Raw genomic sequence first — 70841 nt, forward strand, 5'->3', positions numbered from 1 at the left:
TTGGTCACTAGTGTAATTAAATTAGAATATAAACTCTGACAAACCCCCTTATTTTCATGAATATTATGTTTATATATACTTTGTTGTCATTTAATTCTTTTATTTAATTAACGTCTTTTGCCAGGAGTTAAACCATTAATTCCGGGCCAAGAATGATCCCTACTAATTCTTACTACATCGATAGGGTTTAACGTCTACTTTGGCGTGGTTACGGAATTAACTCTATAGAATCATCATTACATAACACCGAGTATTATACCATAGAAATATAATCCATAATTAACCAATCCATTATCGATAAACTCCAATCATTCCTTAAGATTTTCCGAAAAACCCAAATTCACCCAAAACTCATGCATGTTCGGGTACACTAAGAGTCTGCAAAAGCAATGCTATATGTGTATTTGCATCAACATCAGTACTTTTGTACATAATTTCATAGCATAATATATAGAATATACAATAAAGCCATGATTTCACTTGGACCTTTCATATCAAGGCCCAAGTGATTGCTGCGGTCAAGGCTACAGTTGTGGATGTGTTGAGTGAAGAGGTGAAGGTTTTCAGGGACAGTGAGTGTTGTGTTGAGTCAAAAGGTGAAGCAACAGATCAATGCCTTGAAAGAAGAGTTCAAGGTCGTTGCGCTCAAGGCTGACGAAGTGGAGGAAGAACCGCCTCAAGATGAAGATGAGGAGAGCCCAACTATCATCGCCCGCGTCTTCCGATCTTTGATCGGTTGGAAAAAATCTCAACCAGAGGAGGAGGAAGAGGAAGAAGAGGATAGTCAACCTCCTTCTTAATGGATAGTTTCCTTAAGTAACAACATAATTTCAATATGTAATCAACCTTTGAAACAAACATCACCTAACATTAAAGTTCATATTAATATTTGCGTTGATATTGCTGTTGTCACCGCAAGATAAAATCTCAAAGGCATTTGCTTTGATTCATCCTGAAAAAAAAAAAAAATTATGGAAGATAAAGTTTCATTTTTTTTCCCTTTCTTTCCCCAACTATAACCACCTCAGTAATAACATAGTTTTGAGCTATAATATCAGATTTGGCACATAAATCACGGATATCTTCTTTTTCCAACTTAGAGGCCATGTAATGGATCTTAATCTTACCATTAAAACCTATTGGTTGTATTTTGTCCATAATGATTTGCATTAGTCTTAATGTTGCCACATTAATAAATGGAAAACCTGCTTAACCATGGTGATACATCTACATTAGTTCAGTGACTTCGTTACAAAGAGCCACAAGGTTTTCTAATGTACCATCCAACTCGGCCAACTCTGCATTAATATACTGAATACGGGTATCACGATAGTTCATGTGACCCAAGTGATGAATATGTTATTGTTGCCGAGGTCTGAGATGGTTTTGGAGATCAGTAATTCCATCGTAGTCGAGTTTGTTCGTAGTTTACCGCGGCCATGCCAATTCATGTGTAGGCATCTTTTCCCTAGCGTTTATCAAGAGCATTAAAAAAATTATTGTTTTTGGGGCATGATGAACTTAATTACATTCAAGAAAGACGCCGGAGAAGTTGAGAGTGGTGATTGCATTTCCATCGCCAGTGATAGTCTGATACTATTGTCAGTATTGTGTAGAAATGAGAAAAAGAAATACAGACCAAAACGAGAAAATTGTCATTGATTTTTATTTTTTACGACTTTTTACTCTTTGAATAAAACCATCATGTTCATTTTTCCTCAAAAAGGTGTACAAAGTTTTTGCACAAATAAAGAAGAGGTACCGGTAAAGTGAAAGAGGATCACCTTGCCTTAGTCATTTAGAATGCCAGATTAATTTTCCAAAAGAACCCCACTTCACCCACTAAACTCATCTTTGGGTGCATTAAGAGTTTGCAAAAGCAATGTTATATGTGCATCTGCTTCAATCTCAGTACTTTTGTTCACAATTTCATAGCATAGTATATACGAGATATACAATAAAGCCATGATTTAACTAGCACGAAGGCTCGAGAATCTTTCAAAAGGAAAGACGCCCACCACTCTTGTGAACTATCCCTCCCAATTACGTAACAACGCTACAATCATGAATTTTATTCTCCATATCGATTGTTGCATCACAACCTACCCCAAAGACTTTCAATGATGAGCAATGTTACTTAGCTCATTAAATTTGCAAGCAGCTTGTAAATTAGTAATTGCAACTTTGCTTCAGATAACTTTCAGTGAATAAGAGAAACAAATATGGTGAAAGTAAATCTCCGATCACTCTAGCTAGTTAGCTTGTGTTATGGAATGAACACATTGCACGATCAACCTTGCCAAATTCTTTGGAATACCCAATTAAGCATCACTCACTCTAACAACTCTCATTTGACCTTCTTAGTCATATAGGTTTTTTTATTTATTTTTCTTAGTCATATAGGTTGTTTATACCTAACTTTAAGACCATATTATTACAACTGAAATTGAGAGAATTATAGGACTGTCCGATGAAAAAGAATATGGAGATTTGTTCAATCACTGGCTCTATTTGAGTGTTTGTGACAACAAAATGACTTGCATGTAGAAGAGGTTCAAAGAGACCAAGAAAGCCAACATTCTACGTCCCCACTTTCTTCCCACCTCCATTTTTGTCTGAATAACAGTTACCCAATTTGATTGGGGCACAACTGTAACCCTAAATTGATTTCTTTCTTGACCAATAAACATAGAGATTTTGGACCGCCTGTTTCTCCTGCTAACACCCTCGGAACTTCCGTCCTTGCTAGGGATTATGCGATATGTAAGACTTAAAAAAATCATTAACTTTTGTCTTAATTTTTATCGGCTCTCATATAGTTATCATTTTTTTTTTCAGTTTATTTCTTAGATTGTCAACCATAATTTTTAGGGTGATTCTAGTTGGACCTCCAAATTTGCTATTTGGACCTCTCATACTTAGTACACCTCTAATTTACTTTTTAGAATACTTGAAAAGCTAAGTATACCTCCTTATTTTTACCAAAACACCCTTGAACATGAGATACAACAATCTGTTATTCTACTTTTTATCTCTATCTTCAACCACGAGAAGAAAAATGAATCAAAATCACATGACATTGCTTTCTTATGAGTAAGTCTCTCCTCCACCAAAATTAATCAAATGGTTGGTTCTCGATCTTGATATGTTGTTGGAACCCCTTTGAATTTGCTAAAAAAATTGATTTCAAAGGTATTGGGTTGGAAGATCGAGTAATAACTATATCATAATATTCAATTAATTTAGTTTAAGAAAATTCCAAATCAAATTGTTTTGAATTTACCTTTGTAATAAATGATGGGTCATGTATAGAAATTATTATTCTTACTTAATTGTTTTGAGTAAATTATAAAACTATATAGGCAATATAAGGAAATATCGGGAAAAAAAAATTTAATTAAATGTTATATATATTTGGTTGGAGGAGGTAAGAAGAGTATTTATTTATTTACTTACTTAATTTTTCATTTTTCTCTCTTTGTCCTTATTTGTCTTTTCATATAAGTTGACAAAGTCAATTAATAACTGAAAAAAATTAGAGGTCCAAATATCAAATTTGGAGGTCTAACTAGAATCACCCTAATTTTTATCTTTTTCATACAAACGAAAAAATTTTCGTTTTCCAATAAGTTTACATAATCTTCTAGGTCAAGCGTTTTACTCCCACGGTAAAGAAAGGTCATATCATATGAACAGCCCGATATTCATGAAACTTATACCGAATTTCGCATTTATTTAGTTCAGTCTAATCAATATTGGTTTTCTAAACCGGAAGACCCGACCCGACCCGCCCAAACTATAAACCCTAGCCCCTCTCTCTCTCACTCCCCACACAGAACAAAACCCCTCAAAGCCTCCTCTCTCTCTTTCCTCTCAGGAGAGTCGTCGCCGTTGTTATGGAAAAAGCCGTTGACGAAGCAACGAAGGCCGTCTCGGATTTGGCAATGGAGGGGGAAGGCAGCAAGAGCAAAAAGTAGGTTCCTTTTCTCCTTTGTTTCCCTTTTTTGTAATTCGATCAATTTTGGGTTTTTTAGAACTGAGAGACGGAGCTGGTTTTGATTTGCTTTGGAATTTGTGCCGTGGATGCTTTTGCAGTGCGCTGAAGAAGGAGCTGAAGAACAAGCAGAAGGAAGAGGAGAGGCGCCGCAAAGAGGAGGAGAAAGCTAAACAGGTACCCGATTTACGGAATTCCGGTTTCGGTGTAGAATGAGGCAAAGTGTTACTAGATTGATCGAGTTTGTTCTGAATGTAGAGTTGTCTATGCTCACATGGACTGTTTTTCGGAATGTGGATAGGATAAATGTTGTGAATAGTTTAGTTTTTGGTGTGCTGAATACAATGCCAGGCAGCACAACTTGCTTGTTTGTTGCATTTAGTCATCGGAAAAAGTTGGGATGAGAGGCGTTTTCGTTTAGGTGTGCTTTGTGATTTGCATTGGTTTATTGAAGAAGCGTTTGAACCATGAAACTGAATCGGTGCTGAATAATCATGATATGTTCTTCATCGTGTGTTTTGCAAGTGAATGATGATGTGTAATGTGGTTGTGTGAACTATTTGAATTTCCAGGCTGCTGCCACCGCATCGCAGCCAAAGAAAAATGCAGCTACTGAAGATGAAGAAATGGACCCGACGGTATGCACAGTTTTTCATCTAATGGTTACTGTTGGTATTTTGATCTTACTCTGCTATAATCCAGACCTTATATTTTGGCTTTGTTCTTTCATTGTTCTTCTTGCAGCAATATTTTGAAAACAGGCTCAAGTATCTTGCTTCAATAGAAAACGCATATCCTCACAAATTCAATGTTACAATGTCTGATCGAATATTTCTGGAGAAGTTTGAAGGCCTAGAAAATGGGGAGCATAAGGAGGATATCACTGTTTCATTGGCAGGTATTAAAAGATAGTAACTTTTATTTTTTATGGGTGTCATTTGTCACTTTCATTTTGTTTGTTAATCTGAATTTTTTTCTTATACAAGGCCGAATCATGAGCAAAAGATCGTCCAGCTCAAAGCTTTTCTTCTATGATTTGCATGCCACTCCTGGTGGTTGGAAGGTCCAAGTTATGGCGGATGCCAGGTATTTATGTGTTCTATATGAAAATCACCCTTGGGCTGGGAATAGGATTATGACTTTGTAATGGCTGTATGTATATCGGCAATTAGTATATAACATTTAGTATGTTGGTCACTGAATTAGTTTCTACTTTATTTTGTAACACTATTAAAATTGGTTATATTTGATTTTTCACCCAAGTTGTTTATCATAAATACAATTCTCTCTGTACATAATAGGAATGAGTCTTATCAAATTTTCTCATTTCACAATTAATTTTCCAAGTATGCTGTGAAAAGAAATATCTTGATCTATACAAGTGAAGTTTACGTCTTGTCTATCAGAAGTATAGACCTCATTGTTTTAATTTGTTGTTGGCTGATATTTCACCCAAGTTGTTTATCATAAATACAATTCTCTCTGTACATAACAGGAACCAGTTCTTATCAAATTTTCTCATTTCACAATTAATTTTCCAACTATGCTGTGAAAAGAAATATCTTGATCTAATCAAGTGAAGTCTAGGTCTATCAGAAGTATAGATCTCATTGTTTTGAAGTGTTGTTGGCTGCCACTCCCATGGATTCACCTGTGATTGGATGTGTCTATTTTGTTCTTGGGCATAATATTTTCTGTACATCAGTACTCCCTGTGTCCTGTGTTCAGTTTTTTTTCCCCTTTCAATATCATAGTTACTAAACATGTATTAATTTTATTTATTTATTTTTTATGCAGGAAATCAGAGTTGGATGAATCTGAATTTTCTAGGTTCCACTCCAGTGTTAAGCGTGGTGATCTTGTTGGTGTTAGTGGGTTTCCAGGTTTGTGATAACTGTTAATTTGCTGTAGAATGTATCATTTTATCTAAGTTTTGAGTTTAGAATTGCTATGCAGATTTCTTTGGGACCTGGACAGAAAGGATTAGTCACATCTTCATTTTTTTTTTTTCACTTTTATAGGGAAAACTAAGAGGGGGGAGCTTAGTATTTTCCCAAGATCATTTACAGTGCTATCACATTGCTTGCATATGATGCCAAGGCAGAAAGCTGGGCCTGTCTCTGATAATGCCAATTTGAAGGTGAGGACTGTTTATTTTGTGATGATTTAGGAAGCTGTGAAAAGTTAGTTTTGAATATAGTGAAAATATAGGGTAGATTACACTTTTCAAAAATAAAATAAAAATAAAGGTGAAATGAGAGTAATGCGGTGATGAGGTTAGATACTTTTGTTGGTACTCTGAAAGATGACACTGTACAATTTTGCAGAAAACTGATGGATGGGTCCCAGGAAGTCCCAGAAATCCTGAAACATACATTCTGAAAGATCAGGTATTGATTGACAAAAATCTTGAACCTTTTGTTGTTCTGCAGTAGTGTTAACAGTAAGATTACAGTTCTGCAAGTTCAAATTTTATTTTTATTATGTTACTTGTTAACTTGTCTTTTTTTCTTTCTTTTCTTTTCTTCTCTTCTAGGAAACTCGTTATCGTCAGCGTTACCTGGATTTAATATTGGCTAGTGAGGTTCGACAAATATTCAAGACCAGATCCAAGATCGTCAAGTACATCAGGAGGTATCTTGACGAACTCGATTTCTTGGAGGTAAGTTTCATCAGCTTGCTTCTTGAGTTCCCTGTGTTTGCATGGCGATTTCTTGATAGCGCCTCACCTTGGGGTCGTCTTATTTGAATGTCATGTTCTTCTTACTCCCACCCTCAGGTTGAGACTCCAATGATGAACATGATTGCTGGTGGTGCAGCTGCCCGTCCGTTTGTCACTTATCATAATGATCTTAACATGAAGCTTTTCATGCGGATTGCACCCGAACTCTATCTCAAGCAGCTAGTTGTTGGTGGACTGGACCGTGTATATGAGATTGGAAAGCAATTCAGAAATGAGGGTATTGATTTGACACATAATCCTGAGTTCACCACATGTGAATTTTACATGGCCTATGCTGATTACAATGACTTGATGACGATGACCGAGGAAATGTTGAGTGGTAAGTTTTGATTGATCCATGTCTGAACCTGTGCTTACCTGCATTTTCCCATGTCCTTGAAGCCGCTTGGTTTTTTCTTTTTCTGATATATTGAATTGAAAACAGGGATGGTCAAGGAAATTACTGGAGGGTACAAAGTTAAGTACCATTCAAATGGGCTTGATAAGGATCCTATTGAGATTGACTTCACTCCCCCTTTTCGAAGGATCGACATGGTTGAAGAACTAAACAAGATTGCAGGTCTCAACATTAATCCCAAGGATCTTTCCAGTGAGGAAGTTAACAGTTATCTTAAAGAGGCATGCAAGAAGTTTGATATCAAATGTTCTCCTCCTGAAACAACAGCTCGTTTGTTGGACAAGGTAAATGATTTTTTTTTTATCCTCCTTCCAAATTTTCATTTGTACATTTGTTATGTAGTTTTGTGATATATATAGATGGCTTTTTCCCATCCAAAAAGAACAAGAGAATTTATAATGGTTAGAAAAAAGAAGCTAGTTCTGGTTTAGTGGTTATGGTTTTGAAAATTGACTTGTGCATCAAAATTTATGTTTATTATTGCAGCTTGTGGGCCACTTTTTAGAGGAGACGTGTGTAAATCCAGCTTTCATAATCAACCATCCTGAGATAATGAGTCCGTTAGCCAAGTGGCATAGATCAAAGCCTGGCCTGACTGAACGGTTCGAGTTGTTTATCAATAAACATGAAGTATGCTTTACTAACTTGAAGACTTCAGTTAACTATTTATTCATTTGGCATTTTTTTCCCTTTCATTGCACGTCTTACAAATTAATGTTACTGCTCAGGTTTGCAATGCATACACTGAATTGAATGATCCTGTGGTACAACGCCAACGGTTTGCTGGTCAACTCAAGGTAGACTTAAACTGTTAAAATGTGGTATCTTATAAGAAATTGTTTGATGATCTTTTTCCTGAAGTTATGTGGTGTGAGTTTCAGGATCGACAGTCGGGTGATGATGAAGCAATGGCTTTGGATGAAACATTTTGTACTGCTCTCGAGTATGGGTTACCTCCTACTGGTGGCTGGGGTTTGGGTGTTGACCGCCTATGTATGTTGTTAACTGACTCACAGAATATTAAAGAAGTGCTTCTATTCCCAGCCATGAAACCACAAGATGATCAACCTCCTGCAAAACCAACAACTGCAGGTGCTTAGGTGTTGGGAGTATTGGTTTTGCTACAATCAGTCTTCTTTTTGTGCTTTGATTAGACTAGAAGTTGTGGGCATGTTGATGCCTGGGCTTACTTTTCTTACTACCATTTTCAAGTCATTGCTAAAATGCCCGATATTTAACTTATTTTTTGATGAACACCTAAAAATGTATTAATGCAGTCTATACTACAATCTCGATCATTTGTGAATGACAAAGTAATTTATCTAAAGTTTGGAATCTTGGAATTGCTCTCAATTCTATTCTGTTAAATGCTGATTGCATTGAACTGTTTTTTGTTTTTGTTTTCTGGACTCCGAGATAATTTCACAAAAACACAGACCACGAATAAATAACTAGGAACCAACTCAGGTTAAACTAGAAAATAAGAGGAGAGTGAGAGCGACAGGTTGAATTTGGGACCATAATCGAATATGTGTGTTCTCCAAGATATTGGTCAATGGGAATTTGGAGTCACCTCTCGCAGCAGCCTTTTTAGACTAGGAATGATAATGTCAAACTTGTTCTACTTTTATTCCAAAAAATATTAGGAAACAAAACTCGGCTTTCCCAGCAAACTGGGTGATCTTGTGTGCTGTGGATTTTTAACATTCTTCCCTCTTGATTTTCAACTTGATTTGAAGGCGAGTTCGTCCAGGAAGACGATGCTGATCGAATCATAAAAAGATCCGAAATGCCCAGCAGTCTCATAGAAAAGGTTTGTCTCTTGTCTTCATGTAAAGGTTTCTTATTTTTATACATATAGGTTCAATCAGAATTCAATTGGTTGTGGGAATTCCACCCTTTACATAAAAACTGAAATCCTGTTTCTGCAAGGAATAGCTTCAGATACTTACATATATACTTGTTCCTTATTAATTTTCATTAGTTGTAAGAATTACGCTTTCTTTTTTGCTTTAAGAATGGCCGTGTCTGAGCAAGACAGTGTTTTCGACAAGCTTGCATACCTTTCTCTGGTCTCCAGGATTTGCATAGAGCTTGAAAATCATGATGGGGGTCTTGGAGACAAAGTCTTGGCAAAGTTGATAGCCGACATGGGACGAAACTGTGAGGCAGCGGACGAGTTCCATAAAGAGTTGAAGCAAAACGGTATTGACATGCCTGAAAATGTCATGTCTATGTTGTTAACAATTATTCACTCTGTTCTTCCTCCTACAAAGGTTTCTGAGAAGAACAAAATCCCAGACATGGCAATTAACAATAGCATGCAAAGGCATCGAGATGACAAAAGAGGTCAAAGTGAGCTTAGGCGTAGAAGGAGGCATAGAAATTCACAGCAGAATAGGAACTTGCCAATATACAAGTTGAAGAATGAGCTTATTCAAGCTGTGCATGAAAATCAGGTTCTTGTTGTCATCGGTGAGACTGGTTCGGGCAAGACAACTCAGGTAACACAGTATCTTGCTGAAGCAGGTTACACCACAAAGGGCAAGATTGGATGTACTCAACCCCGTAGAGTTGCGGTGACGTCTGTGGCCAAGAGGGTTGCTGAAGAATTTGGTTGTGGATTAGGGGAGGAAGTGGGGTATGCTATTCGTTTTGAAGATTGTACTGGACCAGAAACTGTGATCAAGTACATGACTGATGGGATGCTCTTTAGGGAGATTTTGGTTGATAATGATCTTTCTCAGTACTCTGTGATCATGCTTGATGAAGCTCATGAAAGAACAATCTACACTGATGTCCTCTTTGGATTGCTGAAGCAACTTGTGAAACAACGTCCTGATCTTCGCTTGATTGTCACCTCTGCCACATTGGATGCTGAGAAGTTTTCGGCTTATTTCTTCGACTGTAAGATATTTACTGTTCCTGGTAGAACTTATCCTGTAGAATTGTTCTACTTGAATCAGCCTGAAAGGGATTACTTGGATTCAGCTCTATTAACTGTTGTGCAGATTCACTTGACAGAACCTGAGGGTGACATACTTCTCTTCTTGACTGGTGAGGAAGAGATTGAATCTGCTTGTCAGTCTCTGAATGAGAAGATGAAAGAATATGGCAAAGGCGTTCCAGAATTGATCATTCTACCGGCTTATGGTGCTCAACCTAGTGAAGAACAGGCAAAGATATTTAAGCCTACTCCTCCAGGGAAGAGAAAAGTGGTGGTGGCTACCAACATTGCTGAAGCTTCTTTAACCATTGATGGGATATTTTATGTCATTGATTCAGGGTATGCAAAGCAAAATGTGTATAATCCGAAGAAAGGGATTGATATGTTGACTGTAACTCCAATTTCACAAGCATCAGCCAAGCAACGAGCTGGACGTGCTGGGCGGACAGGACCAGGCAACTGTTACCGCCTTTACACTGAGGCTGCATTTAAGAATGAGATGTCGCCTACTACAGTTCCAGAAATCCAGAGAACAAATCTTGTATATACCACGCTTATGATGAAAGCAATGGGGATAAACGAGGTCCTATCTTTTGACTTCATGGATCCACCGCCTTCCCAAGCGCTTATTTCTGCTTCTAAACAGCTGCAAAATCTAGGAGCATTGGATGCAGAGGGGTCGGTGACAAAATTGGGTAGTAGAATGGCAGTGTTGCCTCTAGATCCACCTTTGTCGAAAATGCTGCTTGCCAGTGTGAACCTCGGATGCAGTGAGGAGATTTTGACCATCATTGCAATGGTTGAGGCTGGCAATATCTTCTACAGGCCTAGAGGAAAACAAGCTGAAGCTGATCAGAAAAGGGCCAGGTTCTTACAATCTGAGGGAGACCATCTGACTTTACTTGCTGTTTATGAGGCATGGAAAGCTAAGGATTTCTCTGTACCCTGGTGTTCTGAGAACTTTGTCCAGTTTCGGTCACTGAGCAAGGCTCGGGATATCAGGATACAGCTTCTTACTGTCATGGACAAGCATGAATTAGAGGTTGTAAGTGCAGGAAAAGATCGCACAATGATCAGAAAGGCGATTGTAGCTGGATTCTTCTTCCAAGTAGCTAAAAGGGATCCACACGAGGGTTATAGAACCTTTGTTGATAATCAGCTAGTTTTTATCCACCCGAGCAGTGCTCTTTTCCGGAGACAACCAGATTGGGTCATCTACAATGAGCTGGTGATGACCACAAAGGAGTACATGCGCGAGATCAGTGTTATAGAATCTAAATGGCTCATGGAACTGGTGCCGGGATTTTTTAAGGTAACAATTCCTCCAAGGATGAACAAGCGGAAACGACAAGAAATTGAACCACTTAGTAGACAGTGTGCTTCATATGTGGATCTGAAGTTGTAAATAGTACTCTTGTTGGCAAAGCATGTAGATATTGTTGTCAAAACTTTGTATTCAGGTATGGATGCCGTAGCTATGATTTAACTATTTCCGCCAAGTACAGACACTATTTGGTCCATGTTTAATTTTCGAATGCGAATCATTTGTCAGTTTAATCATGTTTACTGTCTTATACTGGCGATGCTGTTCTTTCTTTTGTTTTATTTATCCAATTGTCAAATGACTATGAATTTAGGTGGCTTAGGAGTTCAATGTTATGCATGAAAATGTTTGCAATGACCATTTTGATGCATGGGGAGAGAGAGCCATAGTTACTTTCTGTCAGCAATACGTAATGAAGTCTTCATGCATCATTGTTGAGATAATGGCCTTATATATTAAGAGTTTAGACCAACTGCTTGTTCAGCTGGCTAGCATTGTTTAGTAAAGCTTCCGGATAGTTTGAGGCAGCTGGTTAGTCAGCAATAATTTCCGTGCGGATTCTCCAGTGAATATTATACAGATAAAATCTGAAACAATCATTTCCATGTGGATTCTCCAGTGAACATTATACAGATATTTTACAGATAAGATCTGAAACAACTTGTTTTAGGTCTATGAGTATTGTATATTTGTTAGTTTAGTTTTGATCTCGACTTTCTTGTCAAAAAAATAAATAGAATGTATCCCCAGGCACATGCATTCTGATCCTTCAAGAGGCATGTATATGAGAGTTTTATATGTTTGCAGTTTTGCACTCGGTGACGTGCATGACATTCATCATCCTTTTCATTTTTTTTATTTTTTATTTTTTATAGTTTCAGATGATCGAATTTGTAATAATCAAGTTACATAATTATGTAATAACAATGTCTAAAAGAGAGTGAGATAAACGTTATCTGAAGTTGAGGAATATAAAAAATCTATAACAGCAAACACAACTTATAAAAGTAGTTCATTGTTAGCTCTTTCTTTGTAAGTGTCTTAATTTGCTGCAGAGTACGTTTACTTTACCCGCTGAAAGGTAGGGAAGACAAGGCTATTAGCATCAAGGAGATCAAGGAGTGTGCACGAAACTGTAAGTCATACTTATTAATCTTTTCATGTTTCTACAAAATTCTAGCAACTTAACATAATCCATGTTTGACACGAGAATGTTATATAATTAGTACCCTTTATTTTTTTGTGCTTTCATCTTTGCATTGCCTTTAAAAAGACAACCAGTAAACTCCATTAATTTTTTTCTTGAGTCAGAGAGAAAGAGAGAGATGGCAGCAGAGAAAATCAGAGAAGCATATCCAATGAAAGGTGGAGATGGCCCCAATGGCTATGCCAAGAACTCTACTTACCAGGTTCTGCTTAGTTTACCCAATATGAATTCTACTTAGTTTGACTCTAATATTTAGTTCATTGTAATTTTTAGAAGCATTTGATGGATATAAGCAGTTAGTAGTAGCTAACCCCTTATTTACTATATATAAAACGTCAGTTAACTGTTCATAAGCCGTTTCACTATTCATAAGCCGTTTACTGTTCATAGCCGAGCCAAATTCTCGGGAAGCCTCCATCCAAATCAAGCCGATCTGTACTCTTCGGGAAGCCTCCATCCATATAAACAGCAAAGCCGATCTGTACTCTTCGGGAAGCCTCCATCCAAATCAAGGTTCCACTGTTAACTGACAACTTCAGAGTCGGTGATCAAGAACAAGAACAGTGACAACTTGGTCAAACTTTAGTTCTTTCAAATTGATGTCAACATCATCGTTATTATTCATCTATTAGTCATATACCCAAACTGATTTCGTTGAAATTCTTCTTCTTGCAGTCAACATCAAAGTCCAAGCAATCAATTAGAAAAAAGGAGGATGGGTCACTTTCAGTTTTTTTTTTTTTTTTTTTTTCTGCAGAAAGGTAGATAGCATCATAAGGGCTTGGAAACACCACAATAGCAATCTGCACAAATGGTGTCTCTGATTTTCTAAACTGTTTGTTTTGTTTTGACAGACGATCACATTCGACGAGCCTCAAGACGAGCTCGAGTCCACTTTATCCAAGGCTATCTACAATCTAGAGACGTCGATGATTAAGAAGAAGAACGACTGAGAGCTAGAGAGAGAGTGAGAGAGAGAGAGAGAGAGAGAAATAGCGTGTGTTTGTTTGGTTTGTACGAATATCAAATGGAAATTCTCTGCTCATCATCTGAATTCGGGGTCAATTGGGTTTTGATTTCATCTTATTTTTGAGATTTCGTTCCCACCTTTACTTCTTTTCTGATTCATTTTTTTCTTATATTGCTTTTGCAGGGAAGTTTGAGTATCTTAGAGGCAAAGGTTGCGAATTTGTAGGTATGGTTTTCCCAATTGTGCTGATTTTTTTGCCCTTGCTACTCTTTTGGTGATATTGATATGAGTTTGAGTACGGGGTCAATTGGGTTTTGAATATTGTTATGCGTGTTTCAGGAAGATTACATCTTTTTTTTTAAAAAAAATTCTATTTGTGTTCCAATGGTTAGCAACAGTAGAGGTGACAAGTTTTTGGGGTTTTGTTTCTGGGATTCATCTCTGAGATTTATGACATGGTTTCAGGTAATTGGGTTTTGATAATGTTATGGGCTCAAGCAGGGTTGATGAGGATGCTGAACCTGTTTTAAAATATGGACACAGGTAGAAGCCTGCTGCTTTTAATATCTACAATTTAAGGTCTTCAATAATGATGGACCCATTTTTGACTCAGCATGTATTCAACTCCCCAACAGAAAGTAACAGTTGCATCTTTTACTGTATTGAACATGACTTCAGTTTAACGTATAACATATACAGAAAAGTCAAGATGATAGGGGTATTTAGGAATACAGCTTAGTTGATAGACTTCGCAGCATGGAACTTTAAAATATACTGTGTCCTTATTTTTTTTATGCAAAGTTTACCGAGTACCTATTTTCATACAAGTGTTTACCAAACACCTATTTGTATGCCCAATTGATCAATGTATATTTTGGGATGGCAAGTATAACTGATAGGGTGTTCCTAACAAGAAAGTGATATCAACTTCATGGTCAAGGATGTTTTTGTTAATACATTCCTGTTCTGCTTGATCTATTTAGAACAGTGAAGTTTCCTCATAATAAAGCTTTGCTGTCATTTGTTTTGCAAGCAATCACATTTGTTAAGGTTGTTGGTAGTGGAAAAGCCAGCAAGGAAGTGTTCAACTGTCTGTTGATTGTTTAATATATACATGTTATCAGATTGACCGAATGGGGAGAAATGATACAGCTGTGGAAGAGGAAGTTAGATATCGGTTTAGTATTGTCATTTGCACTACAGGAAATCATTCATACAAGACAATGCTCAGAGGTAATTCATGAAATTCGCCTCTTTAGGTAGTTGCTAATAGTAGTGTATTATATAGTTGATACTTATGAATCCTGGAATACTAAACTTCATTATTCATTTCTGTGCAGAGATTCACCCTTAATATTTGAACTCGAGGCTACTTTGAATTGGCAAGGTTCCTTTGCAGGTAAACTTTCTTGATGAACATAATATGATTTGATAGTGACCTGATAAACTTATTTTTTGTGATTACTGCTAAATGAAATGACAAGTATTCACACGGTTATCTTAAAGCAAAAGAGACGCGCACTGCATGTATCACTCATTTCTAGCTGGATACTGTCCTGGCTGTAAGTTATTATTTCATTTCTTTTCTCAGGTGGAATTAGCAAGAATTTTTTTTTAAAGGATGAAAGACCTGTAGATTTGGAAGGTACTTGGGTGAGCCAGTCAGAATTGTCAGGAAGCTGTTGCAGCCTGGGGTCTATCTGAAATTGATTGTTTTGGGTCTTGAGGGTAAGCAATCACTTTACCCTATTCTAAAATTGTGTACACTGAAAGTTCTTTGCTTTAATTTCATTACTTCTTCATAGTTTCTGCTAAAACCGAATGATTAGTACAATATCAGCCTATTGTTTTCTTATTATTGTCTCCTTTGTACATCCTCTTTTTGGATTTCAACTACTTTTCCATTCCTATTATTGTTAGTATTTGGATTGAACAGGGACAGAATTCACTCTTCGAACGATATGATCTGTTTGCTTTCCTCATTATAGATGTGTATACCAATTTAGACTTGGAAGAATAAACATCTGATAGCTTTGTTTTCTGTAATGATTAAATGAAGAACATCCTCTTTGAATTGCATCATTGATTGATTGATGGGTTGAATACTATTTGGTATAATTCAAATATCTTAACTACTATTTAGAAGTGCCTCAGCATTTTTTTTCTTTAATGGCATTTTTAGATAGTAGGGTCTAGCTTTTTGTTTATTCATGTTGACATATTGGGTTTGGAATGAAGTAGTTTTCTTCCTTTCTTTCTTTCTGGTGGGTTTTGGGTCTTGGCTAGATGGTTATATATGTAATAGAACTTGGTAGCTGAAAATATCTTCGGGTACTATTAGAAATATACTGATTTGATACTGGTTATTTGTTTATGTGTTCATGGGTTGTTTGTTCGAGTTTGTGATGGGCATTGAAGGAAACTAACAATGTGCGGTGGTATGTGACAACTAACTGCCGGGCAGGTCTTTGTGGTTCCAAGGGGACTCCCATGCCTCTGCAACTTTGAACAGTCACTTGCCTGTATCTTTTGTCCTCCCTTTTTCTGTTTTCTTGGACTTGGCTTTTGTTGTGTGAAGTTTGTGTGATAATCTTCAAACATAGTGCTGGCAATCTGGGGTTGTCAGTCTTGCCATTCTTTTGTGTTATTATACGAGTCTGCTTCTGGGTCTGTTCATCAACTTTACATATTTTTTCTCTCTCTGTGGCAACAGGGGGGGACTGGAACCAATCAACTTGGCGGTTGAAAATGAAATCCATCGTGCAGTTTGTGGTCGAGCTGGAAGTGTTAATGCCATAGGAAATTATGCTCCGGTAAATTCACATTTACATATCATTTGGTTTCTTACTTAAATTTTACCACATTGGTTTTGCCTATTGCTGCACTATAGTCAATTTGCATTCTGTGACTGTTTTTTAATTTATTGCCTTAACTGCGTTCATAGCATTATATAAAGTTAGTTTGAGTGTTTCCTTTTTCGAGATAGAGAGAATTTGTGTTTGCATAATAAGCAAAGTAGCAAGCAGAAGAAATAATTTCAACTGTACAATATGTGAATGACAACGTTCTGTGATCTCTCTTAATGTATTCTTAATTCACATAGCTGCTTTGCTTCTAATGCCTGTCTGTATGATATGATGCTATTAGTATTTGGTATGTATAAAAGAAAAGAACTACGCTTCTTTCAATCTCTTAAATTGATTAACTATCCACCCGCTGCACAACTTTTACTGAGTCTCTGACCTCATTATTGGTTCTAGATAAACCATGAATAATGTATTGTGTTATGATTGGATATGAAGATTATTTCATGAGTCACCTGATTTCACTTTTGCAGACTTACATTCCAGGAGTCCTAGCTGACCGTGAATGAGCTTAAAGGTTTAGACCAATTGATGTGAAATTGGCAAGATTTTTAGTACTTTTGCAGGGATTTTCTTCTTGAATTGTTCCCCACAATGTCGTAACCACCAACCTAAGTGCTCACTTATTGGTAATATACCCGCAGCATCGCGCGGGCTCTTTCATAAAATCAAAGGTTTTCTTTTTCTTTTTGTCTGGGACATTTCCATAAATTCTCACTGAATGGTTTTTGACTACAACTCACAAAATTAGACCATTTAAGTTCATCTTTTATTCCTATGCGTTCATGATTTGGAATGAATGCGTTTTGAAATCAATGATTCTATATTATCATATCAATTACTTAACCTCAATGCAATTTTTTACCAGACTGACTTCAACTGTCATATCATTCACGAGGCATCAGGCAAGCTATGGTGCTGCATTTCCTGACTCCCCACATTTCTTTGAAGTATTAACACTTGCTCTATCATTTTTGGTAAGAAGAAGAAAAAAGCTGATGCATGTAGGACATGGATTCCACTTATGGTAATGTACTCCTTCATCTCATACCCTCGCATTATAATTCTGTAGTAGCAATCAAAGAAGACAATGCTCTAGCTCTTGCTATAATTCTATATTAGATTGAGAAAAATTTGTCAAATATGCATTGTGGAATTTAATCACCAACCATTTTACCTTGCAGGGACTAAGATTGGTACAACTTCAAAAATGGCAATGATGCACTGAACCTCAGGAGTGATCCAAGATTTTGGTCAATTTTTAGAAGAAGTGGCTGCTAAATTTCAATTATCTAAAATTCTTATCTAAAATTCTGCTCTTGACTGAGTTTTTTCTTTCTACATTTTGTGTATTAGTATATTAACATGTGAATGAAAATAATTTGGCTTTAAGTTTCAATTTTAATGGAGATCAAACGAATGACATCCCCTGTTACTGAGGTCTACTTTAGCTTAATCAAGGCTTCTAATTCATTGAAAACACTAAATCCCGCAGCAAAGCGCGGGTAAAATTTCTAGTATAGTAATATGTCTTGGTGAAGAGGACTCGTCTGTGGAATCGCATATAAAAAAGAAATCTAAAGAGGTCAACGAACTTTGATCTATTTGAATACAAAATCACCTTGCCAAAATAAAGAAAGTTCAGTTGTGATCTTGGGCCTGTATGCGTTTAGAAGTTCTTCTATAAGGTTTTCATCCTCTGCACTAAGACTTAGTGTTGATGTTAAATATATATTAAATTAAGAGGTATTTGTTGACCTGGAAGTTTTATTTGTAAAAGGACTTTGCTATTTATATTAATTGAATGGCTAATGGAATGTAGTATCTGTTTGCAAGTAGTACATATGTGAGTTCAAAAAGGGAATTGGTTACCATCCAAAATACAATAAGAACACAAATTGCTGAATCCTCATACAAAGAGAAGACATGCAGACAGAGGGTACAAATGAAAAATACATGATTCTACAGCTAGAACAGTGGATTCTGAAGTGTCTGCAAGTGTAGTCCTCCTCGGTTTCTATCTCTCCCTGCGCTAAATGAAGTCACTCAAGTAACTCTTTGGTTTCTGCAATTTTTTTTTTTTGGCGTGGTTGCTTCATAGAACATAAGCTTTTTGTTGTTTACGCTTAATAGAACGTAAGCTTTTTGTTGATTAAGTAAGCTTTTATTCAATGAGTGTATCTCTATTCTGCAAACAAATATTATTGACCGGTTGTTTTTGCTTTATCCTTTTTGTCTGTGATTCATGATTTACTGGGTCTGGGTAATTCAGAAACTTGGCAGTGCTTCATTATTGTGTGTTTATGAATTTTCATGTTAGATTGGATCTAATTTTTAGTTTTTATTTTTATTTTATTCTTTCCCTCCATATACATGAGTGATTGGGAAGAAAAACAAACTAGAGGTGAAATCTTGAATTTGGTTTTAGTCTTTCGCATCGAATTGGTTGAAATGTTGAAAAATTTTAAGCTTGCAGTGGCTGCTCTCTGGGTTATCTATGGTTTCTGTTGAGCCTCTTTGCTTGCATTTGATTTGGTTGGGTTAGGAAATTGGGGAGAAAAGACAGAGCTAAATTGGATGCTGTGTTGTTCTGGGTTCATATCGAAAAGTCAAAACTATCAAGTGTTATTAGGTCTGTTCAATTGAATTGTTTCTGGGTTCAAAAGTGCATGCTTTTCCTCTGCCTATGTGGCTATGTTGTTCTCAGCATAGAGTTAACTTTTATGTAATCTGCCAGTGTATATTGATACAACTCACTTGGTCTTGGAAGTTCGGCAATTGCTTCCTGATCCTCTTTTTTTATGTCAGAAAACTATCTCACAAGATCTGGAGTTGGAATCACTTTTTCCAGGCATGTCTCCATGATCTGGAGTTGGAGAATGGTATTGCTGTTCTGAATAAAGGTACGTGCCAATTTTGTTAAACAAGAAAGTATTTACGTTTTCGCGAGGTTGTGATAAATAACATCACATTTTTCCATGTTCTAATATCAAGTCATTTTATCAGAGAAGACAACAGTTTGACTGCATCTTTGATTATCTGAGATACCCATCTTTGCAAAATGGTTTCTTTTGTTGTTTTTAGTTATAGGGTTTTAGTATTTTAAGCTTTTACTGATTGAAGTTTGTGACTTTAGATTCTGCCATTGGTATTGGATTTGGAACTTCGGGATCGAACCTACTTTAGCTACACTTATATAGGATCTAGAAAGGTACAATAGTATGCTTAGATTGATTTTGTTATGCAGTTTTTCAATACTTCCACATTATTGTACAAAATGTCGATGTTTGCTGATTCGGACAAATTTTTACATGTAAATGTAAGAAGATTGAGTTTATGCTTTCGGTCAGCGGAGGCAGCATTCTATCATGGATTGGACATGATTATTTTGTTGTGGATGATAAGACTGCTGCACATCATGAGGTAATCAACTATTGATGTCATTATTATTAATATGGAGATAAGCTGATGGGAGAAAAATTATTAAAAGAGAGTATCTGCTGTGCAGCTTAGTAATCTATATCTGATGCTAGAGACTAAGAAGCAGATTCGTATTGAAAGAAGTTATATCATACTTCATACTTCATAATAGTGAACTTCAAAATGCTACTGATTCTTTTGCTTTCAACTGCTCTTTGGGTTGCTGAATTAATTTGATTCCATGTTGCTCAATTCGTTGTATAAATTGCTCTTTGCATTCCTGAATTAATTTGATTCTGTGTTGCTATGCGTTTATTTTAGACAACCTATAAATTGCTCTTTGGGTTCCTGAATTAATTTCATGAAATCATGGACAATATGCAGGCAATAGGAAACCTATTACTTCAGATGGCTGTCAATTCATATATGTCATGATATATGTGTTCCTGCTGTGAGAAATTGGGTGAGGACCTTCTCTTCCTTACTCTCACTTCTAGCTTTGTAATCAAGACTAAATAGTGAGATCTTTTCTATTCCCTTTCAGTAGAATATTTGCTTAAACTATGTTATATGCCTCACTGATGTATAAAAATAAATTACCTAAGTGTTTGTTTATCATTCTGCTATTGGTTGATTTGGCTTTTGGATAGTGTGTTTGAGGTATATTAGATTTGGTATTGTTTCATTTGGTTTTGACATAGTCTAATCTGTTGTAGGAGAATGGAATTTTTGTGTATTATTGATAATAGGAGTCCTTTAAATAGGGAGTTACAAGGTACCCAAAAAGGTAATAGAATCCGATTACAATTGAATACCTAGAACACATTCCTATTAGAACTCTAACACTAGTTTGTAGAGGCACACATTATGTCGATATCCTTCAACACTCCCCCTTGTGCTGCTCAAACTTGGTGATGACGCTTTAATTGTTGTCTCGTTAAAAACCTTGCAAAGTAACAAAAACCCAGTGGGACAAAAATAACCCTGGTCGAAGGACAAAAAGAGCACAACACGTCCTTCACTCTTCGAGATCGAACATGTAGACATCATGCCTCCCCCTGATGTCAATATCTCCCCCTGATTGCTACAATCATGGGAGTTCGGATAACTTTCTTAATCCGATGCTTTTCACATGTTTCTCGAAGGTGGATTTTGGTAACGACTTAGTAAATAAGTCCGCTACATTATCCTCAGATCGGATTTGGTTCACTTCAATATTTAGAAGTGCCTGTTGTCATTTTGATGGAGGGGAGGAGGAGCACGGAAGGTGGCATTTTGCCTTGTGGGGTCCGATCCCACACTTCCGTTATCTCTTTTCTCTGTAGGGATAGAACAAGCCCATATCAATCGTACCTCTCAAGTATCGAAAGATTGTCTTTATACCAATCTAATGGCGTTGCGTTGGCGCGGGGCTATGTCTAGCCAACAAGTTCATAATAATTGAGGTGTCCGGTCTTGTATTGTGCTAAGTACAATAATGCACCTATTGTACATAAGTAAGCACTTCTGCTATTAACACGTCTTCGTCATCATCCCTGGGACGAAACGGATCCCTTTTAGGGTCAAGACTACGGACGACCATGGGAGTGCATCTTTGACTTTATCAAAATGCCTAAGCATCTATTGACACGGTATACAAAACCGTGTTCTCCCAAGATCCTTCCTCTCAAACTCAGATTTCAGGTGTTCAGCGGTTTTCCTTAACTCACAAGGGTTCCAATTATGTTTATCAACATAAACCGCGACAATTGCAAATCCGGAACTTGTCATGGGAACGCGTGGGCATAGTTCATCATATCCCTTCCCAATCAAGTAGTCACTTTAGTGAGCGTTTCAACCTCGTTGCAAACGTGCTCCGTGGTCTAGAGCCACTTGACTTGGGTAAATAAAGTTCACAAGAACCTTCATTATATTCCGTATCTAGATCCCCATAAAGATATGTAGTGACCACATTTGTAAGCTGCATGTTCAGTTATTTGGAAACTACCAAACTGACAAAGTAGTGGAGTGCAATGACATCCATTACGAGAGAATATGTCTTCTCGTAGTCGATTCCAGGGCGTTGTGAGAAACCTTGCGCCATAAGGTGAGATTACCATCTCTTTTTCTCGTCACGCTATCTAATGAAGACCTATTAATGTCAACAGGTTTTATGTTAGGAGGTGTTGGCATCTCAGGCCCGAAATCCTTCCTCTTCGTTAGTGAATCCAATTCAACCTGGATCGCATCTTTCCATTTAGGCCAATTTTCTCTACGTTGGCATTCTTCAACGGAGTAAGGTTCGATGTCATTGGTCTCAATAATTCCACGTCTTCATGTACACTAGTGTAGTTCGTAGAGATCTCTATATTCTCAGGAATTGGTTCTAACATTGAGGCGTCCCCCAACGATGTCTCTTGGACATAACCACAATCCAAAATATTCTCATGAGACGGATTTTGAGTATCAATGATCAATGGATCAAGTTGTGCCAAACTCGCTCTCTTCTTAGGGCGAGAATCCATCGAACCTATGGGTCTCCTACTCTCTCTAGCGGAACCCATGGCCTATGACGCCATTATGCCACCTTTGTGGCGTCACCATACCACCATCCATGGTAGTGGTGCAGTACCCATCTTCTCTGGGTGGCACCATGTCCTCTTGTGGGGACATCAATCCTTGCAGGCATGTTTGCAGCAGGTATATGTGATCTCGTCACTTTTAGGGGATCAAGATGAGACATAGTGGGGACAGACCACGACAATTCTTGTCGTTCTTGTTGAACATTGACGTTCTAATCTCCCCCTAACGACGGGAAGACTGTCTCATCAAAGTGACAATTCGCAAATCCAGCGAAATAGAGATCGCCTGTCAAGGGTTCTACATAGCGGACTTATAGTTGGAGACTCATGTCCAACAAATATATATATGCATTCGTTGCAATGACTCATGTTGATGCGCTGTGGCGGCGCAATTGGCACATGAACCGCACACTCAAATATGCATAAATACGAGATATTAGACTCGAACCCAGTCACTAGCTGTAACGCAAATAAAAGTTGAGTGGCTGCTATGAGTCGTAGACGAATTAGCATAGCTGCATGCGATATTGCATAACCCAAACGGAAATATTGGTGCGCATTACCAATGTCCGGGCTACCATCGTAGTCGTTTAATGGTGGCTTTTCCGCGAGACCAATTGGGTGTGTACATGGGAATACGATACTTGATATCAATACCCAATGATATGCAATAGTCATCGAAAACTGTCGATGTAAACTCTCTAGCATTATCAAGTCAAATTGACTGAATGGGATGATCTGGGTAGTGAGCCCGTAGCCATATGTTATGTGCTAGGAGTGTAGTATAAGCAGCATTACGAGTGGATAATGGCACAACACGTGACCAGCGTGTTTGCGTATCAACCAACACCATAAAACATATATACGGTCCGCAAGTTGGTTGATCAAATCCATAGAATTCCCTTAGATTCTTTGTAAGAATGAAATTATTTCCTCAATCTCCTTTGCATAGGATGGTCTCAATCCTAAATAACAGGCTTTATAGAACGAAACATGGGCTTTATAATCAACCAATGAGGCTTTTGGTTAAGCCATAATGTCACAATAGACTTGAGAAGTAGAGAGAGGAGTTTATGGCGTCAATGCCATGTATTTGCCGCAGGGGGTAGGCGGCGCCGGCCATGTATGGTCGGTCTTTGCGCAATCATGGCGCCATGAGGCGCATGTGCAGCTCCTCGAACCAATTCTTGGTTCTTACTTTTCTTCGTTCTGAAAATGGATGTCCGTGTAAAGTCTTTAATACACGGATCATCATGTCAAAGCCTATATGTGTCAGAATCCCATAAGTCGTCTCTCATGACATGGTTGGATTCAATAACTTGAATAGTGGTTACATACAACCCACTAGAGCGACACATAAGTTTCTCTAAGACTCGTTTATGTCCGTAGTCATTAGAGGTGATGCAAAGGAACTCTGTCCATTCTCATAATGTGTTTCCACATGAAAACCATTGGCTCTTATATAATAAAGTTCGAATTAAGGTATGTCCAAGACATTAAGTAAAAGAATTGACACTTTATTAATAGCCAATGATTACATCAAAGTTTCCAAAATCTAATCCAAAATAAAATCAAACTAAGACACATTGTAGTCACTCTATCCGTTTGGTAACTCCAATCAAATATGACCAGGGAAGTAGAGAGATGTTGGTGGAGCGAGGCTCTCTTAAGTACCATTAATCTCAATGACTTTTCTAGACATCATATTTCATTGGGTGCGCCACATGAGAAAGAGTTAATACAATTGTCATTTATTGACTAAGGCATATTGCCATTACAAAATTCTTGGAAATAAAAGACTACTCTAAAAATCTGCGGCATTTTGTCTTCATCGCCAGATTTAAAGTCTTCTTGAACTCGATGTCTTGATCACTGTGAGGCAGCTACCTTCTTAGGTACATTGCAAACTCAGGCCCATTGATCAGACGTTCCATATCAGAAATAGATACCATGAAGAGGATTCTCCCTTGATTGAGGCGCATTGGCGTAATGTGCATGGTCCCTAGGACCTGAGGCGTTGGAAGATTATGACCATGGCCAACGTTGGCTCTATGGTTTCCAACCCTTAGTCCCTCAAAATCACTGCTCCTACGGTGGCGTGATTGTCGCCTTTGGCGACTACCTTCATGAGCATTTCGATCATATGGATCACGACGTCTATGGCGACTTTCTCTAGCCACGGGACTATGCTCTGGATAGCTATCTCGAAGCCTATCAATTTCTCTTCTCACAAGCTCGTTGTCTTGCCTTTTAGCAATTTCCATAGCTTCAATAAGCTTTTGAAAGCTTGTGATCCGTCTTGCATTTATATGAGTCCGAAATAAATCACAGGACCTCATAGCATAGACAGGGAAGGTATTGAGGGTTTTCTCAATCAATTGTTCTTCTGTGATCGTCTTGCCACAGAAGTGCATCATTGCTCTGATGCGGAGGGCTTCCGAATAAAATTGCATGACTGTGTCAAATTCAGAGAAGCGAAGATCTTTCCATTCTGCTTCTGTATTCGGAAGGATGGAGTCACAAACATTGCCATATCGTTCGCGAAGCGCTTGCCAAAGCTTTATAGCGCTATCCTCATTTATGAACTCAAACTGGAGGTCACTATCCATGTGACGTTTCATGAAGGCAAGTGCCCTGGAAATATCTTTCTCAGTTTGAGGGTCTGGAGCTGTTTCTATAGGACAAAGCTCTTGGATTGTATGCAATAAGTCACGGGCAATAAGGTGGAGCTCAACATCTTGAGCCCACGTTAGGTATCTTTTGCCTGCATAATCCAATGGAACAAAATCGAGTATGTTCGAGTTTGACATCCTGAAAAAGGGGTGAAACAAGAACGAATTAGTTTCGGAGCTAAACTTCCACGAAAACTAACAATAATAAGATTTCCGAGCTATGCTACCAAGAAATCGATTTCCAAGAATCTCTTTTGGATTAGACCAAACAATGATGTTTTTAATATGGTCACAATTTGATGCTTTATGGACGCTCTTAGTCCAAGCATTATGAACACTCTTAGTTCATACGAACGCTCTTAGTTCGTTTAATTATGAACACTTTTAGTTCATACGAACACTCTTAGTTCGTTAAGCGCGAATCCCCACAATTCCGCTTTGTTAAATACTCAAAATCATTTGGCAACATATATTCCAATATTCTGCATAAAATAAAAGAATTTAAAATACATGAAAGCAGCAACTTTAATTACAAAAACTTACGTGATGATTTTGGTCTTGAGAACACGCGCGTGTTGATGCAGGCGTGTAGCTAAATTTGCCGGAATCTGGTTGGAAATTGGCAGTTGGTGGGCTGCCCCTCTCCCTTCCTTTTTTTTTTTTTTCTTCTTTCCGGGCCCAGCCCTTTCCTTTTTTTTTTCTCTTCTTTTTCTTTCGGTCTTCCTCCCTTTTTTTTCTTTCGCGACTTCCTTCTTCCTCTGGTTCTTCTCCCTGCAGTTCGCCGGTGTTGCGGTGTGTAGAGGGAGGCTGATCGGAGGTGCTGCAGATCGGAGGCCTGGGCTGCTGCTGCAGTTCGACGTGCTGGTGTGATCGCAGATCGCGGCCTGGGCTGCTGGGCGTCTGGGAGCGGGGGCGCTGGGGAGGAGGCCGGCCGGGCTGGGCTGCTGGGTTTGCAGGTACTGCTGGAGAGGTGAGGTGAGGCGAGGCTGAGACTGAGGCCGGAATGGAGGATTTTTTTTTTTGTTTTTGGGTTGGCGGCAGAGAAGAAAAAGGTTTTTTTCTTTAAGGGTTTTTTTTTCTTTTTCTGAAGGTAGGGTTAGAACTCGTGCTGATAACGTGTTGTAGGAGAATGGAATTTTTGTGTATTATTGATAATAGGAGCCCTTTAAATAGGGAGTTACAAGGTACCCAAAAAGGTAATAGAATCCGATTACAGTTGAATACCTAGAACACATTCCTATTACAACTCTAACCCTAGTTTGTAGAGGCACACATTATGTCGATATCCTTCAACATAATCATTGATTCTGTACGTTTTTTGTGAAGAGGTTTTCTAAATTTGCCTTGGTTGCAGTGATAACTTCTAAAGGAACCAATCATAAAGTTTATGAAACTTGATACTACTGATAACTTCTCACGCTATAAGGTAAAAGCACACCTGATTAAATATGAAAGTATTTTTAAGATATGTTGCATCATTAATGAATAGAAGGTTGTTACTAAATGACTCTTTTTTTTAAAATTTTTTTTTTTTTCCGCTGCCGATTTCTTTTGAAGTCTCAGGTGATCTCATAATTCAAGTGAAGGGAAGTAGATATTTGCTTCACAAGGTATACTCAACAAGTTCCTCACAAAATCCAATTGATTATTGCAGGCCAATGTTTTCTTGAAATTAATTCAATTCATTTTCACAGGTCACACATTGCAGCTTCAAGCATTCTTCAAATCTTGCATACTCCATGGCTGGATGGACAAAATTTCCACTCTTATACTCTACAAAGCATGAAGCTGACAACCTTTTAGATCAGTACACGAATGAGCTTCGTGGTTGTTGTACAGTGTTAAATGAACATGTGAAAAATTTGTTTCAAATTGAAAACTTCATTTGATTATGGGTAGTTGTTAGTTCACTTAGAACGACAGAAATTGATAACTGTTATGCACCCCTAAATGCAGTTGTTTTTGTCTATACAAGCGGTTTCATTTGTAATAATACCAAGGAGATTATGATACTGGAAGTGCAGAACAAATACCTGGAAGTGAATAACACCTGGAAGTTGATGCATAGAGAGTTGTACCCTGTAAGTGCAACAACATAAGCATTATCATTGATCTTCTTCACCACTTTAAAAGGACCATATTTTCTGGGCTTCAGCTTGTTATAGGTACCAACAGGAAATCTCTCCTTCCTCAGGAACACCATCACGTCATCACCCTCTTGGAAAACTTTTACTCTGCGATGTTTATCGGCTGCAGCTTTATACTTAGCATTAGTTGCTTCCAGCTTGGCCTTAATTTCGTCTCGAACAGCCTGCACATCTCTAGCCATGCTCTCAGCAGCAACACTAACACCAGAAACCTTAGGAAGCTTTACCAAATCCACCACATGCCGAGGAACAGCAGTATAAACTAATGAGAATGGGGACTTCCCTGTTGCACTATGTACAGCACTGTTATAAGCAAACTCCACCTGTGGCAAGGCATAATCCCACTGTTTGGGCCTATCTCCACAAACACTCCAAACCATGTTACCCAAAGTTCGATTAGTAACCTCTGTCTGTCCATCAGTTTGAGGATGAGCTGTGCTGCTACGGTTCAAGGCTGTTCCAAACATTCTCCACAACGTAAGCCAAAAGTGACTAAGGAATTTTGTGTCTCTATCAGAGGTATGGACTTGGGCACTCCATGCAAACGAACCACCTCCCTGAAAAACAGTTTGGCTATATTGGACGCATCAGCAGTCTTCTTACAAGCTATAAAGTGCGCCATCTTAGAGAACCTGTCAACTACCACAAACACAGAATCCACACCTCTTTGGGTACGGGATAATCCCAGCACAAAATCCATAGCGAGATCCTGCCAAATATCATCAGGAACAGGTAAAGGAAGATAAAGTCCTGTGTTTTGGGACTGACCCTTAGAAACCTGGCAGGTGTAGCACTTCCTCACGATAGTTCCTGCATCCTTTTTCAACTGTGGCCAGAAATACCTCTCCTCAAGGCTAGCAATAGTTTTGTCTCGGCCCAAGTGTCCACTCAAACCCCCTCCATGCAGATCTCTAATCAGTTTCTCTCTCAATGAAGAACTAGGGATACATAGGCCTTTGAATAAATATCCTTCATTCACATAAAAATCTGCAACAGCATTATTGCTACTGCACTTGGTCCAGATCTCCTTAAAATCAGTATCTTCCTCATACAACTCTTTCAAGAGCTCAAACCCCACAATCTCCTGGGCTAAAGTGACCAGCAAGGAAGCCCTCCTACTCAAAGCATCTGCCACCCTATTAAGAGTACCAGATTTATGTTGAATCACAAAAGGGAATTTCTGCAGAAAACTCACCCACCTTGCATGCATCTTATTCACAGTTTTCTGACTGTTAAGGTACTTCAAGGCCTGATGATCCGTGAACAGTACAAATTCTCTCTGAATCAGGTAGTGCTCCCATTGCCTCAATGCCCGGAACACTGCATAAAATTATTGATCATAAGTACTCCACTTCTGACCAGCTTCACTTAGCTTTTCACTAAAGAATGCTACTGGTTTCTTCTCTTGTGACAATACAGCACCTACTCCCACGCCACTAGCATCACATTCAACCTCAAAAACCTTATCAAAATTAGGAAGAGCGAGAACTGGTGCAGTACAAAGTTTCTCCTTGATCAAGGCAAAACTCTTCTCTTGCTTCTCTCCCCACTGGAATTTGCCTTTCTTCAAACATTCAGTAATAGGGGCAGTAATGGTACTGAAATTCTTCACAAACCTCCTGTAGAAGGTAGCTAAACCATGAAAGCTCCGCACCTCAGAAGCTGTTTTTGGAGCTGGCCATTCTCTTATAGCTCGTACCTTCTCTTCATCAACCTGAATGCCTTCTTCTCCAACCACAAATCCCAGAAATAATAACTTGCTGGTGCAGAATGTACACTTTTTCAGGTTGATGTACAGTTTATTCTTCTGTAAAGCTCCCAAAACCTGCTTCAAGTGTACCCGATGTTCTTCTTTGGTCCTGCTATATATCAGTATATCATCAAAATACACCACTACAAAGGAACCAATAAAAGGACGAAGAACCTGGTTCATAAGCCTCATAAAGGTGCTGGGTGCATTAGACAATCCGAATGGCATAACCATCCACTCGTACAAGCCATCCTTGCTCTTAAAAGCTGTCTTCCATTCATCTCCTGGCTTGATTCGAATCTGGTGGTATCCACTACGAAGGTCTATCTTGGTAAACACTTTGGAACCCTCTAGCTCATCAAGCATGTCTTCCAAACGAGGAATAGGAAACCTGTACTTCACAGTTATCTTATTAATGGCCCTGCTATCAACACACATCAGCCATTGATTGCCCTTCTTAGGAACAAGGAGGACTGGAACTGCACAAGGACTCATACTCTCTCGAATGAACCCTTTCTTCAACAAGTCTTCAATCTGTTCTCTCAGAATCTCATTCTCCTTGGGACTCATTCGGTAATGTGGCAGATTGGGCAAGCTAGCTCCAGGCACCAAATCAATCTGATGCTGAATGTCTCTCATAGGTGGTAACTCGTTGGGCAACTCATCCGCGATCAACTCTTCAAACTCTCCCAACATTTTCTGCACTTCCTTAGGAATCACCACCTCTTCCTTTTCTGCAGCCAACAACCCCTTAATCACCACTGGACAGAAAATCTCAGATTATTTAAAGGCCTCCTCCATCTTAAATTCACTGCTAGACAAGGTCAGAAAACTCTCCCCTTTTTTCCCACCAGATTTCTCAAATTGACACACAGGAGCCATAGCAATTTTATGGTTTTTCCACATAAACAACATCACATTATCCCTGCCTTTATACATCACATCCACATCATATTGCCAAGGTCGTCCAAACAAAATATGACAAGCATCCATATCAATAATGTCGCACATAACTTCATCTTTATAATGCTTACCAACGTTCCGGGAACAGTCCTCAAGACTTCAAGACCATTACTCCTAAAGGTTCTGTTGAGTTGTTAGGAATCTGTAAAAAGATACATATTAGCCAGATGACATATTTCAATTAATTCTCACTTGTTCTTCTACTTATCTTCTATTCGAGTCATACAGTGATGCTTACATGTCTCCAACTTCTTCCAAGAAATTGATTGCAGTGGCTGTCATTTAGTCCATACGATATCGGTGACAGCTAATATCCCCACACCACCAGCTTTTCATATCTCTGGATCACAGAAAGAAATTCTTTTACCATCAAAGTATATCAGTTAACCAAAGAGAAATTAAAAATCAGACATTAAGTGCAAGAAAGATTCACCTCGTGATAAGATGAACCCATAAGACACTTGCCTAATTCATTAACATGCACCAAAATCCAGAAGACGACGCAATCCCAACTTAACATGGTGCATTCCCCCTCCTTCAAATAGTTAGAAGTGGAGGTGGGCAAAATCAATAACATACCTAGCAAAGCCTCCATTACCCAAACCCCAATTCAGTGACATATCAAATTTCACAGCAATTTTTAAAGAATTCGTTGCGAAAAAAAAAAATCAACAAATACCTCTTACAACTGGGTAAGTCTTAGTGTTGATGTTAAATATATATTAAATTAAATTAGTTGGTGAAACCTGTTGTACAGGTCAACATTCACTTATAATTTGACATGTGTACTTAAATTTTTTTTTTACCATATTAAGTACTCATTAATCGTTTTATATGTAAATTGTTCAAAAAGCTGTAATAAAGATCGTAAATATAGTAATTACTTTGATTACAATTATAATTATCACTAAATACGTCAAATGTGGTAGTTTGTTGTAAAATATCTCATCATTGATGAAATTTGCAAAAGAAATGACTCTAATTCCACAAAGAAGAACCTAATTACAAGAATAAGGACTTGAGAAATTTTAGGTCTAATATGATTATTTACCAGATCGACAATACATTTGTTGTCACATAAGTAAAGTGATTGCTTTTTTGGTAAATTGATAGGAGTATTTTAATGCGACGTTTTAACTGCATTTCCCTACATTTTCTGCGTTATTTCCTTAATAAAACTCTGTCTGGGAAAGTTTCCATTCTTCGATTGGGAAAGTTCCTATTTGTAGAAAGTTTCCATTTTGTAGTTTCTATTTTTCATTTTTAGAAAGTTTCCCATTTTAGTTTAGGAAAGTTTCCGTTTTTCATTTTAGGAAAGTTTCTATTTTTCATTGACAGTTTCTATTTTACCTCGGAGCTAAAAGGTGGAAATGAACTCATAAATGGAAAGAGGAGCTTGCAAACGTTAAGGGGAGCAAAAATGAGAAACAATGGGCCACAGAAATGAGCAGAAACGAAGAAAAGAAGTTTTCCTGCTTCAACCAGGAAACCCTGCGAAAAGGAGGAGAGCTTACCAAGCAAGTTTCCAACGCAACCATGAAAAGGAAATGGAAAAATGAAGTGTCATGACATTGGAAGGTGACAAGGCTTGAAGTTGAAGCAACAAGGCCCAAGAACTCTCAAGACTTTGTGGATTTTCGGCAATTGGATCAAAGCCCACTAAAGGCCTATGGAATTAGGGTTTGTGACGCAAAGAATAAACCCTAGGAAGCTTTGCCGTGAAAATACAAAGGGGGAGAGAGAATTGGTGTAACGTCCCGTATCTCAATTTACCTGTTTACTAGTCATTTGGACGGTAAACGACCTTTACTTTCACTTTTACATTCGGTTTAGTACTTTTAGTGGCCCTAAAAGTCGACTTTTTGTTCGGGTCAAAATTTGAGAAAATGTTCTTCATGGAAGTTGTAGGGGACGTTAAACCGAGCGCGTGGATATGTGGTACGTAAAAATCGGAGCTCGTATGCGAAAGTTATAAGCAAAATAGTATAGTTACTGTTTACGATTACTGTTCATGGTAAGTTTCTATAAATAGCCGAGTTACTGTGGTAAGTTTCCATTTTTGGAAACTTACCGGCTTTTCTCTCTCTTCTCCCCCGACCTTTTCTTCCTCTTCGGCCCGATTCTTCCTCCTCCGATTTCTTCCTCCACCGGCCGACCCACGATGGAATCCGGACATCAGCTGGCTCGCCTCTTCACTCTGGTCACGCCTGGGGTGGTGTTTTGCGGTGGCTCGACCGGTGGAGCTCGGAATTGAGCTGTGAAGGTTACTGTAGCAGATCGGAACTTTCATCGATTTCCGACGATTCCGACCGTTTCCGGCCACGAAATTGACATCGAAGGTTCGGTTTTTGACATAGATCATTTCCCCTAAGGTCTTTCATTTCAATTTGCAGTGTAGAGGTCGAATTAACGATTTGCAATTTCTAGGGTTCTTGGAGTTTCTGGAAATTTTTCACCGGCCGAATTGGAGCTCTTTCAGGTAAAATTGGAACTTGTTGTAGTTGAATGAATGGTTGGGTGTGTTGAGTAGATGCTACTGTCCAAATTTGGTGGCCATCGGAGGTGGTGGCCGCCGGCGCGTGGGGCCCACGCGCCGCCACTGTTGGTGGCGCGTGGAGGTGTGTTGAGCAGTGATTTAATTCCAGTTTTTAGTCCATTAAATTGTATATATGTTGTAGAGCTTGTATATGAAGTTTGGTGAATTTTGGAGGAGTTTGGAATTGTTTGTGATTTTTCGAAGTTCGGTGTTTTGTGATGGAATTGTTGGAAATCCGGCCGTCGGATTTTCCTCGTTTTCGTTGTGGAATATGTTGATTGAGGAATTGGTGTTGTGGAAGAGATTTGGGTTGAAATTGAGAAGTAGTGAAGATAGGGATTTTCGGGTTTCGTTTAGGTTCGTAATTATTTATTCGAATTGTCGTTTATGGAAATGTACTTGTGTACAGGACGTTGTTGCGAGCTATGGCTAGATGAAGGAACTCGTTTGTGTGGTCACCAATAGTACTGTGAGTGGACGTTTGTTTTTGAATATTGATGCATGCATTTATTTTTCGAATTAATGTTTTATTAATTACCATATTATTTTAGTTTCGGATACGATTTCGGTTTTGGAATATTACTTGGATTTTCCATCATGATTTTTGGAACGTGAGTTTTATTCGCTCGGATTTGAACTTGTGATTTAAGTGATTTTCGACGAATTATTTTCCGAGGTGATTTCCGGAAATTTATAATACATTTCTTTTCGTCGATATTGAGAATTTTGAATATTTTTCGAAATAGGATTTCGATGGAATTTGGCATTTGGAATGTCTTGTTGATGATTTCAGATTTGGTTTATGATTTCGAGAATATTTTTGGCGTGCGGGGTCACGTCATTGGCATATGTATTTTCTCGTGAGATGATGGGGAAGCCTTATTGATTTTCGAGTTTTCAGATGGATTTTAACCCACCATACCTGGGTCGTCATATTTATTGCTAGCTAGCCTATTAGTACTCCTCCCTGCTTACTATGTGTTTGTGGGTGAGTAAGAGCAGAGCATGGGATGCTCCAGAGTGTGGGACACTCCGACCCGAGCCTGGGAGGCTCCCTTCTTGTATGGTGATAACTTCTTCCCCATACTTTTTCGTGACTTGACTAGCGGGGCTAGTCCGTTATTTTCGTAACCAGCGGGGCTGGTATGTTTTCACGAGAATTGTGGATTTCGATGTTATCGTAACCAGCGGGGCTGGTCTTATTTTCTTGAGAAACGAGATTTCGGTTTACGATACATGATTTTCGAATGTTTTGACTAGCGAGGCTAGTCGGTTTATCGTTTTGAAATCCTTGGATTTAAAGCTAAATGTGTTTTTCTTAAATGTTGCATGCATCGTGTTTTTAAAAGGAATAAGTGTGGGAAAGTATGAAATCATTTTTCTTTTAAATTGTTTATTTTTGTCCACTCACGCTAACGTTTTTCGTCTACTTTCCCCTGGGCCTTTCGGTTTCTATTGCCCAGTTTGCAGGCGCTATTAGTTGTGGTCGGGCGTACATGGTTCGAGGCATAGTTGGTGAATTGCTTCCGCACTTCTTTGTTTGGCTCTGATCTATCGTGGGTTACTGTTTTGGGTAGTCCACTTTAGGGATGACTCGACCAGTCCTCGGTAGAGTTATCTCTAAGGTGGGCCCCGCAGGGCCACCTCGGATTTCAGGGCGAAATTCGGGGCGGGTCCTGTCAATTGGCGTGAAAATCAAGCAAGAACCAAGAAGATTTCGGCAAGAGATTTTCTAGGGCAATTTTTAAGGAAAGCAAAAGTGTGGAGACCAAGAAAAGTGCTAAAAGGTGTCGAGATACATTCCTAAAATCCCTAAAGGTAGTTTGGCCGAAATAAAAGAGAGAAAATCAGAATATTATCAAGGAATTTCGGCAAGATTATTTAGGGAGGTATTTTAGAGAATTTTGTGATTGGTTGGACCACATCATAGGGCTTATTTGGCAAGCTATCATTGGAGGAAACTATGTGGAATTTTCAGATTAATTCCATGGATTTATTAGAGAAGTACACGGCTTGGAGACCAAGACATGCCGTCCCCTATATATGCTCCCTCATTCTAGATGTCTAGGCTAGGGTTCCAAATTTTACACTATCACACTTTAGAAAAAATCAGAAAACCCTTTGTAGCCGTGAGCATCTTCATCCCTCTCTCCATCCTCTAGTCATCTCCACGGGTTCAAGCAAGGCCAAGGGAGAAGAAGAGCCGTGAGCATCCATCATCCATCACCATCCTTGAAGCTTGCTTTCGAGATTCAAGAGACCACAACGTTAATCATTCATCCTCATCATCATCCACGGTGTAATCCGATTCTCCTTTGTAAACCTTGTTTTGAATTCGTTGGTTATGAACTAGTTGACATATATGTTTGAACAAAGTATTATTTCTGGAATTTTTATAATTGAATGAGAAATTTTGATTCCTATGTTGTGATTTTTAAGTTGCTTAGGTGAGAATGATTAATTAAATTTGTGTAATTGATATCCTTTGTGTGTTAATCTTGTGTGGTTCGAAACATATAGGATTTATGCATAATTGTTGCTAGGTTTAAGAACATAAATCAACTTTTTGTTTTGTGTAAACTTGAATCAAAGTAGTAAAGGTTTTGGACAAATATCGAATTTAATTAAAGAGGATTGCAATTAGGTGGACTTTTCCATACTAAGTTGTACACTTGAGTTAATAGCCTTTCTCTATGTCTAATGCGTTAAACATGTTATGATTATCTAACTTTTTAGAGCTTGAATGCATGTTTGATAGGATTGATCTAGGTGCTTTCACTTAGGTTAATTAGCATTGAAAAGTAAAATATGGGAAATCGTTTGCTTTCTAACGTTTCACATAATCAACTCCTTTCTCATGACTTAGATGAACAATATTAGAATTGAATCAAATTTGATTATAAGTTTCGGTTTTGATCTTTGTTTCTCTCATTCCATCCTTGTATTTATGTTTTTGCATTTTAATTGTTTTACTTACTTAGTTTTATTTTTGAAAACCAAAAACAAAAACCCCCCTTTTCTCGTAAATATGTTTATACTTTGTCTTATTTTTGTAAATAATTGTCTTTGTATTTTTGTTGACAGGTGAACCCTCAATCCCCGGAATAGAACGATCCCTACTTGCTTATACTACTAATGATATTTTTAAGGTTAAATTATGCGCTTGCTTTTAGCGTATCATAAATTAAATCATGTTTCAAGTAAGTATCATAAATACGACCATAATTATCACTTTACACCTCAATTGTTGTAATTTATAGTAAAATGCATAGCCAGACGAGTAATTATCTCATGGATGATGAGATTTACACAAGAAAAGTATTAGTTACAAAATAGAGAACTTTAGTACACAACTAAGGACTCGAGCCTCATTTACTGTGTAAACATAAAGTTTTACCACTTTTACAGCAATTCATTGTCATAGCAGTAAAATGGTTCTTAGACTTGTAATATAAAAAATTACCGCAAATAAAAGCTTGATTACTACTTTTACAGCAATTCGTTGCCTCATCGGTCAAATGGTTCTCAAACTTGTAATATTGAAGAATTACCACAAATACAACCTTGGTTACTACTTTGGACCTCAATTGTCGCAAAATCAGAGAAGAACATCGTCAAATAAGTAAATAACTCCTAAAGGATAGTAGTTACAACATAGACAACCTCATTACATCATAAAAGACTCATCGCCAATTTACTAATATATATGAGGTTTTACCAATATTACAACACATTCGTTGTTTTATTGGTAAAGTGGTTCTGAAAACTTGTAATATTGAAGAATTACCACTTAATACAACCTTGGTTACTACTTTGGACCTTAATTGTCTTAAAATCAGAGAAGAACATCGTCAAATGAGTAAATAACTCTTAAAGGATAATAGTTACAATATAGACAACCTCATTACATCATAAAAGACTTATCGCCAATTTACTAATATATATGAGGTTTTACCAATATTACAACACATTCGTTGTTTTATTGGTAAAGTGGTTCTGAAAACTTGTAATAGTGAAGTATTAACACTTATAACAACTAAATTACCACCTTTTAGCACAATTCCTTGTTTCATTTGTATAATGGTTCTCAAACATGTAATAGTGAAGTGTTAACACTAATAACAACTTGATTACCATATTTTACCACAATTTGCGGTCTTTTGGCTTGGACTTGGAATATTGAAACATTACCACAAATAGAACTGTAGTTACTACTTTTGACCTCAATTATCGTAAAATCAAGATAAAATGTCGTTAAATCAATAATGAACTCATGACCACAATAGCTACAAAACAGAGAACCTAATTACACTGTTAAGGACTCACCCCCAATTTTTAGAACACCTTTCAATTGTGTGGACAATTTTAAAAAAATCTTAACAAAAACAGAAGAAAAAGAAGCCTTGACTAAAAAAAAAAAAGCATTAAATTCAGTTTAGCTCCCTGAGGTTTGGGGGTAATTTCATGTTAGTCTCTGTCCTCTCAATTTAATCAGTGTACCCCTCGAGCTTTTCAATTCTTCTCAACCGTGTCCATTCCGTCCAATTTGGACGTTAAGTCTGAAAAAAAAAAAAGCCATTTTAAGGGCTAAAATTGTCATTTCAAGGAAAAAAAACACCATGACAAAAAAAAATTCTTTTTCCTTTTTTTTGTCATGGTTTTTTTATTTCTCTTTTTTGGTCATGGTTTTTTTTTTTAAATTCTCTCTCATTGAAGAAGAAGAAGAAGAATAATTTTTTTAATTGTCATTTCAAGGAAAAAAAACACCATGAAAAATTTTTTTTTCATGGTTTTTTTTTAAAATTCTCTCTCATTGAAGAAGAAGAAGAAGAAGAGAATTCAAAAAAAAAAACCATGACCGAAAAAAAAAAATTTCTTCTTCTTCAATGGGAGAGAAAAAAGAAAAAAAAACCATGACAAAAAAAAGAAGAAGAATTTTTTTTTTGTCATGGTGTTTTTTTTTTCCTTGAAATGACAATTTAAAAAAAAAAATTCTACTTCTTCTTCTTCAATGAGAGAAAAAAAAAAAAAAAAAACCATTACAAATATATATATATTTTTCCTTGAAATGACAAATTTGGCCCTTAAAGTGGGTTTTTTTGTCAAACTTAACGTCCAAATTGGACGGAATGGACACGGTTGAGGAAAATTGGAAAGCTTGAGGGGTAAACTAATTAAATTGAGAGGACATAAACTAACATGAAATTACCCCCAAACCTCAGGGGGGTAAACTGAATTTAATCCAAAAAAAAAATTGAGTTGGTGAGTCTAACTCTACCTTTCAGAAAAAGCATAGCTCTCTGGATCGAATTGAATGCCGAAGCTCCCAAGTCATCCTCTGCCTGAGCTCTGCCGACCGTGCCACCAACTCCGCTGCGATGCTGTTTCTTGGGTTGCTGAGGAGGAATCACCAATCGCCTCTCCAATCATCATCTGCAGGTTCTGGGTAATACAACTTTGTTTCTTCTTCTCCCAATTCTCTGATATCTTACTTTCTTTCTCTTAAATTTGTTGATTCTTATCATGGTATCAAGATCCAGGTTTGATGGGTATATTACTATAGTAGTGAGCTATTAGAAAAAATGGATATTTTAAGAAAAAATATTATTCCCAAATATTTGATTTAGTGACATAAATCTCTCTTTCTCATTAATTGGTAGTGATTTTGAGTTCAACAAAACAAATGACCGACTAGCTGTTGTCTAACTAAAAAGTATGTATGTGCAATTTTAGATTTTTGATTGTGATTATGGAGAAGATTTTCAGTACGGTGTTCGTAGTTTTGATGATCGCCACATCATAACTCACCGTGCATGCAAGTTGTTAAGTATTATAGATAATATCAGTACTACACGGGAGCAAAAGCATGGACAATATATGAGATTTTGGAATTGAGGAGTTTGATTGAGTTATTTGATTGTTTGAACCTATCACGTGACAAGACCGCCTCATCCAAGATATTCTCTTGATTATGATATTATATTTAATAAAGTAAAAACAAATATTGGTCTTATCTTCTTCTCAACAAAAGTTGGCTTAGGTAACTGGAGATAATTACTTATCTCCACTGCTCTCTTAAGAAGTTAGTAAACATGTAAAATTACTTTCTCACTTGATAGTGTATGTGATCAATGATTTTCAAGTACATTATATTTCCTATTATAGACAAGAGGAGGAACATGTCAATATGATATGATTCTGGTGCATTTACAAGAACATGTAGAAAACAGAACATTTAAAGGTATAGACTAAAAGAAGGGGTTTCCTAAGATCTCAATAAAGGTCCTTCAGAGCCTTCAGACTCGTCTTTACTACCCGTTTGAGATGCCATTTCAGATGTCCTCTTTGTAGGAACAAGAGGATTTCTCTCGTCTCCATTGCATCCTGCGCATTGTCAAACACTTTGAGAATATGATACAATGATCAATGCAAAGCAAAAATGTCTTACAATTGTTGCTATTAGAAAGAAGCATGCAATAAATTTAATTAGTATGTATGCAGATTTGTTTAAAAACATTAGCTAAACTCTGAGTAACTTTATTATCATTCCAGAAACCTCAGGAGAGGAACTGACTTTGTAATGTTCTATAGATGTCACCACACTGGAAAGTGGAAAGCATGCAAAAATATATCACTCACATCATAGCAGAGTTTACACAAAAAGTAAATGTATACCTTTAAACCAGAAGTAAATGTATAACCAAAGTAACTTGTACTAGAAAATTCAATCTGGCCTGTAAAGGAAATTTCACGAATGCTGGTTCGAAACGACCCTTGCAGACTCTATGGAACCAAAATGTCAAAATAGGTTGTGGAATGAGAATATATGTTGAAAACAGCACATCTAATGTGCTAAATAGTCCAATTACAAGGAATTGGGATACGATTAGGCCAATAATTACACGCATATGCACACGCGGCCAGAAGGCTGCACCACTCTCATTTCTGATCATAGACATTAATAATCTGGCAACAAGGGGACAGAAACAATGAGTTACTTGTAAACAATGAGATAAGCAGAGGATGATAGACCAAAATTTTTAGCCTGACTGAGAAGTAGTATAACCCACCTGGTGACTATAAACCACGTAGGCGAAAGCAAAGAAGATAAGAATAAATGGAAGAAGTAAAGGAGTGACAACATCATATACAAGCCCCAGCAACAGATATAACTGTATTCTAGGTTCATTTGTAGTAAAGGCCAAGGAACCAGGATCCATTGATTCCTCCCTATCTTGTTCTGTCTTAACCAAAAATATGTTTTTGAAGTGGTATAGAGCTAGTGGAAATTTCAATCAGCACTATCTCGACAATTCGAACTCCAACCCTAAAACTAAACCTGTAACAAAAATTTCAATGATTCTTTTACTGAAATAGACCAAATGCTGAGTGAATGAATAGAGAGAAGGGACAACTACCAGCCGTTTTCTTTCTGTGAAGTTTAAGTCCAATTACTGTTCATCAAATTCAAAGAAGAGTATCATTGAGTTTTCTACTTTTTTCTATAAAGCAAAACAAACCTTTTCAGGACAGATCGGAAGGATATTATGATACTAAAACAGAACAAAACCATAAACCAGAGAATCAAACCTTTCCTTGCAGCGCTATCATAGTTCTAATGACATTAACCCCACAGTCCTTGCAGCGCTGCCATCGTGATATGTCCTCAAATGCTACTGCAGCAGCTTCATATGGCCATTGATTCTGTTAAAACCAACCCTTGGCAAGCGAATTGTATTTATTTTTTTGTTGCACTAGTTCTCGAAACAAATCATTCCCGATGTGATGATCAAGCCTAGAGAGGCGCAAGCAGTAGCTTCTAGGACGAAGCCGAGCCGATACGATAGTCGAGCAGGTTGGCTTAAGCGTATCCTCTATATATATATATTGTGATGCTTCAATCGAGAAGGCAGCCTTTCTCAACGCACTTCCTCCTCCCTCTTCCCTTCCGTTTCTCCTCTTCTAAAAGTTTACTAGGACTAGAGAAAAAAGACAAAAGATTAAAGATTATACCTGCTAACGGGTAAGTAGGTTACCAAAGTCGAATATTCTAGATCGTTAGATTTATTCCACATTTTAATTATATCCGACGACCTAAAATATTTTAACTGTATGTCATACATTAACATACACTAGAATTTTCCCTTTCCCACTTAGCCACTACTAAGTCATGAACCGTAAAACCTAACACCACAAAGACAGCTTCAAGTTCAGTTCCTAGGTTTTAAATCAAATCACTAATCTTTGCTTTCCATCTTCGACATGCATATACAAAACAATCACCATCATCCCCAATACGAAACATCAAACAGCACACCCACATAGTGTCCAAATCAAAATTGTGAGAACATAGGAACCTTTACCTACATTCCTTATAGTACTAACTATCGCATAATTAAAAAAAGCTCTGAACTTTGAAAACAGAAACACAAAACAAAAGAACCCAGAACCACTTGGCACAACAGGCTGCAAACATCTGTCTTGGGGGCAACTGCGCAAAATACCAGGAAAAATGCAGAGCAAAACCGTCAGGTCACTATTCATTTCATTTGTCTTTTAGCGAAATGAACAGTACCACCATAGGAGGTTTAGTATAACATCATACTTTTTTTCCTCTAAAAAATAAAACAATTTTCCACAAGAGATCGCATGTGTCAATAAAGACTAGTATAATGGCCATGTAAAAAAATTTCTTAACCAAAAAAAATCAGAAAAATCAGGTGTTAATTGAAAAAGTAATTGGGCTGGGCTTCAGCTTTTGCTCAGAAGCGAGGCCCCGTAGGGCAAGTATAAAAGAAGAGCCACAGATGGAAGATAGAGATAGAGATAGTGGCGAACCCTAAAGGGTTTTTGTCTATTTACCCAATTTCTAGGGATTTTTTTTCCCACTTGCTCCATTAAGTTTTTTTAATTTCTCCTTATCCAAAACACTCTAAGGAAATCATCCCTAATACCCCATTAAGATTTTAAGACTATTTTACCCTCACCCCTTTGTTACTTAGAGAGAGAGAGAGAGAGAGAGAGTGGAAGAGAGACAAACCATAGGAGACTTCGCCGGAGCCCCGTCACCAGCCGCCGGATTCCGGTAACCAGTTGCCGGATTCCGGCCAACTTTCGCCTGAATCCCGTCACCGATCGCCGCCCGCCGAACTTTTTTGAAAACCTCGTCGGAGGTTCCCAAAGAGGTCGTCGGAGATTTCATAGATCGCCGGAAAGGTTTATTGCCCCCAATAGACGTCTATTGCCCCCCAATAGAGGGGCAATAAACCTCTATTGCCCCCCAATATATAGAACTTTCGGTAGTTGGAATGAGAACTAATATTCCTAAAATCAGACAAATAAAACTTTGATTAAAAAAAAAAAACGAAGAGATTATATCAATTCAAAACGTCTATTGCCCTCCAATAGACGTCTATTGCTCCCAATAGACATTCAAAACGTCATAGGTCGCCGGAAAGGTTTATTGCCCCCAATAGACGTCTATTGCCCAAAAAAAAAAAAAATATGATTTGGGCACCCAGAAATGCTCTGGGCACCAAATTGGAGCAAACCCACCAAAAATCAAGTCAGATCTTGGGTGCAACTGAGGGATCCCCATCTTTGTCATTGTCAGAGAGACCGGTTCCCATCGAAACAAGGCGACGTGGTGACGGAGCCTAGAATCGGAGATCTTCTTCGCGTGGCGCCAAAGCTTCGGAGCATGAGCAAGGCGACGTGGCCAGGAAGAACAGTGAGCGGAGACGGCCTGGGTCAAGCTCTGGAGCTGGAGGAGAGAGAGAGATCGCTTGGGTCGATCGCTGGAGCTGGAGAAGAGAGAGAGAGAGAGAAACGGCCTGGGTCGATCACCGGAGCTGGAGGAGGGAGGGAGGGAGAGAGAGAGAGACGGCCTAAGTCGATTGCCGGAGCCGGAGGAGAAAGGGAGACGGCCTGGGTCCGCCGGAATCCTGCTGGAGTGAAGAGAGAGAGAGGAGAGAGAGTCTGTAGGCTACAGCACGATGGAGAGAGAGATGAGATTGAGTGGCATTAGATGTAGTTGTCTAATTAGGTTGAGGGTAAATTTGTCATTTTCTTCTAAATTGAGTTAGTGAGAATAAAAATCTGTTGCTGGGGTAAAGTTAGGATAGGGCTGTCAATTCCGACACGACCCGATAACACAACTCGAAACCCGCACGAAATAAAGCGGGTTGAACCTGCACGATTAAAAAGCGGGTCAACTATGGGTCAACCCGCCATGACCAATTTAATAAATAGGTCGGCCACGGGTCAACCCGCCAACACGAAGTGAACCCGTATAACCTGATTATGCTATACTTTATCCTGAAATATTAGACGTTGGGAGTATTTGATCATAGGATTAGACAATTTGAAATATTTTGCTTTATAATTATTGGATTTAATTATTTATGAATTATATATAATTATTTATATTCTTCGTCTTGTGGAGTTTTTAGTGAATTTAATCAATTTATGCATTTTTTTAGTTAAATGGGTCGCATTGTTAATCCTTAAATGAGTCATTTTGTCAAACACGACACAACCTATTTATTAAATGAGTTAAGCGGGTTGGAAACGGGTATCCCGTTTAATAAATAGGTTGGGTTTGGGTTTAAATTTTTGACACGATTATTAAACGGGTTGGGTTTGGGTTTGTATCTTGCGACACAACAAATACCTTGACCCGACACGAACCCAACCCGACACGACCCATTGACAGCCCTATGTAAAGTGAGATAAATTTGGCCAATTTTAGTGCATTTGGTCAAGATCCCAACCCTAAAATTCCTAAGCTTTTTCTGCAGAGACGCAATGGTTTCGGTGAATGGTGTTATGGCGATGATCGGCGCTGCAGGCGCCGGAATGACTCTGTATTTGACGTGTGAAGAAATCTGTCATATCGTGAAGATGAGAGCAGAGAAAAGAAGGGCAACAGCACCATCCCCCTCTGTCAACCAACAGTTACCGTCTGCTGTGAAGCCATGTAAGAATTCTCTCTTTTCGTATCCTTGTTAAAGGTTTACAGATACATGTTAATTTTAGATCTACAAATACAAATTTGTATGCTTTCTCTTTTAGTTCGGTGTTATAATCCTTCAGTATTCATATATATCCAAGATTCCTTGATATGAATTTTAATCCATGTAAGAATTCTCTCTTCTCGTATCGTTGTTAAAGATTTACAGATACATGTTAATTTTATTTCCACAAATACAAATTCGTTTGCTTTATCTTTTAGTTTGGTGTTATAATCCTTGAGTATTTGCTAGATTCCTTGATATGAATTTTAATCCATGTAAGAATTCTCTCTTTTTCGTTTCCTTGTTAAAGATTTACAGATACAAATTTGTTTGTTATCTTTAGATACAAATTCCTGAAGTATTCATATATTAATTCCAAAAAAAAAAAAAAAAAAAAAATTCCTATTTCAAACTGTTTGATCTCACCGATGTTGTACTTAATACTCTCTGAATTTACCTGTTGTACGATGGAATGGATGGCTATTATGCTCTGTTTTAGTTGTCCTTAGAATTGTAAATTAGGTATTAGCTGCATCTTAGCTTATCTGTTTGTAGGCTGCTTATTAGCTGTTGCAGTTTTCTCCTTGTTTTGGTTCCTTCTTTTCTTTTTCACTCTTTTTACCTTTGTTTGCATCAACTCAAGCTTTCATCTCTAGTTCGAAATTCTGGGTTTAACACAATGTCTTTCACTTTTATCCTTGGACACAGCAAGACCAAAATTGTTGTCTATATATGTTAACATTATCACAATGAAATTTTGCTGCTTGTTTATTACTATTCATGTTTGGTTTTTTCCTGGTTCATTTTTGAAATCTGATTCGAATGGATAAGAAGCTAGTGAATAGATAGCTGCGGTATGCTATTCATCTTCTTCTTCTTGTTCCTCGTTATCCAATGGTATTGCATTATAATTTTAACATTTCTAACCTTTCATGCTGGCAGGAATGATGCTCCATAACAAGGAGTCGAGAAGTCTCATGTGCAGAGATGATGATTAGTTAGCATGAGTGTTGGGTGTGTGTGTCGTGGATGTCTTTTGGTTCTCGAAACTCAAAACTATGTTTTTATTTATTATGATTGTATAAACTCAAAAATATGAGGTTTGATTCCCTGATATTGTTATATTAATGATAATTAGTGATTATGATTAGTAAACAACTAAACATCGTTCGTTAACCAAGTAAGCAGCAATAATGATGGCATTGGCAATTTCAAAATCCGTGTATTGTGGGATTTTGTTCTTTCTTATTGTGAAGAGAAATGCTCTGTTTTTGCCTACCTAAAGGCAGGATTTATTATTATGTGTATAAGAACATTGCTTCCAGCATGAAAAAGTTTCGCTTGAAAGGGCATAGACTCGAGCCATCAGTGTCTAGACCCATGTCACCCTTCCATGCCAACTCATTTGAAAAATCAATGGTTCATCAAGTATAAACTGTTTCGGAACCATTGGACAGAGAATAATGTTGGTTCATGAACTTACGAGCTCAGGACTCCGAGGCAAAACATTAGCAATGCTTGTCCAAATGTAGCAATTTGTCTATAACTTATTTCTATCATATTATAATTGTATACTCCATTTCTCTATCAAATACCTTTGGAAAGCATAGGTTACATCAGTTCCAAGGTTTCTGTATCATCAGGGTGCTCTCTTATCTCCCTCTCTAGGTAGAGCTTCAGTGTCAACCATCAAGACCAAGTTCGTTTGCTAACAAATTTACAGCTTGCTCATAAAATCATTCAGGCCTCTCACAGATTTCTCTCATGTGGTTCAAGCCATGGAGAAAAAGTCAAAGAACTCCTTTTCTGTGTCAAATTTCAAGCTTGCGCCAGCTTTTGTCCCCTGCAACCGAAAGATCCTAACATTAAGTCAACTCCGAAACATATACAAGTCTAAAGAAAATGCCCCAAAACGAACAGGTTTGTTACCCGTTTACCGTTGCTGGAAACAGCCCCGTATTGTCAACCTAGAATCGTATAGATTCTGCCAGTAACCTCGACCTGCAATTAGGATATCAGGTCCTATTCAGCACAGCCTTCCCTGTCCAACTTTAGTCCGAATGCATATATATCCGGCGGGTAGACCTACCAAAGAGGAAAAACAAAGCATATATAGACACACAAAAATTGCATAAAGCACACCATCAAACCAACTTGAGAAAAGATGTACAATTTTACAACTATATAAGTTCCTATAAGACTACAATAATTCTGGTATGGAATGAAAATTTTTGATAATAAAAGATGTTAAAAGTTTGTGGTGATATTAAAAGAATATGATAAGAGATATGAAAAACCTTAAAATCTATGTCGTGTCGCAGCTCTCGTCCAGGATATGTATAAAGCCCAAAATCTGGTGTCGATACATAATCAGTACCCTGTTCACATGTTCGTGTAAAGAAGGTAATGCAAAAGGAATGTATGTCATGACAAATGTACAATACAATACCAATGAATACATAAGGAACACGAATATTCAAATAATTCATTTGCAATTCTTCCAGAAGTCGAAAGAGTCGGTGCTCAAACAAATACATTCATATATCTACTTTTGCAGCCTTCTGACTCGACACAAATCAAATGCTACTTAAGACTATCACCACTGACCAGTATGTCTAATCTCAATTCAATTCAATTCCTGATACCACTCATATACACTGGCAGATGAAAAGAAGAGGTTAGAATAAACCATGTTTTCTCCTCAATGTGTAACGAAAACCAAACCCTCCCTTAGGAACTTCATAACCTTTAGATTTACATACTTCGGTAAGAAACCTTTATGACTGAAACACAGACCAAAGCAAGTCAGTCTTTCAAAATTAAAACCAGGAACTCGTCTGTCCAACAGAAAATAACAGAAATGGTATCACACTTGAGATCGAATACAATGACAAGGACAAATGGCTAATAACTGCAAGCAGTGAAGTTGCAGCCAAACCAAGTTGGACCACTAAGGAGTTTCCATTAACAAAGAGAATCATGCATTTCTCAGAACAGAAAGCCCAATATGAAGATATAATCTTAGACTGATTTCTGATTACAGCTTAAAGTAACTAAGGATGTTTCCCACTTTTCCGGAGACAACCAGATTGGGTCATCTACAATGAGCTGGTGATGACCACAAAGGAGTACATGCGCGAGATCAGTGTTATAGAATCTAAATGGCTCATGGAACTGGTGCCAGGATTTTTTTTAAGGTAACAATTCCTCCAAGGATGAGCAAGCGGAAACGTCAAGAAATTGAACCACTTAGCAGACAGTGTGCTTCATATGTGTAGATCTGAAGTTGTAAATAGTACTCTTGTTGGCAAAGCATGTAGATATTGTTGTCAAAACTTTGTATTCAGGTATGGATGCTGTAGCTATGATTTAACTATTTCCGCCAAGTACAGACACTATTTGTTCCATGCTTAATTTTCGAATGCGAATCATTTGTCAATTTAATCATGTTTACTGTCTTATACTGGCGATGCTGTTCTTTCTTTTGTCACTACTAGGAAGAGTAGTTATAATGACATTTTTTTTATGGCATTTTATGAAAAACGTCATGAAAAGTACATTCAATGACGTTTTTTTACTGAAACGTCATTGTTTATTTGATACCAAAATTTTATCTTATGGTTGTGGCGTTTAGCAAACGCCATAGAAGTTTAAAAATTTTAACGGCGTTTCTAAAACGCCATTAAAATCTATGGCGTTTTCCTAATCGTCACCAAAAGTTTTTTAATGGCGTTTGGAAACGTCATAAAAATTATTTGAGCCCATGACGTTCGGAAACGTCCTAAAAGCCATGCCCAATTGTTTTTAATCTGCCGCTCTATTTCTTTTCATTTCGCGCCTTAAGCCCATCTCATCTTAGTTCCAATTTTTTATTCTTTTCGACACTTCACTTTTTTTTTCTCGTTCTCTCTCTCTCTCGCACAGCTCCTCATTATCTCTAAGCTAGCTACTTGAAGAAAAACTCTGAGCTCAAGACTCAATGTCTCGATCTATCGTCTAAAAGCTTTAAGGTCAACAACACCATCTCTTATTATCTTTGTTCAACTCAATTTCCATTTCACTTCTTCATGTTTGAGGTTTGGAACATTGAGAAATCCTCTCCTTTAGTCCAAGAACAATTGATTTCTCAGGTTGGAGTCCGATTTTTCTCGTGGGTATTACTGATATTGTTTATTTCATGTGAAAGCATCTATTTGATTGAAGATTTTTGAGAAATTGTACTTAGTTTTTGGGTTTAGGTTTATGGATATCAATTGTGAAATTAGGGTTAATAGTTTGATTTTCTTACTTAGATTACAGTTACGGAATGCAAATTTCATTTGGGTTTATCTCATAATAGCATCTATATGATTGAAAATTTCCTCATATGTTTTAGGGTAAGACTCCAAGTCGTGTCCACCACTTAGTATTTTGCTGAATTTTGTATTCATTGGTAACATTCTAGTTGGTTTAGATGGTCTAGTAATTTGGTGTTTGCAATTATAGGAAGATTGAGAATGGTCGGTGTTATAACTATACCCCTTGACTTATGCTTGGTTTTGGGTATGGATGCTAAGCCTTGTTGTCAAGGTGGAGATGTGATAGTTGTTGTGGAGGCTAACCACACCTGTATGATCTGTAGAGGGATTGAGAAGTTTGGAAGTAGCACAGCTACAATTGCAGTACTGGGTCATTTTTCAACTGCCCCTGCTGCAAGGGCAAGTTTTTGCAGAGCCTCCCAAACATTGCCATTTCAAGACCGTGATCCTATTTTATCTATTAACTATCAATTCTTTTCTGGGTCTTGCCTCATTTTTGTTTTGGTGGTATGGAAGTTTCAACTGAACTATCCAAATGCCCATGGTCTCATAACAGAGGATCCTAAAGTTTTGTTTTATTTCATCTATTATCTGTAGCATTATACCCTTGCAAGATTCCAAGGCTTCTCTTTGTTTGAAAGATTGTTTCCATTCCCTTTACTGGCATACAAATAATATATTGATAGGAAAAAAAAAAAAAAGAGCCAAAGACCATAGTAGAATAATCTGGGTTCTTTTTGTTTTTGCTTGACCCCAAGTCAATTACACGTTAATAATAAGGGCATGTTAAAGGAAGTTTCCTTAATGTGTTAGTTTAGTTTATTACTTTATTCTACACTTGATGAAGAAGATGCTCTGTTATTTCTATATTTTTGTTCCATCTTTGTTGTTTCATTTCATAGTGTTTTCCTTTTCCTTTTGACGAATGTTGCTTTCTCAGTTTGTAAATACAAGTGTAATGTCTGACATGTTCATTTACCTATAATCCTTCTTACTGCTATATTTTTTAATGAACTAAAGTTTGGTACCTATAATTCATTTCTCTTAGGAGCTTTACTGATTATTAAATATATGGCAGGTCGTTTGTGGCATCTTTGAAGAAAAGAATCAATCAATCGTATTTCTCAATTCAAGGTGAGCAACCCATTTTCACTCCTCTGTCATAGTAGCTTCAACCATGTTCATTATGATTTCTATTTTCCTCATAATGGAACTTGATTTAGACTTTGTTATAGGGTGTTTTTGGTTTTTTCAAAAGGACAGAACTGTTGTTGGCAAGTGGACTAAGCAATTTCCAGGTATGCTCTATTCTACAATGCAACATATATATATATATATATATATATATATATATATAACATCAGTATGTTACATTTCTATCAAGCTAACAACCATGAGTGAATAAGCATATATTCCTTAGTGAAACCTCAAGCCTAATAAATAAATGTAATGAATGAGAAAAACATTATTAAAACTTTGATTTGTTAAATAGTATACTGAAATAAGTGAGTTAGTTATAGGCATTATGAAAGAAATATTCATAGATTTGTATGACATGGTTTGTTTATGACTTGTTGTGTTTGTTGTGATGATTGAGATTTATATTTATGAACTTGTGTGCTTTTGATGACAAGACTGTTAATTTTTCATTATTTCAAATAGGAAAATGAACTGACTGAAACTTATGGAGATAGTTTAGGTTTAGTTGTTAATTGTTTATATGACAATTGGATTTTCAGATTTGTATTAGGTAAGAAGATAAGAAATTTGTTTCTCATTTAGCATGGATAAGAGCTGGATAAAATATAAGTCAAATAGTGCAGAGTACCGAGAAGGTGTTAGACAATTTGTCTTGAATTCCAAGCGGTATGCAAGGAATCCTGAGATGATTATATGTCCTTGCGTAATTTGTCGAAACCTTAGCCCACAAACTGATGACGATTTGGTCATACATTTGATGAGATACGGCATTGATCCTGGATACGATATTTGGTGTGCACATGGTGAAGATGCAAGTACATCTGTCCAAGTTGAAGATTGTGAAATGTCAGATCACTTTGATGTGGATTATGAACTTCCAGAAGTGCATCAAATGTATAAGGACGCATGCTTCCCTTTTTCTGATGGAGCTGGAAGCTCAAGGACTATAAATATAGAGGAAGAGTATAAAAAGAAAGTGGAGGAGGCTGAAGTTCCTCTATTTCCAGGGTGTAAGAAGCACACAAAACTATCAGCCACCCTTGTATTGTACAAATTCAAAGCTGCCAATGGCCTTGCTAACTCGGCTTTTGATGAATTGCTACTGGAAATCAAAGACATGCTACCAGAAGTTAATACTTTTCCTGAATCTTTGTACACAATAAAAAAGTTTTTGAAAGGATTTGATTTAGGGTATGAGAAGATTCATGCATGCATCAACGACTGCTGCCTGTTCAGAAAAGAGAAAGAGCACATGGAGAGATGTCCCAAATGTGATGCTTCGAGGTGGAAAGCAAATTCACGGACAAAAAAGGTAAATAAGGGAGTTCCTGCAAAGGTCCTGCGCTACTTTCCTATAGTTCCAAGGATTCAAAGGATGTTTCTTTCAGCAAAAATAGGTGAGCAGTTAACTTGGCACTCTACTCATCACAGTCAAGATGGCATGATGCGTCATCCAGTTGACTCGATTCAATGGCGTACTGTTGATCAAAAGTGGCCAGCCTTTGCTTCTGAGCCAAGAAACTTGAGATTTGGACTAGCCACTGATGGGTTTAATCCTTATAAAAATCTTAGTTCCACACACAGTATTTGGCCAGTAATTTTAGTCATCTACAATCTGCCACCTAATGTTTGCATGTCGTCAGAAAATTTGATGTTAAGCTTACTCATTCCAGGCCCGAAACAACCAGGGAATGACATAGATGTTTATCTGGAGCCACTTGTAGATGACTTAAAGGAGCTATGGAATAATGGGGTGGAGATGTATGATGCATACAAGAAAGTCATGTTCAACTTGAAAGCTATCTTGCTGTGGACAATAAATGACTTTCCAGCATATGGCAATCTAGCTGGTTTAACTACAAAAGGGGAGTTTGCATGTCCTGTATGTGGTCCTGAAACATGCTCTAAATGGTTACCACTTGCAAATAAGACGGTTTACATGGGTCACAGAAAATTTCTTGGCCAAAACCACTCTTTTCGCTCTAGGCACAAGTGGTTTGATGGAACGAAAGAAAGAAGGAGGCGGCCAAAGATATTTACTGGGTTGGCTGTTGTACATGCCTTACGTGGGTTCAAAAATGATTTTGGCAAAAAAAAGAATAACCCAAAAAGGAAATACAAGAAAGGAGACCCATCTAAATTGCTGAAAAAGAAGTCAATATTTTTTGACTTGCCATATTGGGAGGTTAGTAGGTTTCATTATGGTGTCTGTTGGTTATGCATTTAAATATGTTTGGAACTCATCTTGACTATTTTTCATGACCAAAGTATATATCTTTTGTTTGGTTTCATATAGGTATTGCCGTTACGTCACAATCTAGACGTTATGCATATTGAAAAGAATGTGTGTGAGAGTGTGTTAGCAACCATATTAGATGTTAATGGCAAATCAAAGATTGAGAATGAGTCCCGTAGAGATCTGGAGTTACTAGAACTGATGGAAGATGTGCCTTTGGAAGAACAACGGGATAAATTAGAGCTACCATCAGCACCTTACACATTAACAAAGGTTGAGAAACCAAAATTTTGTAGTAGGTTGTATTTTCAAAGGTTCCCTGATGGGTATTGCAGCAATATCGGGAATTGTATCAAGTTGCAAGAGTGCAAAATACTCGGTCTTAAGTCTCATGACCATCATGTTTTAATGCAACAGTTGTTGTCTGTTGCATTAAAAGGGCTTTTACCTGAAGGGCTAAGAAAAGCAATATTTCGTCTATCCTCATTTTTCAATGAGTTGTGTCAAAGAGTACTAGATAGAAAAAGGTTGGAAGAGTTGGAAGATGAGATCATATTGACTTTGTGTCTGTTGGAGAGGTACTTCCCTCCGTCCTTCTTCGACATTATGATTCACCTTACTATTCATATTGGAAGAGAAGCTAAGCTATGTGGTCCAGTGCATTTTAGGTGGATGTATCCTTTTGAGAGGTAACCAAAATAGTGTGTTTTAACATATACTGTGCAAAATTGCACTTGGTCAGTCTATGCCAGTATTCTTTTTTTAGTTTGCTAACTTTGTTTGTCTGATTTAACTTGTTAGATATATGAAGGTACTTAAAGATTATGTTAAGAATCGTGCTCGACCTGAAGGATCTATAGCTGAAAATTATTTAGCTGATGAGTGCTTGAGATTTTGTGGTCGATACATGAAACAAGTAGTTGAGATAAGTTCTAAACGGAAACGCAATGAAAGAGTTGAAGATGAATCAATTGTAGAAGGGTCTACACTTTTAAAAGGGCGTTCAGTACTCTTATCAGATTCGGTGCACAAAGCTATTCATCTTTGTGTGCTTCTTAATAGTGAAGAAGTAGTACCATACATTCAGTGAGTAATCATACATGCATACATTTCTTGCTGTTACAAATATTTAACATAACTTAATTATAGACTAACTATTATGTTTATATTAGGGTTCATAAAGAAGAGTTAACTCTTTCAGATCCAGGTTTAATAATTGATAACACATTGCTAGAGAAAACTCATTTAGAGACATTCGTCGCTTGGTTACAAGCCAAGGTTTGACAGACTTGATTTGTTTTATTTTTTCTATGATAACTAACTGTAGTTCTTGGTTATGAAAGTGAATTTTTGTTATTTGAATAATGTACAGATTAAGTCTGAAGCCAATGTTACCACCTTAATGTCAGATACATTGAAGTTGCTTGTGAAAGGGCCTAGATATTATGCAATGTCGCATACTGGTTTTATTATAAATGGAAGACGCTTTCACACAATAGATGCTAATGTCTCTACACAAGATTATGGTGTCCATATTGAAGCAGATACAAGTTTGAATTATTATGGAGTTATAAAAGATATTTTGGTCTTAGACTTCTACACATTTCGGTTGGCTATATTTCAGTGTGATTGGGCAAACATTGTTAGTGGTGTTAAAAAAGAGGAGGGGTTCACCTTAGTTAACCTTCATGAAGGTTTAAATAAAAAGGATCCATTCATTTTAGCATCACATGCAAAACAAGTGTTCTATTCGAGAGAAACTGAAACTTCTAGTTGGTATGTAGTACTGAAGGCTCCTCCAAGAGGTTTTCATGATTTAGAGGTTTTTGATGAGATTGTTTTTACATCATATGTCCCCCAAGACGTATCAGCACTTGACATAGACAATTGGGATAGTGATGAAAGTTGATCAGTTGTGTAATATATAAGCAAATATTTGACAATGCTGTGTAATCTTTTGTAATAGAAAATATGACGATTATACTGATGATCAAATGTATATGTTGTCTTTTGTACTAATATATGAAAATGGTTCCTTTCTCAATTATGATGGGCTGTCTATTATATTTTGAGCTATATAGCTAACATTATATATGCTAGATGACAATATTTTGTTGTTAACAGACTTCATTCTTTGGCTGCAATAAACACTTTTGGTAGATCTATTTGGTGATATGGCTGAGGTGAGATTTGATTTTCACTTAGTTTGCATTACCCTTATTTTCACTTAGTTTGCAGATGTACTTATTTGATTTTAACATTCATTTTTCATGTTATGTAGACTGTGAATACTGGAAAAAAGAGAGGCAGAAATGGCTGGAAAGAATCACAAAGGAAAGGGGGACATTCTGACCAATGTTCAGAGTCCACTCCTCAAGAAGAGAATCCTAGTCTTACTGACAATGAAAAGAAAAAGAGAGGTAGAACATGTTTGCAAGTAATGGCAACGGGAGAAAATCAACGAAAATTAGTTGAATGGAATGAAAGAGGGCAACCTGTTGGGGAAGTCTCCAAAAGATTCTCATCAACTATTGGCGTGATAGTACGAGAACAAGTGCCAATTAACATTGAAACTTGGCATAAAGTGACGGATGGGGCTAAGAACAATCTTTGGAAACTCTTGATGGTAATTCATGTTATTTGTTGTTGTTTCTGTTATGTTTTCTTTTATGTCTCAAATAATGTTCTATCTTTAATTATGTTATGGATATCTGTTAATTTTTTTTTTTGGTTTTTTATGAGAACTTTGTAGCAAAAGTACATAGTAGATATCTGTTACAAGCCCTTCATCTTGCAACAAATGGGAAAATTATGGAGATCTTGGAAATCTGACCTCTCAGTTGACATAAGGAAAATTCTGGAATCGAAGTCAACTAAGATAGAGAGAACACATCTATTTGCCAAACTTAAGCCCAATGATGTGAACTTAGAAGAGTGGGATCAATTCGTGCGAGAACGCATGTCAGATAAATGGCAAGTAAGTAATTATATGCAGTTTTCTTGACTTGATAGTTTTTAAGTTTAAACTTCATATGAACTTTACATGATATACATATTCATGTAGGAAAAAAGTGAGAAAATGAGAACAATAAGGTCAAAGCAGACTCTAACCCACACAATGAGTCGAAAAGGGTATGCGCGGTTGGAAAATGAATATGTAAGTCATGCTTAGACGCATTGAGCAAACTATATGTTTGAAATTAACAATCCTTATAGAGTTCATTCTTATTTTCTGGAATGTATTGATACATGTTTCCTGTTCAGAACAAGCAAAATCCTGATAAGCCTTTGACGAGGCCAGAACTATGGATTAAAGGACATGAGCAGAAGAAAAGCAAAAATGATATTGTTGCTGCTAAAATTGTATGTAATTTACTAATATTCATTGTTCTAAATTTTACTTGCATACTTCTAAATAGTTAGACTTGATTTATTGTTTTTGCTTGTGTGTAGGCTGAGATACAAGCTAAGATTGATGAGAATCCACCTAGTGAAGAACCAGTTCCTGTAAAAGATGATATATTGACTCAAGTGCTTGGTAAGGAGCGCCCTGGTCGTGTTAGGGGTCTTGGAGCAGGGGTTACACCTTCAAAGGTAGATGTTCAACCACAAAGTGATACAAAATATCAAAAACTAGAGGCTGCACTGAAGGCTGTGAATGAGCGTACAAAAATGTTGGAGGATTTATGTAATACCCCGGAAAATCCAAATTAAATTCCGTGGATTTTTAGAAATGATTTCACGATAGTAGGAGCGAGTACGAAGCTTGGAGAAGTTGTGGAATTAGTTCGAACGATTTTATTTTCGAAAACGAACGTTTTTAGGGGGTCAACAAAGTTGACTTTTTATACGTTCAAAATTTGGGAAAACTCCCTTCATGAAAGTTGTAGAGCTCGTCGATACGAGTTCGTGGACATGTGGAACGCAATATTCGGAGTTCGTATGATTAAGTTATGAATATTTGAAAATTGGGAATTTTCTATAAATAGGAAAAATATCAGATTTATTCATTAAGGACGAAAAAATGCAAATTTTGCATTTTGGCCCCCGGTTTCCTCCGTTCTCTCTCCTCCCTACGCAGCCGACCCGACTGACCCGACCCGGACCCATCTCCCTCCTCCGGCGTCCTCCGGCCACGACCCGGCCCTCTCCGGACTCGCCGTGCCACGCCCAGCCGCCTGGTGGCCTCCCCTTGCACCGCCGCTGCCCCCAGACGTGGATCGAAGCCCCCCAGAGCCTAGCATTCGACCCGACCGGATCTTGGGCGTGCCGGCGTTGCACGGGCCGATCCTCCCCATTTTCGTGATCTCCTCCTCCCCCTGATCATCCCCATATAGGCCTTGCTTGACGATTTGGAGTGTGGAGTGAAAGATCACGAGTTGAAGATTTCGACGTCCCTGATTCAATCTGGAATCTGATCAGACGCACGAGATTAATCCAACTTCAACGCTTGATTTAGGACGATCTAGGCCGAACCAGGCTTAGCTCTAGGTATGAAAGTCGACCACCCTTTCATTTTGAACCAGTTTGTAGTTGGTCACTTTGCCATCTGAGGTGGTTGACCGGCGTTGACCGCCGCGTTGACCGCCCACTGACCACCGCTTGTGGCGGCGCATCAGACCATATTTCGAGTTTTCATTATCTAGGCGATGATCTATGCATCCATACGAGCGTTTTGATATATAACATGGTCATGTTAAAAAAAAGTTGATAAATAGTGGATTTTCGTTTTGACGTTACTATTTAACGTTTTTACGTTTATCTTCGGTTTACGATCTGTGAAGATCTGACCATCGGTTTTGCTTCAATTTTGGATATGTTGATCGTATGACTGTCCCGGTGACTTTGTGAGGTCACGGGCGAAGATCCGACCGTTGGATCTTCGTATAATTGAGAAATAGTGATTCGGAAGGCGATTCGTGAGAATCTGACCGTCGGATTTTCATATAATTTTATGGAGATGTTTGTTAGAGTGATTCAAGAAGATCTGAGTCTTTAATGATAATTTTGGAGGATGATCCTAAGGGCGATCCGTGAGGATCCGACCGTTGGATCATCGTATAAATTCGATCTGACCGTTGGATCATCATTAAATTAGAATCCGACCGTTGGATTTCCGTATATGTGTGCTTTTGAGTTGTTGGCTAAGTTAAGATCATTATTGGATTAGGTGATCGATGGATTTATTTGGCGGACGATTCGTGAGATTGTTAATGGAGCTGTTAAGAAGACGCAGCTGGATTAGAGGTGAGTAAACCTCACGTGGTTCATATTACGAACCCAATATATTTAATTGCTTTATTTTGCAATCATATGAACTATTGTTGGTGTATTAGACATTCCTGTGTGAATGTCTGTATATATATTATTACGTGAAATAATATGTATTGTTGGAGTTGTGTTGAGTTTATTGTTGAGAAACAATATATTGTGAGAGGTATTGAGTTTATTGTTGAGAAACAATATATTGTGAGAGGTGTTGAGTTTTATTGTTGAGGAACAATAAATTGTTGTGATCTGTGGAGATCACTAGGTCACGAGGTGACCATGGCATCTATTAGTGAATCACGCTCTCGTACCGGGCTGGTGGTTATTAATAGTATTAAATCGTAATCACGTCTGTGGCCGGACGAGTGGTTACGTTCAGTTAGAGCTCTAGTCTGTCTGCCAAATGTGGAGTGACCTTATGAGTGAAATTGAGAGTAACTCATAAGTGTCAATATATATATGGTAACCTTATGAGGGAAATTGAGAGTAACTCATAAGGGTCTATATATATATATGAGTCTGTCTACCAAATGTTGGGAAATCTTATGAGCGAATTTGAGAGTAACTCATAAGTGTCTATATGTATATATGAGAGTGAGTGATCTTATGAGCTAAATTGAGAGTAACTCATAAGTGTCTATATATATATATGAGAGTGAGAAAGTAACGTGGGTTTGTGGTAGTCTTGAAATCTAATAAATCAACAGTTCTTTCTTGTTTACTCATACTGGCTGTAAAAAGCTTACCGGGTTTTGTGTTGTTGCAACTCCCGGTACACTATTCAAATTGTGTAGCGGGTAATCCTACAGGACAGGAGAACCAGGACGGTGATCGTGCGGTTAGAGCAATTGTTAGAGTTTTACAACAATTGTAAGTTGTGAGGTGTGTTATGCTCATTTGAGCTTTATAATATATTGTGAGAGTGAATTGTAATAATGAACTCGAAGTTTCGAGATTTGGTTTTTTTGTAATTGTAATTATTCAGGTTTCGGATTTGAATTTATCATTCAAAATCCGGGGCGTGACAGTTTGGTATCAGAGCGTAAGGTACATATTTGGTGATAATCAGTACTCCCCGAGTGATGGCCCGTCTGCAGCGGATCCCCATCATATACTCTTCGGTACTGGTATAATCATTGGGTATGTCTTAGTATGGGGTCTAGACAGCGTGTATGTTTGTAGGACGGTAGAGTTGTCTTCTAAGTTCGTATTAGAATAAGTTTAGTTTCCGCAGGTTGTAATCTTCGAGGAATAGAGACCTCTGGATTTAACTCTGATGAGTCGGTGAGGTAGAGGTCGAGTCTGATGTAGGGACAGGATCTTTCTATGGAGACAGTTGAGGATGAGGTGGAGGCATTAGAGGTTGAGTTGCCTAGTCTACCTGTAGTTGATGTGATGGATGTTATTCTTGGGTTGAAATGGTGAAAGAGATTGAGACCCTAGGAATAGTTGAAAAGAGAATTGATCTCACCAACTCAAGATGATAGGAGTGTGAGAGATTATGAGACAGAATTCTCAAGACTATATTGGTGTTCAAGTGTAGTGATGTAATTTGGGAGATACTTATGTTACCTTTAATAAGGGTAGTATGTCAAGTGATCATGGCATAGGTTGACTTTGTAAGTGAAGTGGTGGAGCTTGTGTAGCTTCTTTGAGTTATAACCTTTGAGGAATGGGAACCTTTGGATTAAACTCTGGTGGAGTTATTGAGGATGGTTTTCACGAAAAACAGTATCCTTATGTGCATTGTAGTCGTTGGTTGTTGGGGTCATGGTGTTTGACCAATGCTTGTATCTAAAGTCGTTACGAGTATTTGACTAGTAGTTGTGATACTTTCCATTAGTTGGATATGCAGATGTTTTGAGTTGAAGAATACTTAGCAGTTATTGGTTGCTTAGTGATGGAATTGTGTTATAATGGAGCATTCATTCATGCACAGTTGTTTGGTGTTTAGGATAGCTACTATATATTAGCTAAATGTCGGGGTGTGGTTTGAGATCTGCGGATGGTATTGGAAATTATTGTGGAGTGCTGGTTCACTAACTATTGTTGAGTAGTAATGCATAATTCGTTGTTACTATGATGGATTTTGTGTATGGTTGACTTATGGAAAGATTGATATGACCTCGTGATAGGATTGACTGTGAAGAGACATTGTGTTGATGTATGAGCTTAGGTAATAACGTTGTTTTCAACTCTAGGAGTGCTAGGGTTGTATAACTAATTTATGAGGCCAGATACTGTTGTGAGGACAGATTATGGATTATGACGTGGTTAGTGTGAAGTGCTATAATCACAGAATTTTGACCCACTAGATGTTGACTTACCACCAAATGAGCAGTGAGGTGATTCGTGGGTGAGATACTGAGTGTGGTACCAGTATCGATTAGTGGATGCTAAGATGGTACATATTGCTTGTTGAAGCAATCGATAGATGGAATGATCGAGATTTTTTTTAGAGTTGTAAGTGTAACTCTAAAGATGTGGGTTTTTCCTAGCTAACTCAGGAAGTGTTTAGCTTTATTAATCCCTAATTCTAGCGACGAAATTATTGTGTTTGGTTTGACTCAGAGGATACTAGCTTGACCTCTGTGTGACTTAATCGATTGCTAGGTTTTGAATGATTGTTTGTGATAAATCATTTTGAAAGATGTGTGCAGCAGAGTCTCGATGGTTTTGAAAAGAGTATTAAGTTCGATCCTTGGTGTTGTTGTGGTTAAACAAAAAAGAAAAAGAAAACATGCACACAATCTTATTGATTTTATATTACAAAAAGGGAAACGAGGACTATGCTATACTAAGCCTAGTCAGCAGCTCCGGATGGGTTGAGGCTGAGCTCAAGAGAAACGTTTGAGCCACTGTGGTAACCGCCTGAGCCACCAGAATAGTAACCAAAAGCGCTACCTTCCTCGGAAGTAGCCTTCAGGTTACCAAAGACGTCCTCGCCGTGCACGGGGAACAGAGGAAGAGTTTGAACCTCCTGGTGATCTCCTCCTCGTTGTTGCAGGGATGTTTGTCCTCCTGTTGTGCCAAAAGAGTTGTACTAGTATTAGTGTTGAAGTGTGAGGAAGAATATGAAACAAAAATTTAAGTAAATAAATCCTTCATTACCAGTAGAATAGGTGGAACCAAAGTTGAGATCAATGGATCTACCATCATCAGTAGAACTAGTGGACCCAAAATTGATGTCAATGGATCCACCAGCTGGCCCAAAATTGATGTCGATGGATCCACCAGCACCAGTAGAACCAGTGGACCCAAAATTGAGATCAATGGATCTACCAGTACCAAGAGAACTAGTTCTCATGGGCACTGGAGCAGCCTGATTACACCTATTCATCTGCTTCTCTCGAGCCCTGACGTTCTGGAACCAAAAGTAAATGTTCTTACCCTCAACATACCCATACTGGTTCAGCTGGAGACAGATCTCGTGAATCTGCTCTGTAGTTGGGCACTTAAATCCCTTGACATAGTAAAGATCCTTGAGGATTCTTATTTGTTCTGGAGTAGGAATCCACCTGGTACGGCTTCGCCAGAAATCCATGTTGGCACTACTTCCAGCTGCTTGGGTGTTTCCTCCCTCCTCTGTTGGTTGCTGTTGTTGTGGTTCCATTTGTTGCGGGGTTTGGAGCTCCATTAGTTGCAGAGTTCGTGGCTCTTGGGTCATGGGGTGAGAGGATGTGGAAATCGAGGAATACATGGTTTAGTGTTTGAGGGAGATTTTGTTAGAAGGATTGGAGTTGTTGAACTGGTGATTGGAGATCTGAGATTCTCAGAGGAAAGATGAGATCGAATCTTCAAATGGAAGAAAAGATCTGAGAAAGAAGGATTGAAGATTTGGAGGAAAATATTGAAGATCTGAAAGTTCAGAGGAAAGATGGGATTGAATCAACTAGATGGGAGAGAAGATCAGAAGAGAAGGATTGAAATTGATGAAGAAAGGATTTGAGAAGAGAAAGGCTGAAGAGTTGAGAGAGAAAGACTTGAGCTCGGAAGAAAAATTTCTTTTCTTTTGGAGTGAACAGTTTTTCTCCAGAATGCACCTATTTATAGAACAAGGTGAGCAGATCTCCACCGTTGGATGAACGATCTCAGAATTTGAATCCACGCGTTGGATTAAAGTCGCCCCGAAACCCGGAAAAGCTGTTGGCGCGTGTTGAGCGTGTAAGGGGACAGGCCGAACCTCGAGACGCTGTGGCAGACAGCTTTAGCCGAAAGTGATTTGCTTTCCGTAAATCACGGAAGAGACGTGTCGTGGCACGTGGAGTGTACCGACAGTTTGTTGTTATTCTATCGCTTATGATAGAATAAATAAAAGAAGTTGCATGGATAGTAACGAGAGCAGCTGGTGCTCTAGTGGTTGAAGAGCAAGGCTCATGTACAAGAGGTCAGAGGTTCGAACCTTGCCTCTCGTTTATTTTTATTATGTTCGCTTATGACATAATAAGTAAAACATTTGTACACATTATATTAAGCACAGCTTGTGCTCCAGTGGTTGGTGGGCAAAGCCCTTGTGCAGCAGGTTAAGGTTTCGAACCTTGCCTCCCCCGTTATTTTATTTATGTCGCTTATGACATAATAAATATAACACGTGAGCATATATTAATGAAGGCAGCTCTTGCTTCAGTGGTTGGGAGCAAAACCTTCGTGTTTGAGGTCGGGAGTTCGAACCTTACCTCTTACAAATATTTTTGGATCTCGTATATGCTTGATATACGACGTATATACGGTATGTACGGTATACATACATATATACGGTCTGTACGGTATGCATACGAATATACAGTTGTACGGTATGCATACGTATATACGATCTGTACGGTATGCATACGTATATACGGTATGTACAATTTCATACCGTAGCCGAGCTGGAAGTTGGTGGGCCGATTGGTAAGCCCAAATAGTAAGCCCAAATAGTAAGCCCGAATGGTAGGCCCAAATGGTAGGCCCAAATGGTAAGCCCAATTGTTCGGCCCGAATAGTAGGCCCAAATGTTAAACCCAAAATGGTTTGGGCCGGTTCGAAATGTGGATGGTCCGATTTCTTCAGGCCCAATTGGCCAGCCCTAGTGCTTAACCCAAGGATTGAGCAAGCCCAAGTCATCATCATTGGATGACATAATTTATTGGCGTGCTTTTGGGGATGATTTGTTTTGAGTGATGCATCTTAAGTTTTACTATGGAGATTTACCGTGATGCTAATTGAGTAGCGAAACACTTTGTGAGAGTGTTTACTGTGCTTGTATGCCAGTACAGAGTGATGATCTATGTGAAGATCTATGTGATGATCTATGTGAAGATCTATGTGAGGATCTATGAGATGATCCATGTGATGATTTTGTGTAATTGATGTGGATTGATGTTGAACAATTGTGTTGTGCGTTTACGTTTGTGATGAAAGGATTTAGTGGCCATAGGAATGTATTTTTATACAAGGGTTGAGGCTTTGTAGATTACTACAGCTTTGGGAAAGATGGATATTCGATGGTTAGGTCAACCTTAATCGAGAGGAATTGACTTACGCTCAAATTTCGGGACGAAATTTCTTTAAGGAGGGTAGACTGTAATACCCCGGAAAATCCAAATTAAATTCCGTGGATTTTTAGAAATGATTTCACGATAGTAGGAGCGAGTACGAAGCTTGGAGAAGTTGTGGAATTAGTTCGAACGATTTTATTTTCGAAAACGAACGTTTTTAGGGGGTCAACAAAGTTGACTTTTTATACGTTCAAAATTTGGGAAAACTCCCTTCATGAAAGTTGTAGAGCTCGTCGATACGAGTTCGTGGACATGTGGAACGCAATATTCGGAGTTCGTATGATTAAGTTATGAATATTTGAAAATTGGGAATTTTCTATAAATAGGAAAAATATCAGATTTATTCATTAAGGACGAAAAAATGCAAATTTTGCATTTTGGCCCCCGGTTTCCTCCGTTCTCTCTCCTCCCTACGCAGCCGACCCGACTGACCCGACCCGGACCCATCTCCCTCCTCCGGCGTCCTCCGGCCACGACCCGGCCCTCTCCGGACTCGCCGTGCCACGCCCAGCCGCCTGGTGGCCTCCCCTTGCACCGCCGCTGCCCCCAGACGTGGATCGAAGCCCCCCAGAGCCTAGCATTCGACCCGACCGGATCTTGGGCGTGCCGGCGTTGCACGGGCCGATCCTCCCCATTTTCGTGATCTCCTCCTCCCCCTGATCATCCCCATATAGGCCTTGCTTGACGATTTGGAGTGTGGAGTGAAAGATCACGAGTTGAAGATTTCGACGTCCCTGATTCAATCTGGAATCTGATCAGACGCACGAGATTAATCCAACTTCAACGCTTGATTTAGGACGATCTAGGCCGAACCAGGCTTAGCTCCAGGTATGAAAGTCGACCACCCTTTCATTTTGAACCAGTTTGTAGTTGGTCACTTTGCCATCTGAGGTGGTTGACCGGCGTTGACCGCCGCGTTGACCGCCCACTGACCACCGCTTGTGGCGGCGCATCAGACCATATTTCGAGTTTTCATTATCTAGGCGATGATCTATGCATCCATACGAGCGTTTTGATATATAACATGGTCATGTTAAAAAAAAGTTGATAAATAGTGGATTTTCGTTTTGACGTTACTATTTAACGTTTTTACGTTTATCTTCGGTTTACGATCTGTGAAGATCTGACCATCGGTTTTGCTTCAATTTTGGATATGTTGATCGTATGACTGTCCCGGTGACTTTGTGAGGTCACGGGCGAAGATCCGACCGTTGGATCTTCGTATAATTGAGAAATAGTGATTCGGAAGGCGATTCGTGAGAATCTGACCGTCGGATTTTCATATAATTTTATGGAGATGTTTGTTAGAGTGATTCAAGAAGATCTGAGTCTTTAATGATAATTTTGGAGGATGATCCTAAGGGCGATCCGTGAGGATCCGACCGTTGGATCATCGTATAAATTCGATCTGACCGTTGGATCATCATTAAATTAGAATCCGACCGTTGGATTTCCGTATATGTGTGCTTTTGAGTTGTTGGCTAAGTTAAGATCATTATTGGATTAGGTGATCGATGGATTTATTTGGCGGACGATTCGTGAGATTGTTAATGGAGCTGTTAAGAAGACGCAGCTGGATTAGAGGTGAGTAAACCTCACGTGGTTCATATTACGAACCCAATATATTTAATTGCTTTATTTTGCAATCATATGAACTATTGTTGGTGTATTAGACATTCCTGTGTGAATGTCTGTATATATATTATTACGTGAAATAATATGTATTGTTGGAGTTGTGTTGAGTTTATTGTTGAGAAACAATATATTGTGAGAGGTATTGAGTTTATTGTTGAGAAACAATATATTGTGAGAGGTGTTGAGTTTTATTGTTGAGGAACAATAAATTGTTGTGATCTGTGGAGATCACTAGGTCACGAGGTGACCATGGCATCTATTAGTGAATCACGCTCTCGTACCGGGCTGGTGGTTATTAATAGTATTAAATCGTAATCACGTCTGTGGCCGGACGAGTGGTTACGTTCAGTTAGAGCTCTAGTCTGTCTGCCAAATGTGGAGTGACCTTATGAGTGAAATTGAGAGTAACTCATAAGTGTCAATATATATATGGTAACCTTATGAGGGAAATTGAGAGTAACTCATAAGGGTCTATATATATATATGAGTCTGTCTACCAAATGTTGGGAAATCTTATGAGCGAATTTGAGAGTAACTCATAAGTGTCTATATGTATATATGAGAGTGAGTGATCTTATGAGCTAAATTGAGAGTAACTCATAAGTGTCTATATATATATATGAGAGTGAGAAAGTAACGTGGGTTTGTGGTAGTCTTGAAATCTAATAAATCAACAGTTCTTTCTTGTTTACTCATACTGGCTGTAAAAAGCTTACCGGGTTTTGTGTTGTTGCAACTCCCGGTACACTATTCAAATTGTGTAGCGGGTAATCCTACAGGACAGGAGAACCAGGACGGTGATCGTGCGGTTAGAGCAATTGTTAGAGTTTTACAACAATTGTAAGTTGTGAGGTGTGTTATGCTCATTTGAGCTTTATAATATATTGTGAGAGTGAATTGTAATAATGAACTCGAAGTTTCGAGATTTGGTTTTTTTGTAATTGTAATTATTCAGGTTTCGGATTTGAATTTATCATTCAAAATCCGGGGCGTGACAATTTAATAGCTTCCAAGCTGGGGATAAACTTGGTAATTCTTTAGGCAGAAAACTTGCTAAAAAATTTACTCAAAATAATGTTACATTTTTTTAATAACCAAATGGCTAATGAACAACTATTTATGTAGAACTCAAATGGTGATGTTGATGTAAGTGCGGACCATGCAGCAGAAATTTCCAAGGTATATATTCATGTATATGTTTCTTTTCTATTTTTACGTTTTAGGGCCATTATCAGAATGCTTATGTAGATTCCATTGATTACATAGAATAAAGTACATGATAATACAAGTGCAAATCGAGAGGTTGAGCGAGAGGCTGCTGGAACCCCAAAGGTATTATGAGTAATTACGTTTGCTATCAAAGGTTTTCATTATTCTAACAATAATAGGTTAATGTCTTGATGAACTAGAAATTACTCAATGCAGCTCTCATTCATATATTCATTAATATATATGTGAAACAACACTAAAAGTGTAGTGGCAAACAAGATTCATAAACTAAATGTGTTTCATATTATGTAGTCGGGACAAGACAGCACCAAGCCTTCAATTAATGACAAGTGCAAGTTGCTAAATTGGGATGGTAGCAATGAAGTAGTGGCAAGAGGTTCAATCTCAGCTATAGATCCAAAATCAACTGTGCATGGGTATACACTTGGCCCCGATTGTTATAGGATTTCCATTGAAGATGTTTTTGTGCCTAGAGCAGAATTTTATCGCACTGAGCCTGAATTTGCGAACCTTGACGATGCACGTGGAAGCACAATTGCTTGGCCAATAAAGTACATTGTGTTTCATGAAGGAACATGAGGTAAAATAACACTCATTGCCATACATGTGGTCTTAGTTCAAGGGTTTAAAGTTTGCTGCAAATTTATTCTTTTTGGGTCAGATTGTCAAACTGGAAGAATGTCTCTTTTTCTTACAATGTATGAGTGATCCAACAGCAACTACATTTATATTTGTGTTGGATATGATAGAATGACATCTTTTTCTTGATCATTATTAGCTAGGCATGTGATTTCATTTTATGATTGACTCATAAAAGTGCTTCTCTCTACAGTTTCATGAAGGTGGTTAGTATTTTGGATTAGAAGAGGATATCTGGAGCTATAAACATTGATGAAGGCTAGGCTGGGCCTCTCTTTTGGTATATTTCATATTTTGAATATGAGATAGAACTCTCAAACTAGCATGAGTTAGATATGTATATGTATTAATCAGTAACTTTTGAGAACAATTCACAGTGAAACATTGTTATTATTAATGGTTTATTTATAATAGTTTATGCCCAGATTAAATATGAATTTTTTTTTTTTTTATTTACATAAGTTTAGATGACGTTTGTGAACGTCGTTATAGTATGGTTTCTATGACGTTTTGAAATGCCATGAAAAGATGATACAAACCTTTAGAAAAATTTCATGACACTTTCAAAAACGCCATTAAACATTTTCGTGACATTTTAGCAAACGCCATTAATATAAATTATGGCATTTCCAAAACGCCATGGAATAAAATTTAATGGCGTTTCAAAAATGCCATGGAATAAAATTTGATGGCGTTTTCAAAACGCCATGGAATACATTTGATGACGGTTTGAAAACGTCATGGAATACATTTGATGACGTTTTCAAAACGCCATGGAATACATTTGATGACGTTTTCAAAACGCCATGCAATAAAATTTGATGGCGTTTTAGAAACGCCATCAATCTGTTTAGGAAAAGACGGCGCCGGTATTTACGGCGTCTGGGGATGACGTTGAAAAACGCCATGAAATACATTTAATGACGTTTTTCAAACGCCATTAATGTATTTCTGTGTAGTAGTGTGTTTTATTTATCCAATTGTCAAATGACTATGAATTTAGGTGGCTTAGGAGTTCAATGTTATGCATAAAAATGTTTGCAATGACCATTTTGATGCATGGGGAGAGAAAGAGCCATAGTTAATTTCTGTCAGCAATACGTAATGAAGTCTTCATGCATCATTGTTGAGCTAAGGGCCATAGTAAGAGTTTAGACCAACTGCTTGTTCAGCTGGCTAGCATTGTTTAGTAAAGCTTCCTGATAGTTTAAGGCAGCTTGTTAGTCAGCAATAATTTCCTTGTGGATTCTCCAGTGAATATTATACAGATAAGATCAGATAAGATCTGAAACAATCAATCCATGCGGATTCTCCAGTGAACATTATACAGATATTTTACAGATAAGATCTGAAACAACTTGTTTTTTCTCCATGAGTATTGTATATTTGTTAGTTTAGTTTTTATCTCGACTTTCTTGTCAAAAAAATAAATAGAATGTATCCCCAGGCACATGCATTCTGATCCTTCAAGAGGCATGTATATGAGTTTTATATGTTTGCAGTTTTGCACTCGGTGAAGTGCATGACACTCATCATCCTTTTCATTTTTTTATTTTTTATTTTTTATAGTTTCAGATGATCGAATTTGTAATAATCAATTAAGTTCCATAATTATGTAATAACAATGTCTAAAAGAGAGTGAGATAAACGTGATCTGAAGTTGAGGATTATAAAAAATCTATAACAGCAAACACAAGTCATATAAAAGTAGTTCATTGTTAGCTCTTTCTTTGTAAGTGTCTTAATTTGCTGCAGAGTACGTTTACTTTACCCTCTGAAAGGTAGGGAAGACAAGGCTATTAGCGTCAAGGAGATCAAGGAGTGTGCACGAAACTGTAAGTCATACTTCTTAATTTTTTCATGTTTCTACAAAATTCTAGCAACTTAACATAATCCATGTTTGACACGAGAATGTTATATAATTAGTACCCTTTATTTTTTTGTGCTTTCATCTTTGCATGCATAAGAACTCCGGTATACTTTCAGTCTGCATAAGAAATCATTTTCTTAAAAGGATTCATATACACGGTTCTCAATTTTGACAATTCTCACACTCCACCAAGTTTTGATACCACGTACCCGGCTACTGTGGGATTTATCAAATCAGTCTTCTTGTTGGCCTGAAGTATATTTCATTGCCTTTAAAAAGACAACCAGTAAACTCCATTAATTTTTTTCTTGTGTCGAGAGAAAGAGAGAGATGGCAGCAGAGAAAATCAGAGAAGCATATCCAATGAAAGGTGGAGATGGCCCCAATGGCTATGCCAAGAACTCTACTTACCAGGTTCTGCTTAGTTTACCCTATATGAATTCTACTTAGTTTGACTCTAATATTTAGTTCATTGTAATTTTTAAAAGCATTTGATGGATATAAGCAGTGAGTAGCTAACCCCTTATATAGTAATATGCCTTGGTGAAGAGGACTCGACTTTGGAATCGCATATAAAAAATAAATCTAAAGAGGTCAACGAACTTTGATCTATTTGAATACAAAATCACCTTGCCAAAATAAAGAAAGTTCAGTTGTGATCTTGGGCCTGTATGCGTTTAGAAGTTCTTCTATAAGGTTTTCATCCTCTGAAAGTGCTTTTAGCGCTTTGTGAATGTGCTCCCAAACATGTCCTTCTTTTTCATATCTTTATAGTATTTGTAATTAGTTGGCTATAATATTGGGAGGGTAAGTCTAAGGGGAAAATTCTACAATGTGTTAACGTATGACATGCATACAATTGCCTTAAAAGTGGTAAAATGAGTCCTCAAAATAGTAATATTAGTCCTCAAAGTTGTAACATGAGTCCTTAAAGTAGTAAATTTTCTTAGTTAGCACACGAGTCCTCAAAATAGTAATATTAGTCCTCAAAGTGGTAACATAAGTTCTTAAAGTGGTAAACTTTCTTAGTTTACCATATGAGTCATCAAAATAGTAATATTAGTCCTCAAAGTGGTAACATGAGTCTTTAAAGTGGTAAAAATAGTTGATGTATGAGAAATGTTAACATACCATAGTTTTACCCAGTCTAAGGTGTGTTGATGTTTGTCATACATCAACTTTTTAATAAATATATATTTGTTGAAGGATATCTCTATTTGTGTTTGGCCCAAACTCTAGGTTACTTGACCTAGCGGTAATTGGGTTAAATTAGAAGGATCTAGATTCCTATTCAATGTACGATTACTTTCCTTGTACGATTGAGATTCTATGCATTGTAATCCTCTATATAAAGAGGCCCCTATTATCAATGAGAATACACAGCAAATTCCTCTCAATTTCAGTTTCTCTACAACATGTTATCAGCACGAGCCCTAACCCTAGCTTTAGAAACCAAAACCCCAGAAATTGATCAAGCTCCACCGGATTAGCCTTGCCTGCGCTACTACTGCCCCCGCAGCCCCCGCGTCGCAACTCAACGCTAACCCTACCAGGTTAGCCTCGCTGCCCATGCAGCGCCCGCAAGCCCTGCTTGCCTTCTGCCCTCGCGCGCTCGCCTGCCCTAGCGACATCCCTGCAGCATCCTCACGGCATCGCGGCATCCCTGCAGCGACCTCGCGGCATCCCTGCAGCGACCTCGCGGCATCCCTGCAGCGACCTCGCGGCATCCCTGCAGCATCCTCGCGGCCCTGCATTCTCGCAACACCGCGACCCTGCGACACAGTCCACATTCGCAACACCGCGACCCTGCGACACAGTCCACATTCGCAACCCCGCGACACGCCCACGATACCACGACCCCGGCGACACCGCGACCTCGTGCCCTCGCGATTCCGCGACCCTCGCGTCTTCGCTACCACGCTGCAATCCTACAAGTCTGCATACTTGCACTAGGACTGAAGCTCGTCTCCAATCCTACGACAAGGACCATATGTGTTCTGCAATCCTAAGAGGTAAACTTTTCTAAAAGTTCCTGTTTTTGAAGTTTTTCATTCTTTTCTTCTTTTCTCGGGGACTTGCAACCTCCCCTCTTCTACCCCCCTTTCTTCTTCATAGGGGAGACCGAATTAAGCCGAACTGTGGGGGTTCGTGCTCACTCCAAGCTTGGAGCTTGTAGAGTCCTCCAAACTTAGAGTTTGTAGAGAATTTATGATCGACCACTTGCATCATTATTTCGATCTAATCCAATCCCTCTTGGAATCGAATTTCTTAGAAGCGACTACACTCGGAAATTCCTAATTTCTTGGAAGCGATTACGCTCAGAAATTTTATATGTTTTCGTGGTAGCCTATTTCGCTCCGAAACTAACCCTAATTTCTTGTTCTCTTTCAGGATGAGTAACCTGAACAAATTGGACTTTGCTCCATTGGGAACAACTGGCTCTGAATATCACAGGTGGGTTCGTGATGTCCGCCAGCATCTTAAGGCCGATGGAATCCTGGATACGATTCTCGAGCCTAGCCAGGACGTGCTAACTGTTGAGCAAGCTCAAGCTTTGGAAGCAAATAGAGCAGCCTTAGAGGCAAATAAGGCGAAAGCCATCATCCTAATGACTCCTCATATGGATGATTCGCTCCAGTACGGGTGTATGAATGAAGAAGACCCCAGAAGGCTGTGGGCCTCACTCGAAGAAAGATTTGGCAACGTCTGTGACTCCTTCCTTGCTTCCTGACCTAGAAGTGAGATGGCATAGCCTCCGCTCCTATGATTTCAAGTCAATTCTTGACTACAACTCGGAAGTACTTCGCATTAAATCCTTAATGGAATTCTGTGGTAAAGAGATCACACATGCGATGTTGATTGAGAAGACTCTCTCCACTTTCCCCGTCTCTGCATTGATGGTTGCTAAGAACTATCGAATCGATGTTAATGCAAGACGAATCACAAGGTTTCATGAACTCATTGGAGCTATGAATGTCGCTGAAAAGCATGACAACATCCTTGTGAAGAACTATAATTCGAGATCCGTGGAAATAGAGCATATTCCGGAATCCAATTATAGTCGTGCCCCTAAGAGAAGGCGCCAAGAGCAAAACCCTAACATTTGGGATACTTCTGGACTTTCTGGTCCATATAATCGCTCTACTTGGGAAGGTAATCGCCAAAATAGGCGAACACGGAACCGAAGAGGTCAACGTGGAAAGAGAGAGGGAGGCAACGCCTCTGGCCATGTTGGTGGCTCCACCAACACTAAGAGCCATCCTAATGACGCTTTCAAAGCGCCTCAATCAATAGAGTTTGAGAAAAGAGATGTATGTTCTCAATGTGGAGTGTCTGATCATTGGGCACACATTTGTAGAGCTCGTGAAGAAATTGTCACCGCCTACAAAACATATTGTGAAACAAGAGAAGCTCACTA

The 70841-nt window shown here is 38.1% G+C and overlaps 4 protein-coding genes and 5 long non-coding RNA genes across 26 annotated transcripts; 7 read left to right on the forward strand and 2 right to left on the reverse strand.

Moving 5' to 3' along the window:
* The first annotated feature begins 3804 nt into the window (after positions 1-3804).
* On the forward strand, positions 3805-8487 carry LOC133712202 (lysine--tRNA ligase, cytoplasmic). The gene is made up of 14 exons (XM_062138319.1): positions 3805-3973; positions 4096-4171; positions 4567-4632; positions 4739-4892; positions 4981-5080; positions 5792-5877; positions 6016-6134; positions 6322-6384; positions 6531-6656; positions 6774-7056; positions 7162-7418; positions 7621-7764; positions 7863-7931; positions 8016-8487. The coding sequence occupies exons 1-14, from the start codon at positions 3897-3899 to the stop codon at positions 8232-8234; spliced, it is 1839 nt and encodes a 612-aa protein (XP_061994303.1). The 5' UTR covers positions 3805-3896; the 3' UTR covers positions 8235-8487.
* Positions 8488-8718: 231 nt separating this feature from the next.
* On the forward strand, positions 8719-17881 carry LOC133712200 (probable pre-mRNA-splicing factor ATP-dependent RNA helicase DEAH5). Of its 16 annotated transcripts, none has more exons than XM_062138310.1 (14): positions 8719-8947; positions 9152-11541; positions 12461-12540; positions 12717-13373; positions 13467-13672; positions 13766-13807; positions 14048-14125; positions 14707-14815; positions 14923-14981; positions 15174-15310; positions 16296-16395; positions 16920-17075; positions 17315-17473; positions 17631-17881. In XM_062138310.1, exon 2 carries the CDS (start codon positions 9153-9155, stop codon positions 11484-11486), a length of 2334 nt encoding a protein of 777 aa, XP_061994294.1. In that variant the 5' UTR covers positions 8719-8947; position 9152; the 3' UTR covers positions 11487-11541; positions 12461-12540; positions 12717-13373; positions 13467-13672; positions 13766-13807; positions 14048-14125; positions 14707-14815; positions 14923-14981; positions 15174-15310; positions 16296-16395; positions 16920-17075; positions 17315-17473; positions 17631-17881. The 16 variants fall into 16 exon arrangements, 15 of the variants coding, with proteins under 15 accessions (XP_061994294.1, XP_061994297.1, XP_061994288.1 ...); XM_062138313.1 differs by having other exon boundaries at positions 13766-13803; XM_062138304.1 differs by having other exon boundaries at positions 12717-13186; positions 13288-13373; positions 13467-13807.
* A 227-nt stretch (positions 17882-18108) lies between these two features.
* Positions 18109-26991, forward strand: LOC133710717 (uncharacterized). 3 transcript variants are annotated; one of them, XR_009846822.1, is made up of 7 exons: positions 18109-19349; positions 19583-19657; positions 19771-19869; positions 20251-20329; positions 26454-26525; positions 26657-26709; positions 26794-26991. It is a non-coding gene; the product is annotated as an uncharacterized LOC133710717 (long non-coding RNA). The 3 variants fall into 3 exon arrangements; XR_009846820.1 differs by having other exon boundaries at positions 18118-19349; positions 19774-19869; XR_009846819.1 differs by lacking the exon at positions 18109-19349 and having other exon boundaries at positions 19366-19657; positions 19774-19869.
* Positions 26992-30027: 3036 nt separating this feature from the next.
* On the reverse strand, positions 30028-30562 carry LOC133708725 (uncharacterized). Its single transcript, XR_009846005.1, has 3 exons — positions 30393-30562; positions 30198-30299; positions 30028-30101 (listed from the first exon to the last, which is right to left on the reverse strand). It is a non-coding gene; the product is annotated as an uncharacterized LOC133708725 (long non-coding RNA).
* Positions 30563-43250: 12688 nt separating this feature from the next.
* Positions 43251-44624, forward strand: LOC133712729 (uncharacterized). The gene is made up of 2 exons (XR_009847575.1): positions 43251-43473; positions 44453-44624. It is a non-coding gene; the product is annotated as an uncharacterized LOC133712729 (long non-coding RNA).
* A 352-nt stretch (positions 44625-44976) lies between these two features.
* On the reverse strand, positions 44977-45893 carry LOC133708612 (uncharacterized). The gene is made up of 3 exons (XR_009845919.1): positions 45808-45893; positions 45440-45595; positions 44977-45353 (listed from the first exon to the last, which is right to left on the reverse strand). It is a non-coding gene; the product is annotated as an uncharacterized LOC133708612 (long non-coding RNA).
* A 1532-nt stretch (positions 45894-47425) lies between these two features.
* Positions 47426-54928, forward strand: LOC133711673 (uncharacterized; the record flags this gene model as incomplete). The annotated part of the gene is made up of 9 exons (XM_062137775.1): positions 47426-47520; positions 48887-48942; positions 49044-49106; positions 53369-53427; positions 53526-53870; positions 53997-54221; positions 54309-54401; positions 54509-54607; positions 54698-54928. Coding segments are annotated over exons 4-9 (1002 nt in total), but the record flags the coding sequence as incomplete, so codon positions are not given.
* LOC133711672 (uncharacterized) lies at positions 49592-53153 on the forward strand. The gene is made up of 5 exons (XM_062137774.1): positions 49592-51193; positions 51305-51933; positions 52046-52330; positions 52417-52522; positions 52617-53153. Exons 1-5 carry the CDS (start codon positions 49592-49594, stop codon positions 53151-53153), a joined length of 3159 nt encoding a protein of 1052 aa, XP_061993758.1.
* Positions 54929-64681: 9753 nt separating the features above from the next.
* On the forward strand, positions 64682-65973 carry LOC133708215 (uncharacterized). The gene is made up of 5 exons (XR_009845667.1): positions 64682-64713; positions 64810-64863; positions 64951-65016; positions 65206-65494; positions 65747-65973. It is a non-coding gene; the product is annotated as an uncharacterized LOC133708215 (long non-coding RNA).
* Positions 65974-70841: the final 4868 nt, after the last annotated feature.

Source organism: Rosa rugosa, chromosome 5 (assembly GCF_958449725.1).
Source record: "Rosa rugosa chromosome 5, drRosRugo1.1, whole genome shotgun sequence".
NCBI lineage: Eukaryota > Viridiplantae > Streptophyta > Magnoliopsida > Rosales > Rosaceae > Rosa > Rosa rugosa.

What these genes read in the sequence shown, in the direction of transcription:
- LOC133712202 (XM_062138319.1), top strand. Translation starts at nt 3,897, where the DNA reads ATGGAAAAAGCCGTTGACGAAGCAACGAAGGCCGTCTCGGATTTGGCA. An exon ending in AGGAGGAGAAAGCTAAACAG is followed by an intron (nt 4,172 to 4,566) that starts GTACCCGATTTA and finishes TTGAATTTCCAG; the next exon opens with GCTGCTGCCACCGCATCGCA. An exon ending in TGTTTATCAATAAACATGAA is followed by an intron (nt 7,765 to 7,862) that starts GTATGCTTTACT and finishes GTTACTGCTCAG; the next exon opens with GTTTGCAATGCATACACTGA.
- LOC133712200 (XM_062138306.1), top strand. Translation starts at nt 9,153, where the DNA reads ATGGCCGTGTCTGAGCAAGACAGTGTTTTCGACAAGCTTGCATACCTT.
- LOC133711672 (XM_062137774.1), top strand. Translation starts at nt 49,592, where the DNA reads ATGGATAAGAGCTGGATAAAATATAAGTCAAATAGTGCAGAGTACCGA. An exon ending in GAAGTAGTACCATACATTCA is followed by an intron (nt 52,331 to 52,416) that starts GTGAGTAATCAT and finishes TGTTTATATTAG; the next exon opens with GGTTCATAAAGAAGAGTTAA. An exon ending in TCGCTTGGTTACAAGCCAAG is followed by an intron (nt 52,523 to 52,616) that starts GTTTGACAGACT and finishes AATAATGTACAG; the next exon opens with ATTAAGTCTGAAGCCAATGT.